At 38.8% G+C, this 72,089-nt stretch overlaps 1 protein-coding gene, 1 long non-coding RNA gene and 2 pseudogenes across 3 annotated transcripts; 3 read left to right on the top strand and 1 right to left on the bottom strand.

The window, feature by feature from the left end:
- The first annotated feature begins 11,837 nt into the window (after window positions 1–11,837).
- On the top strand, window positions 11,838–11,927 carry LOC122238932 (annotated as a pseudogene).
- Window positions 11,928–22,085: 10,158 nt separating this feature from the next.
- HDAC2 (histone deacetylase 2) lies at window positions 22,086–52,809 on the top strand. Of its 2 annotated transcripts, none has more exons than XM_042987038.1 (14): window positions 22,086–22,383; window positions 31,734–31,846; window positions 33,062–33,179; window positions 34,782–34,856; window positions 35,891–36,029; window positions 38,288–38,429; window positions 41,366–41,458; window positions 41,659–41,767; window positions 44,914–45,054; window positions 45,326–45,434; window positions 46,050–46,180; window positions 46,644–46,799; window positions 50,408–50,465; window positions 51,371–52,809. In XM_042987038.1, exons 1-14 carry the CDS (start codon window positions 22,332–22,334, stop codon window positions 51,399–51,401), a joined length of 1,467 nt encoding a protein of 488 aa, XP_042842972.1. In that variant the 5' UTR covers window positions 22,086–22,331; the 3' UTR covers window positions 51,402–52,809. The 2 variants fall into 2 exon arrangements, with proteins under 2 accessions (XP_042842972.1, XP_007078771.1); XM_007078709.3 differs by lacking the exon at window positions 22,086–22,383 and adding an exon at window positions 23,054–23,476.
- A 1,027-nt stretch (window positions 52,810–53,836) lies between these two features.
- Window positions 53,837–56,926, top strand: LOC122238718. The gene is made up of 2 exons (XR_006217826.1): window positions 53,837–54,411; window positions 56,782–56,926. It is a non-coding gene; the product is annotated as an uncharacterized LOC122238718 (long non-coding RNA).
- A 12,685-nt stretch (window positions 56,927–69,611) lies between these two features.
- On the bottom strand, window positions 69,612–71,032 carry LOC102952788 (annotated as a pseudogene).
- Between the last annotated feature and the right edge of the window lie 1,057 nt (window positions 71,033–72,089).

Genomic DNA, 72,089 nt, shown 5'->3' with positions numbered 1-72,089 from the left:
GTGGCTAGTTTTCTCATAGCCAGTCCATTGCAGATTGACCTTCACTGGCGTAACTTTTCTTCATGCAGTAGTTCAGACAGCCAGGCTCCCTGCATCTTGTGGCTCTGCCAATCCCTAACAGCTACGGAATCCTTCCCATTCAACTGAGAGTAAGAGAACAGGGGAGGTGCAGATTGTTTTTTTTAAAAAACCATCTGGGAGGGGACATAAATCTTATTCCGTTGGTGAGGACGAATCACATGGCCTTTGGATGCAGATGGCCACATCTGGATGCAGGAAGGGCTGGGGGACACAGTCTCCTGGCGGGATAGCCACCTCCCAGTGCCATCTCTACCTTATGAAAGGGAGCTGAGTGTTGGGGAGCAGTTGGTCATCTCTATCTACCACACAAAGGTTGAGAGGGCACAAAAGACAGGACTGAGCAGGAAACTAGCCACCAAAGAAGCAGAGAATATTGCGGGAGCTCGGCAAGACAGGATGGTACACCATTTCCTTGGTGACTTTTTATAACAAAGATGGGATGCATGATTAAATTAACTGCCGTTGACGTTTTGGGGTAAGACAGACTAAGAATTCCGGTACGATGAGGTTTAGGAGGTACTGCGGGGTGTTCAAATGGACTGTAATCAAGAACTAGCGTGGGGATCTCTGAAGAATTTCTTTCCAGGTTATTAGAGGAGAGAAGTAACTGCTTTTGAATTGTTCAAGTGCTGAAAAAGTCTGCTGCTTGCAGTAGCTGGAATGCCTAAGGCTTTCGCTGGTAGAACTAGCAATGGCTGAATTCTAGATTAGAGGTAAGCAACAGAAATGTCTGCAATGATCGAAGTGTTCCACATGTGTGCTGCCCAACACAGTAGCCACTAGCCACGTGACACTATCCAGCACTTGAAATGAGGCTAATGTAACCGCAAACCTAAATGTTTAATTTTATTTAATTCTGAGAAATTTACATTTACAGTTAACCACATGTGGCCAGTGCCCACATACTGGACAGCATGGCTCTAGAGGTGGGTGACGGGCGGTTCTTACGTTGCCTTCACTGGCTTCGCCTTTCTTCCTCCACGAGCTTACTCAGGTGGCTCTGCAAAGCCAGGCTCATCCAAGTTTTCCTCCTTACTGGCTATGGCTGATTAAACTTGGGGTGAGCTCTACCAAAATTAGCCGGTCAGAGTCCTTTCTCAGATGCTGGGTGAATGACAGAGAATCAGTCTGTCTCCAGGTGGATTCGGGAGCTGCTGCTGGCCATGTTTTCTGCATGGGGATGGGAGAAGCAGAGGAGGTCAGACTTCAGAGAGAGATAAATGAGGCAGACTTGAAGAAAACAAGGAGATGAGGGAGAAAGCCCTAATCCTGGCCCCTGTTCCAGCCTCTGATTCTGATGTATTCCTAAAACAGGATTGCAGCCGGCCCTTTGCTTTGTGACACATCCCTGAATTCTTTTAACACATTCCTCTTTTCCAGAAGCTCCTGTTACCTGTAGTAAAGAAGCCTTAACTACTAAGAAAGGCTTGGGGAAAGCACTCCATGAGTGAAGCCGACCACCAGGTAGAAAAGGAGGGGGTCGGCTAGCTATGTAGATGCTCCATCTGTCCCCGCTAACATCTGGTGGGAGAACACCTGAGGCAGGCTCACAGCATGTCCCTGAGGTCACCACAAATCCTGGATCTCTCAGCCTCAACACATGGGAGTGTTGATCCTTACAGCTCATCCAGGCTCTGAGGACTGAGACAATCTTGCAAACTCACAAATGACTGATTGATAAGCAAGAATGCCAACTTCTATATTGCCTGTTTGGTAAATAGTGGTGGTATTTGGTCTGTAATGACCTGGCCTCATTTTTTTTTTTTTTTTATGAAGCTTTGATTTCCTCCCATGTATCCTACTTTCTGTGGCACACATGTGCCATGTATTTTTCCTCTATGTCTTTGCTCTGACCATTAACTCAGCGGAAATATCTGACCTCCATCTCCATCTATAGGTTCTACCATTATTTTAGGACCCATTTCAAAGGTCATCCCCTCCTATTCTTTTAGAGTAATCTGTCTCTCTCCACTTTCTCCTCCCATTTTACTTTGTGACTCTTTGAGTACACAGTTTACATTGTTTTAGAATTATTTACGAATGTCTCATAAGTTCAATACTCCAAAACCTTAACCAGACGCAATTTTTTAGAATTCAGTCTGTAATTCACTTTTCTGGTAGCTAGTTTATAATTTCATTACATTAAGTCCTGTGGTCAATTTAGACCCTAGATGTCATTATCCTTGAGGATTTAGCCCGGAATATGCTGGATGCCATTGCCAGGCTGGTGAGAGAGTGGAAGGGAGGAGCCAAATGACAGCAGGCACAGGAGCACAGCGCAGGAGACTTGGTACCAGTGTAGCGGCATTAACATTGAACTGACCTAGAAAAAGTACAGCAGGTAATTCCGGAAAGCTACAACAGCTGGAGTCACTTAGCTAACCACTCTGGTCCAAGGGTCCATTAAAGTGGAAGAAAAACCTAGCCAGCAGCCAACAGAGTCTGGGGAAGGAGCGTCGGGCCTGACCGCCTGAGAATGGCTGTTAAAGGCATGATGGGACTTTGGGGCTCAGCAAGCAGACAAGTAAGGTAGAAGCACTAGCTTTGGAGCCAGAAAGACTGGGGTTCGTGTCTCGGCTCTACCATTCACTTCCTGTCAAATGTGGCACAAGTGATTTTGCTTCTGTGAACCTCGGTTTTCTTATCCGTAAAATGAGGGGAAAGACTCCTGCTTTTCACAGGATTGTTGTGAGATGACCTGAAGGGGCGAATGTACGCCTGGTCCATAGCTGATGCTGAGTATATGTATTCACCTCCATCACAAGCACGGGCTTGGTGGCATGTGTGTGTGAGTCTATGCCGGATTCCTGGCAGAGCCCGCCTGGTGGAAGAATCAGAGATTAGGACAGCAATCAAGGCTGCTAGCCAGGGTTAGAAACTCAAACAGAACACTTCGGTCAGAAGACGCATGGCATTTCTCACCAGCCATTGAACCATAAGTACAGATCCTCCAAGACCACCCTGGCCTGTGGCTTCGTGTTTACCCAGCTGCTCTTGCGGGTGCTTCTTTGCCCCTCATCAGTATTGGTGTTCCTTGCAGTTCTATCCCTGGCCTCGTCTTCTCACTTTCATGTTCTTCCCCTGTAAGCTCATCCTTGTGGCTTTGGTTGGCTTTCAACTATTGGTTGCCGACTCCCAGATCTGCACCTTCAGCTATTCAGTCACAACTCAAAACCCTTCGAGGGTCTCTGAAAACCTTGAGATTAATTTGTATTGAGCTAGTTGTCCCTTTACCTTTCTTCTTGTGTCCCCCTGCTTCTCCTGAAAAACTGGGGCTTTGGCTCATCAACATCTAAATTCCTCACTGTAATCAATCCCATTATGGATTATGACCCATCATTAAGACTAGAATTATGGGGGCGCCTGGGTGGCTCAGTGGGTTAAGCATCTGACTTTGGCTCAGGTCCTGATCTTGCAGCTCGTGATTTGGAGCCCCATATTGGGCTCTTTGCTGACAGCTCAGAGCCTGGAGCCTGTTTCAGATTCTGTGTCTACCTCTCTCTCTCTGCCCCTTCCCTGCTAGAGCTGTTTTTCTCTTTCTCAAAACTAAATAAACATAAAAAAAAAAAAAAACCTAGAATTAGGGGCACCTCGGTGGCTCAGTTAAGCATCTTTTTTTTTTTTTTTTAATGTTTACTTATTTTTGAGAGACGTAGAGAAATAGAACAGGGCGGGGAGGGGCAGAGAGAGGAGACACAGAATCCAAAACAAGATCCAGGCTCCAAGCTGTCAGCACAGAGCCCAGTGTGGGGCTTGAACTCACGAACCCCAAGATCATGACCTGAGCCAAAGTTGGACAGTCCATAGACTGAGCCACCCAGATGCTCCTCAGTTAAGTGTCTGACTCTTGATTTTGGCTCAGGTCATGATCTCATGGTTCATGAGATTGAGCCCTATGTAGGGCTCCAAGCTCACAGTGTGGAGCCTACTTGAGATTCTTTCTCTCCCTCTCTGTGCCCCTGCTAGTGCATGTGCATTCTCTTTCTCTCAAAATAAATAGATAAACTTAAAAAAAAAAAAGACTAGAATTAATTTTGAGAGTCACAACTAGCTTCTTCAAGAATAGAACATAGAATGGAATGGAATAGAAATAGCAGAATGCTAGCTTCCCTAGTAAGAGCAAGTATTGCTTTAAGATATTTTGTTTACAGTGTGCATACATTGGGTCACAATAAAAAAAATTTTTTTTTTTACGAGTCTATGTCATAGACAAAAGTTAAATACCCACTGGATTAAACCACGATCTCTTCCAGAGAATCCCAAATCAAACATAAGAGGAAAGATTTGGGAATTACCTGAGTTCAGTCACAAGCTCCTATCCTGACTAGTGTGTTTTCTTGGACAAATTACTTAACTTCTGTACTTCTTGATTTTTTTCATCTGTAAAATGGGTATAAAAATAATAGCTCCTCATGGGACCATTGTGAAGATTACATGAATTAATGTAGCTATTGCTTGACATGGATGAGTGTTTTTTAACTACTCTTAATGAAAATCTAAATATTTTATTAAAGGTATTAAAATTATGGAAATACATAAGAGATATCCACATTTAGGCCTATTTCATATAATGTGGAAATAGACAAATTCGTCAGGTTTCATTTTTTCATGATGTGACAAATATGGAAAATGACAGTGTTTGCTGCTGTGGGATAAAGGGAATATCCCACTCTGGCTGGAGATGACTGCTCAGATGTGACTGCAGCTTCTGGACTGAAACAAATGGCAGCCCTGGGGCCCGAAGGGATCAATATCTCTACATTTGACCCATCCCCAGCACCAAGTGGGAAGCTTTGAACTCTAAACCAAGAGATATATATATCTTTCCCATGGCCACTGTTACCAATTCAGGGTGGGCCTGTGATCAAGTCTGGCCAAGGAAACCGATGAGAAAGATTTACACCCCACTGTGTCATTCTCCCTCCCACTGGATGAAAAAAAAAGTGATGCCAGCCTTAGAAGGAGGCTGACTCTGCAGATGGCAGAAAACGTGATCTAAGTAACCTGGTCTCTCACAAAATGTCTGAGCTGCTCAATCAACCGGCCCTGAAGAACAGCCCCCTGTTCTAGACTCCCCGTTTAGGGAGGGATAATAAATGTGTTTATTGTTTAAGCCATTTTTGAGTTAGGATTTCAATTACATCCAACACACAGCATCCTAACTGATTCAGTGTCTTGTTCTATTCTATAGATTTTCCAACACTGTAATTCATGAATGCTGTACTGCGAAATGCAAAGTATTACACGTGACTTAAGTAATCGGTGTCATGGGCCATAGAACTCAGATAATTGCAAGTGTTTACATTTGGGTTTTCAAGTTCTTCTCAGATCCTCATTAACCCTTCCATGGCAAAGATTCCTGCCAAATGAAGACTGCTCCATCTCTACCTCATTTAGATTTTTTTTTTTCCTTTTTGGTGGATTCAGTGTACTTTCATGGGTCTGGATAACCTCAGGGTGTAAACCACTAGAAGCCACGGTGCCGCCATCTGTGTAACTGTTTCTTTGGGTAGCCTATGGGGAGCTCTCTCATGGAAATCCCATACCTGCTGTGAAAAGAGATTTAAGTTCATGGAACTCAGTAACTATGAGGACATGGGAGACCACGCCCTCTAGGTGGTCCATGACCGGCTGTGTTCCTCGAATGATGTGGCCATCCTGAAGGTGTCAAAGGCACACAGCTGCAGCGGACAGGAAGAAGCCAGGGCAGGCATATGGGACCATCTTCATAAGCTGCTCACTGCTCTCCCAACTCTTCTTCAGGCTGCTGCCTGGCATCATCCTCAAATGTACTGGCAGAAACGGAAGATGGATCCATGGAACAGGCAGCCTGGGAGCTCCTGAGAACCCCCTTTATCACCACCACTTCAAAGCCTTTCATAAATGACAGAGGACAAGTGACAGGTGGCTCCAGCACGTCCCCGTGCCACAGCAGGTGAACGTGTGTCACAGAAGAGGAGTGGACTTAGTTTACACAGAACACTGAAGAGTGACTGGAATAACAAAGCAGTTTTGAAGCAGAATTCACATGGTCCCTTTATTTTTAGGCAACTTCGGATGACAAATGGTGGCACACACACATTTTCAGCCCTGCAATCACTTCAGAGGAACCCCTTCCTCTTATCGGCCAACTGAACTCATCTGGAAGCAGCCCACCGAGGCACGAGCAGGACTCCCTGCAACGGCTACTTCAACCTGACAAGTCTCCCTACTGCTTTTGTTTGTTTTTATTTTTAATACTGGAAACATTAAGGAGCTGAAGAACTTTGGCTGCTGACCACTGGACTCCCCTTACTCATTAACTAGGTTCCTCTCCACTTCTGGCTCAGCACTTCGAATTTGGCATCCATGCAGCGACTTCCCCTGGGGAAGGACGACTGGGATGGGACAGGTTCTGGGAAACTCTTCATGAGGACCTCTGAATTCTGTCCCTTGAAGGTACAGAGAGCTCTGCCAATCCCAAGGCCACTTCCCAATTACTAACTCTGCTGTGTGTGATGCTTATTTACAGAACAGTTCTTAAAATATTTACTTTTCAGCAAGGGAATGATGGCAGTGTTAGTTCCTAGAGATGAAGACACCATGCCATTTGGGTTGGCTGCCATTCACTTTGGGAAACTTAAGGGAATTATTTGTACAAAGATAGGGCTAGCTAGTAACTGTCCACTGTCCTCAGAGATTAGTTTGAGGTCGCCTTAAATCTGTGACAGATGGTACAGCCTAGGGTTTTAAGGATCATAGAGAACAATAAACATCAAGTATAGAGTTAGTCAGGTCCTTCCCTCAAAAATATTTAAAAAAGAGATAGATAGAGAGAAAAGTTTTTAGTTCAAGGAAATTTAGGTGGTGACCCTCCTTTAGGGTTATTTGATATTGCATTATATTATTAACTAGCAGCAATGCTTTTCTAGCCCATTAGTGTCCTTGGTTGTTTCCATGGAACAAATAATCTGCATAGAGTTAAAGGAAACAGATTATGTGCACGCTTCAGAATAAACTGAGAGAAGGCTCATCCTGGCCATGATTTGTGATTGATGCCAGAGCCTTCCTTACCCAGCACCTTGAGGGCCCAGTGGCGGGAAGAGCTGCAAAGGGTCCACTTCTAATGGATCATTAGACTTCTTCACAATGGTAGGTATGGCCCTTGTGGACAAAGTACCCTCAGTGTCTTAAATTTATCACAATAAGGATTCTAAAGAGAACAAAGTAAAGAGGGAATGGGAGTCCCTTAAAAAGAAATATGAAATCGTTTTTATCCTCCAACCAGTGAATTAAAACCTATTCATATTATAAGCATGTATGATGGATACATACATTAGAGTACACGGTACTCTAGTTTCCACCTGAGGGCGATATTAATTGAGGTACAACAAACTGTACGTAGTCAAAGTATACAACTTGATGAGTTTTGACCTATGTTCTATTCCTTGAATGGGATGAGACTTGTTGAATTTCCTCGGAAAGTTTCTACTGCCTTGGGAATCTCACCGTATGGCACTTAGAAGGTCTCGGGGCAGGGAGGGGGAAGAAGTCAACTGTTATATATGCACAGATCCCAGCATCAGAGCATAAAAGTGACATCCGGAGGGACCTGAAGAGCAAGGAGACCATAAAATCAACCATTCTCTGTAAGCAGCTCTGGGACAGTAGGCAAGAGGAGGGTCCTTTTTCATCTGTATTCTCTTCTTTGCCAACACGGTCCATAGGAAGGTGCCACCTCTCGTCTGGATGGCTGCACTGGGTGGCAGCAAGGGTCACACAAGATGATGGGGTCCCCAACCAATCCACTGGCGGTAGAGTCTCAGTCCAGGGTTCTCAGAGGCCTAAAATTAAACAGATTGAACACACAGCGGGAGGGGAGGCACCGCTCGGAGAAAAGCGCCACGAGTCCGTAGGCATGAGGTTGCCTAGTATGTCACACAGCATCTTTCAAAAACAGCTGCCAACACTCTCGATCCGTTTTTTCCCAAAGGCAACCTTGCGTCTTACCCATTGCGTAATGAGCTCTGTGTCCCCTGGCCTTGAACCGGGGTGCGTCTTTGTGGTTGTCTTATCTAAGAAAGTTCTATAGAAGTGAAGATGTATGACTTCTGAGACAAGATCACAAAAATGTCATTTTCTTTTTTTTTACTATGTTCTTTTGGCATGCTCATTCACAGAACTCAGCCACTATGCTGGGAAAAACACTAAGCAGCCACAGGGAGAGTCTCAAACCATCTTCTCAGAAATAACTTCCTCACAAGGGGAAAAATAAAAGCTATGTAGTGGAGAAACCTGGTAGGCATTACCTTAACCAAGTTCATAAGCCAGTTAACATGATCAGTAATGAGGGAAACAAACACCATGTGTCACCAGGCATAATACACTGAGAAAGACACATCACTTCAGAGGCATTTCTGCAAACAATGAAATCTAGCAACAAGAAATATCAGATAAACACAAAAAGAAAGACGTTCTATAAAATAATTGGCCTGTACTCCTCAAAAATGGCAAGATGCAGACAAAAAAAAAAAAAAAATACAACAACAACAACAACCCAAAACCAGTTTCCGATTAAAGGAGATTAAACAGGCATTTCAGCTAAATGTTATATATGGTCCTGGACTGGATCTTAAACTGGGGCAGGGAGGGAGGAGAATAACTATAAAAATATTACTGGGATAGTTGTAGAAATCTTAACATACACTCTGAATTAGACAATAGCATTACATAACTATTATATCTCCTAACTTTGATAATTCTACTCTAATTATGTAGGGGAATGTCTTAGCCCTCAGGAAATACACACAGGAATGTTTCCAACCTCCTTTTAAATGGTTCAGAAAAAGAAAAATGTATGTGGGAGTAACTAGCAAATCTGGAGAAACGGTAAACCGAAGTTTCTCATCCCATCCTTGCAAATATTCTGAAAGTTTCAAATTATGTCAAAATAAAAAGCTCTTCCCAGGGAAACCCCCCCAAAAGAAGAAAAGGACATACGTGTTTATGTGATGGGGCTGGTTTGGGCACAAGGCAATACTTGCTCCTAGAGGCTTCTCTGAATCCAACAAGCTTACAGGCTGGTTGTGCTTTAGGGAACAATGGGTGACCCTCAGAGAAGGGGCATCAAGTACAAAGGATGTCATGGATTCTGGACAGGGGTCTGGACCAGCAAGGGACTCCCACAGCATAGCGATCAGCCTGTGCAAGCTCTTCCTTTTGTGACACCTTGTGGCAAAAAAGAGCTACTACAGACTTCTCTATTTGCCAGGATTAACCTTTGAGCTCAGTCATCTCCCAGAGTTCTTGAACAATTTGGGGGGAAAGATTTTAAGGAGACATTACGCTTCCTATTAAATATGGCAGGTGAGTTTTCAAACTAGACCGTAGGAAAAAAAAAGACATGTAAGAGTGTTTGTATCCTGAGTTTACCAGGTGATGCCAGTCATACTTCCTAAGCTTTGTATGCTCCTGTGCAACAACTGTGTCAAAAACTAAGCAAGTGCCAAGAAAAGATGATGAAAATACAACTGGGTAAGTTCTCATGAATGGGAAAAATTCAAAACAAAGCTATGTAACAGTCCTTTTGCATCATTCGTGTTCTTGAAAAGTTGCTAGTAACCTGAATTGTTATAATTGAAATCATATTTCCATTGTAATGAGAAGCATTTAAAAGACTATTATATATTATAGCACAACATTTTGAAATGTGAATACTTACAGACTTTTAAAAATTTTTTAATCCAAATTTTCAGTCTCTGAAAAAGTCATGTTCCTGTAAAGGGCAGCATTCCTTCAAAGTTGGATGTTTAAATAGGTAGAGACTAGTGATAAGTCATGTAAGCATGAGAGCAGAAATTCTGTGTTTTAAAATAGTGGACAACATGATAGAAAAAAATGTGTGTATAGCTACTCAGATAATTTATTGGTAAGACAGATAAATCTTTATTACTTTTATTTTTTATATTGCTTCATGTATTATCAAGACTGTTTTGGTTATAAGAGACAGAGATCCAAATCAACTAGTATAAGCAAAAAATAAAAAAATAATAAAGTGAATTTATCGGCTTATACAACTGAAGTATAAACAAAAAATAAAAAAAATAATAAAGTGAATTTATCGGCTCATACAACTGAAGAGTCCAGAGGTAGTTCTAACTCTCAGGCATAGCTAGATATAGAAGCTCAAATATTTCCTTCCTTCCTTCCATCCTTCCCTCCTTTCTTCTTTCCTTTTTTCCTTCCTTCCCTTTCCTTTCCTTCCTTCATTCTTCCCTTCCTCCCTTCCTTCTTTCCTTCATTCCTTCTTTCCCTCCTGTCATCTATCACTTTTCTACTTCCCTCTTTAATTCTCTCAGTTGCTCCTTGTACAAACAGCCTCCTCCTTCGTGCCAGGGAAGACAGCCAAGAGCAGATAGACAAGTCTCTCAATTTGCTCTATCAGCAATGTCTGGGGAAATACTCTGGTCCAATTTGGATCACAAGCAGATGCCTGGGAGGGAAGGAGGGAGGCCATGTGATTCAACCCTTCCAGGATCATGGCCCAAGGTGGGAGGCAGAGTAAGATGTTACAAGGTGTAGTTCCCCTAAAGAACCAGAAAAAAAGGGGAAAATGTGGTACAAAAACCACAGCTATTCTCCCCCATACTTGATAAAGGCAGCTTTTTATAATATAATTCTAATGGACCTAAACATAGCGATATATCAGAAGCTCTTTAAGGTAAATATTGGACAAATGCACAAAGATCTATTATAATACATTTAAAGAAGGTACGGTTTTATAAGAGCCCAAGATTTTTAAAAATCTAATAGAGGTTTGGTTAAACAAATCCTACTTTATTCATGAAATAGTTATGCATTTATTTATATAGAAATGTATTATTGATAGGGAAAACATAAATTTAAAACATTACGCACTTATCAAACAGTATACCAATAGGTTTGTTGGATAAAACCACTTTTGTTTTATAATGTATTTTCTTATGTGCTTACATAGCTTAGTATGCATTTAAAAAGTAGGGCAGTACATGCAACAAAATGTTATTTCAGGCTAGAAAGAGATGAATGATAGATGATTTTCTTTGGCCTGTTTACATTTTTTTATTTTTCTATAGAACCACATATAAAACAAAACTCAAATACTATATAATCCGAAGTTTTATGCATCAACTTTAGTTGCAAGTACTAATCCATTTCAGACTAGCATGAGGCCTGGAGGCAGTCAGTTTCAAGATGGTGGCGACAGGTCTGTGTCAGGCCTCGCTAGCTTACTTAGTTAACTTGGACTCAGCGATTTGGTAAGAAATGATAATTGTGCTGTCAAAAGAGGACCACTGTGGGGCACGTCTGGGGGGGCTCAATTGGTTAAGCATCCGACTTTGGCTCAGGTCATGGTTCATGAGTTCGAGCCCTGTGTGGGGCTCTGTGCTGGAAGCCAGAGCCTGGAGCCTGCTTCAGATTCTGTGCCTCCCTCTTTCTCTGCCCCTCCCCCGTTCTCTCTCTCTCTCTCTCTCTCTCTCTCTCAAAAATAAAAAAAATAAAACATTAAAATTGGAATGAGGGGCGCCTGGGTGGCTCAGTCGGTTAAGCGTCCGACTTCAGCTCAGGTCACGATCTCGCGGTCCGTGAGTTTGAGCCCCGCATCGGGCTCTGGGCTGATGGCTCGGAGCCTGGAGCTTGCTTCCGATTCTGTGTTTCCCTCTCTCTCTGCCCCTCCCCTGTTCATGCTCTGTCTCTCTCTGTCTCAAAAATAAATAAACGTTAAAAAAAAAAAAAAATTAAAAGAAAAAAAATTGGAATGATACAGAGAATACCAGCATGTCCTCTGCACAAGAGTGACACACAATCCTGAAACGTTCCATATTAAAAAAAAAAAAAAAAAATAGCACAGTTCTTTTGTCTAACATGAACACTGATCAAAAATTATAAAGTTGTTATTAAACATCTTTGTAATAATCACATTACATTAAGGGCATCAACATTTTTTCCCAGAATAAGTTCCAAATATTTGGGGATCAAAATTGATAAAACGCACAAAAATTCACATTATAGAAACCATTCTAGGATGATAACTATGATGTTAGCACAATAGACTTGAAAGGATAGATAGTTCAGAAAGAAACAGAAAAGGAAAGAAAGGAGGAAGGGAGAAAAAGGGAAGGAAATTTTGCCAGGCACCAACTAAGTACTTAGGGCAAGCATTTTTATAATTAGAAAATTCCAGCAAGGTTACTTTTTAAATTATTTAATATGCAACTTTAAGATACCAAAAGTTCAATTTATAAATAAATTTTTAGGGAATCTACAATTTTAGGTATTTCCTATTATCTTAAAATTTTAGTAGAAAAATAATTGAGGAAGTAAAAGCAAGATGAATAATTAACGCTGATTCCATCCTACCTAGCCAATGAGTATTTGCAAGTAATGTAACTGAAAGCAGTAACTAATAAGGGAAATAATTTAACGGGAAGTATTTATTTAATAGAATAAAATAAGCTAAGCTAAATTCTGGTAGATTTTTATTATAAAGACACTGAATAATTTTCCGGTGGGTGTAGCGAAAATCTTTATTGCCTGTTATAAGTACTTTTAAAGTACTTGGAAATACAGTGTAGAGGGAAACTCAGCAAAATATAAAAACTGCATAACCTATGCAGTTCTTTTCTTCTTTAGTTTCTGTGGTATGCTAATAGCTTAAAGAAAGCATTAACATAAGAGAGCTGAACTGCACCAGATTTCAGTCATGCAGTATACAGCTTACTCTTCAGTGACACAGTACTCATTCTATCTTCATGATTTTATTAGTCAGGTTCTCTAAAGAAACAGAATCAATAAGATGTGTGTATCTTTAAAAAGATATATTTTAAGGCATTAGCTCCTACAATTATGGAGATGGGCACGCCCAAAATCTGCAGGGTGGGTCAGCAGGCTGGAGACCCAGGGAAGGTGATGCTGAATTTCAAGTCCAAAGGCTAGAGACCCAGGAGTCAATATTGCAGTTCAAGTCTGAAGGACATCTGCTGGCAGAATTCCCTCTTGCTTGGGAGGAAGTCAGTCTTTTGTTCCAATTAGAACTTTAACTAACTGGATGGGGCCCAACCACATTATGGAAGGCAGTCTGCTTTACTCAACCTACTGGTTCAAATCTTAATCCCACCTAGAAACATCCTCACAGAAAGACCCAGAATAATGGTTAACCAAGTATCTCAGCATTCCGTGGCTCAATTAAGTTGACAGGTGAAACTAACCATCACTCAGAAACATCCAGAATGTCTGAATATCTCAGAACTGTGGCCCCAGCAAGGTGACACATAAAATTAACCACCAAAATGGCCTATGTTAGATCTGATGTCTATGAGATTACCAGTAATTTTTCTTTATTTTCTACACAAATGGCTCATTTTCTAGTTGAATACATTATAATAAAAATTAAGTTTTCAAAGTTATTTTATAAAGAGAAAGATGAGACCCTCAGTACAAGATAGAGAAAACCATCAGAGTTAATTATATGTCATTTGCTATCAAGAGGCTAATAGCTGAGGTGGACACTTTTGGGCTGACCAGCATTTTGACCCTCTTCTTATGTTTGGGCAGTCTGTCATTGATGTATTTTAGTGGGAGCCATGCTCCCATCTTCTACCAAAAGACCACACACTTCACTTCCATTGATTCCTGACAGCTGGAGCATATAACCTAAGAACCATTTATTGGGTGCTCCTGCCCAGGACTTTTGTGCTGAAGTTAACACACAGAGAAGGCAGGGACAGTGCACGAAGTGGCAGCTAACTCCAGGGTCTTAAGCTGGGTTTGGTGATTGTTAGCAGTGACAGTTTCCAATGTCCACGGAGAAAGCACCCTCATAACCAGACCCCGCATATGAAGATATTTAGCTGTGTTTTATCATCCGTCTTACAGGTTGATTCTTCTCAATTTTCCAAGCCTGTTCCTCTTGCTTTCCCATCAACTTCTTGAGCCATCTATACCCTTCTAATACATTCCGTTTTGCTTATCATCACCAGAACTGGCAACCAAGAACCTTGACCAATATAATACTCTTATCTAGGAGGCTTCAAGGGATTATTTTGATGTATTTTATAGAGTAGTTGCAGCATAAGTGGGGCTATTTTAATACATTACAAAGCCTGAATTAATTTTAGAACATTATGATGTGTACATTTACATCAGTCATCCAAAATTTGAAGACTTATAAGACAAGTTTCCCTCCTGTTATGGACTGACTTGTGTTCCATTAAAGTTCATATGTTGAAGTCCTAACCCCTAGAACCTCTGAATGTGATGTATTTGGAGTTAGGACCTTTAAAGAGGTGAGTTAAAATGGGGCTGTGAGGTTTGGTACTAATTCAATAAGACTTTTTTTTTTCAGTGTTTATTTTTGAGAGAGAGAGAGTGGGAGCAGGGGAGAGGCAGAGAGACAGAGAGAGACAGAGAGAGAGACTGAGACTGGAGCAGGCTCCAGGCTCTGAGCTGTTAGCACAGAACCTGATGTGGGGCTCAAACTGACAAACTGTGAGTCATGACCTGAGCTGAAGTCAGATGCTTAACCAACTGAGCCACCCAGGCACCCCCAATAAGACTTTTTGTATGGTGCCCTTACAAAAGAGAAGGTTAGGTCACAGACAACACAAAGGGATGACCATGTGAGGACACAGAGAAAAGCCAGCCATCTGCAAGCCAAAGAAAGAGGACTCAGAAGAAACTAAACCTGCCAATACCCTTATCTTAGGCTTCTAGCCTCCAAAATTGTGAGAAAATAAATTTCTGTTGTTTAAGCCACTTAATTTATGGTATTGTGTTATTGCAGCCCGAGTAAACTAATACATATGCCCTCAAGGATCTTATAATTTTGTAAAGGTAAATATGTATGAATAAGAAAAAAATATAGATGCTAACATATAAACTGCACATAGGATGCTGGAGGATAAAGGTGGAGAGTTAGGGAAGAGGGGTTAGGACAATGCTATATGAATTTAGGTATTATTTGTCTTATTTTTAAGTGAGATCTTTTCTTGAGTCAAACCTCATACAAATACTTATTATTTAAGCTTAAGAAGAAATGAAAATGTATTTGGGTAATTAACCTACCATCATAAATGAAATAAAATAAAAGTGTATTGGAGGGGAAAGCAAGTGATGGAGGGGAAAGAAAAAAAAAAATCCAAGCCTCAACAGACTGTTTTTAAAAGTTTTGCCTGAAAGATGCTTTTAACAGACTAATATACCAACAAATGTAAGCATTTATTATATCAACAGACTATAAAAACTAGCATCAAATTATCCCCGTAAAGCAAGGAGGCAAAATTATGATACCAGGCCATCAGCCATGAACATCCAGTGAAGCACATTTGCCACTAGCTCAACTAAGACCGGAGTCTACAGTAAAAGTTTAATGCTTTACAAAATGAGAAGACATTACTATAGAAAAAAGGACAGCACTAAACAATGCAGTCTGTACCATTATGCGCACTCGGGTGTTGGTCATTGTTACATAAAGGAAGGTGTGGTAATGTCTTGGAGCATGGCAATGCAAAATTTGGATGAAAAAGAAAACAAGGTCACAGGTGCGTTATATCTCAATAAAATTAGAAAAAAGAAAAAAAATGGTCAGTTAGAAGAGAGCAAGAGAAGGTAACCTTCACTGCTGCTGAACAATATCTATTCTAGATTGTCAGCATTCCCTGTCCGTGTTCACACAAAAAAGATACTGAATCTTCAACAATTTGTGATTCTATTTAAGTGCTTTTGATGAATACTTCAACATCTTTGTATTCACATTAGCACAAATGGGATAAAAGCATCTCAATTTTCCTCTCCTAACTAACGATCTGATAGTTTTCCAATAAAACTCATCCAGAGGTAATGTGCTAGGAATTTTTACATGTTCCCCCCTGCTCCACCCATGACTGGAAAGAAGAATCTAGAATTCACCGTAGGCTGGATATATCTGTGGGTTCACAGTATAAGGAAAAATTTCTCATTGCTAACAATGCTTTGGCATTACATGGTGATGAACTGTCAAGCCCTTGAGATTTTATCACATCTTGCAAGTGAGTTAAGTTAACCTGTTAAAGTTTCATGGACTCTGGCTGAAGTCAGGAGATTCCTGGATCAGAGACAAAGTACTTTACTGCTCACAGCATAGAAAAACTGAATGAGCATCAACCCATTTTTTTCAGTTTCTCTTGTCTCCTAAGTCCCAGAAAGAATACGTAACGACCCAGATGACACCTGCACACAGAGTGGGTTGTACTGCAAAAGAGAAACCCGGGACCAAGGGCCCAGATTTCCGAGCAAGCAGCAAGCAAGCCAGTCTCCCTGACCCTGAGAGTGAGCACTTAACACATTAGTCATGATATGTCACCTTCCTACTTAGATATCTATGTGACTAGCTACAGAAACTGCTTAGTCTCAGGAGACAGAGAAGTCTTGCAACCTGGCATACTCAGCAAAAATGTACAGGACACTCAGCAAGAATGTGCAGGGACCGGCCTCTTCTAACAATCCACCCTACGTGTTCTTGACAGAACTCAAACTTTCACATGGATATATTACCATTAACCACTCTGATTAATCTGACTAGCAGAGGCTTCATTCAATTTGTCTCATATAGTGTTTAATTAAGGCCCTGTCACTGACAGCCAAGCAGCAGGAGACCAATCTGTAGTATTGACCTCAGGCATGCCCCAAGGTTCCTGAAATCCCATAAACCATCGGGTCTACCTTAGAAAGCCACTGGCTTTTTTCCTTATGATTCTGATTTGACCTTTCTACCTGGTCTGAGGCATTAATCCAGTCCAGCTGATGTATTAAGTATGGTTCAAAACCTGCCACCTAGGGTAATCCTATCATCTATAACAACCCTGGCTGGTGAGTTGAGGCAGACCTCACTGCTTTCTAAGGCTTCGGTGGCATCACTGATCACTTGAGCTAAACTCAGGGACAAATTTCTTACCATCTTTTCTAATTGCCTGACATCATCAGGATAATCAACCACAGAGTGCACATAAAGGAGTCAGTTATCCTTCTGGGAAGTTCCTCCAAATAACTAAGGGTGGCCCTGTTTCAAAGAGATCTCCACTGTCATCTGAAACCTATGCAATCTACTGGTGGGTCCTTAAACACTTCAAAGTCTCTTATGACCATAGCTAGGGTGCACATTACTGTGATCTTGGAAGCGGTAAAATTAATACCTGACTTCCATACAAGAAGTATAGTTCTGGGAGTGGACAGGGTATCCCCAGAAATCAAGTATTATTTATTACAACTGTTGGGGATCGCTAGTGGGATCAACCTAAGTCTGAAAACACAGGTTGGCTGTGTCTCCAACATGGTGAAGAAGTGCCCCCACCTGGAGGAAAGCTACACAAGCAGGATACTGTGCAGCCACCTGTCTTTAAACCTACTGGTTGGTATTCAGCCTGCAAGCCCCCCAGTTCCTCTTCATTAACAGGCAATACAGTGGAGGGCCATTTAATTCCCAGTTGACTGTACAATCTGGTCAAATGTTTGCTACCAATTTCCATGGACTTCCCTCAAATTCTGCTGGTTGACAAGGCTCTCATCCTTCCTTTTTAGTAAGCCATGTCTTTATCAGCCCCCCAATCTCATCACTAAAAACTGTCAAGAAATGTGAAGGGTCTGAGATTTTACACTATTTGCAAGCTAACAAGCTAGACAACCACAGTTTCATAGACACAAGACTCCTGTGCCAAAGGTAAAGGTAATTTATTATTCAAAGCAATAGCAGTGACCAGAGTATAAGTATTATGTTTTGTGCTGTGGCCAAGCCCCAATTCCTACAGGTCATGAGGAGGAGGACCAGATGACACTTACACTTGTAGCGTGTTGCGTTATAGATGAACCCTGAACTTAGAGAACCTGAATCTTTTATAATGGGTAGTACGCGTGCCCTGCCTTTGCCCCAGAGGGAGTCACTTTCTCTTATCTTCCAAAGCTGTTCGTTATACAAACATCTTTGAATGGATTGTTTGGAAAAAAGGGCATTTTGGAAAGGGCATTTGGAAAAAAGGGCATCCACTCTCAAGATGTTCAAAACCCAAGGAAAGTTGTCTCTCCACAGAAATCTGTAATTTCTAACTGGAAATCACCAAAAGCCACTAACTCCTAATGCGTATTTTACATGAAGTAGGATTGTATCCAACTGCATTTAACAAAGTCCTGACTACAGTGGTTTACCCAAATATTTGTTTTGATATGCCTTTTTTCCCTGCATGTAACCAGAAGTCAGGAGGTGGACAGTCCAGGTCTGGTACAGATATAAATGAGGTCTTCAAGGACCCAGGTCCCACCATTTTGCTCCATGATCCTCATTATTGGGCTTTTCACTCAGTGGTCCCAACACACATACTCTACCTCCATTTGTACAGTTCTGTGCTAAGTAGAGAGAAATAATTATCAGATTTGAAGGAAAGTTTAAAAAATTTGAGAGGAAAGATGAACAATTAAGATACGAGTGTTGGGTGATTGGGAGACACTAGCAAATACATTTCCCCAGATAAAGCATGGGTATAGAATTTTTCTAGAAAATGTGTGTAAGTAGATGGGCTGGATGAAAGTAATACTATGTTTTAAGGGACAGAAGCAAAGCATCCATCGGCTAAGAAGCTAAGAGGGGTGACATGGAAAGTGTAATGCAACAGAATAATTTAGTAGATAAGCTATGATTCAAAAATCTATTTTTAATAAAAATGGGAAATTTAAAATTTTATTACACAAATGCACAGCTCAAATAGCACAATAATGTTTCATTATTTGGTGCTACTGTTCAGATTAATGAGTTATAGCTTATAGTACTGGGTAAAAATAGGAACCATGTTTCTAGGGAAATCAAAATTCAGCTTGAGGCTGGTTTAGTTTGTGACAGCACCCTCATGTTAGTAATTCTACTTCTCTACCTTCTGTACTACCTTATGGAATTGCTACATAGAATTTAACACCAAGAAATCTAAATTTCCCTTAGAGTAGAAACAAGCTTATATGAACAATTCTTTTATAGTAACTAAAAATTAAACTATCTGCTGCAGTTGGTAGCAGAGTTTCATTTTTAGCATAAATTGAGACAATTGTTTTCTGGTTTTTTTTTAAACAATCGGTTTCTAAATAATCTAAATAGTTTCTAGTCAATCAGTTTTAAATAGTCAAAATAATCCAATTACGTTTAACAGATCCTTTCATTGAATAATCTCAAAGTACTAAACATCTTCAAGATTATAAAGATATGTCCATGGAGACGAAGTAGAAACCAAAGAAAAATAGTTTAAGAATAAAGACAATCCTCCAGGCCCTTGGGTGGCTCAGTTGGTTGAGTGTCCAGCTTTGGCTCAGGTCAGGATCTTGTGGTTCTGAATTCAACCCCACATTGGGCTCCCTGCTGTCAGTGAGGAGCCTACTTTGGATCCTCTCTCCCCCTCTCTCCCTGCCCCTCCCCCTGCAAATAAATGAACATTTAAAAAATAATGTAAAAAAAAAAAAGAATAAAGACAATCCTCAATTACACATTCTATGAATTAACCTTGTTCTCAACTTGTTTCCTTCTCCTATATATTGTCTAAAACTTTTTATTTATTTTTGAGAAAAAGAGACAGAGACAGAGCGTGAGAGGCGGAGGGGCAGAGAGAGAGAGAGAGGGAGACAGAGAATCCGAAGCAGGCTCCAGCCTCTGAGCTGTTAGCACACAGCTGGACATGGGGCTTGAACTCACAGACTGCAAGTTCATGACCCGAGCCAAAGATGGATGCCCAACCAACTGAGCCACCCAGGCACCCAAAAGACTTTCTTTTCTCTGATGGTAAAAAGGTTTGTGAGAGATGAGTTTGAATACAGTAAATGAAATTAGAGTTTGTCAATTCTGATAGAATGTTTGATAATCTACAGTTCATTATGACGTTTAGGCACATAATTCACTTGGTCAGCTCTTGCCACTGGGTAAGATATCCTTCTCCAATGCTAGTTTCTAAGGGTAAAATAATTTGCTTCAATTAGTTTAAAATTATTAAATAATAAATAACATAACAAGTTCTTCAACAGTTAAGATATATGCCCAGGCTCATCTCACACATTCAAAGCTAAATGCTGTGGATGCAAACAATGATTATTATTACCAGTATTGTAACAACAATCATAATAATCCCTTATATTTACAAAGTTCTCACTGTTTAAAAACTATTCCATATTAACTTTCTTATTTGAGCCACTCAGTATTCATATGAGGAACTATTCTTTAAGTGATCCTGCCTCATTTTACAGATAAGGCAATTCAGACCAAAAAAAGTTTAAGTGACTTGCCCCATGTCATAGGCACAGAGATAAAATTGCATGCAAGACAGACATAGTCCTTCCTCTGGCTAACCTCTATTCTAATCAGAAGTTAAAAGAAGTTGTGAGCTATCTTACTTAACGTGGTGTTAAGCTAGAGCAGTACTAGTCCCAAGAACTACAAAGAAAGACTTGGGGTCAAGGAGGTAGGTAGAGTCAGGGAAATTTTCCTGAAGTAAATAAAGTCTCATTTCAGACTTCACTATGCTGAATCTGAGAAGAATATTAGTTTTTGCTCAGAATCTACCAAGTTGATTTTGGACTTGATAGAGTAAAACTTTAAAGTCAATACCTTGTAATTAACCTTAAGCCAATGTTTCTCACACTGTGGTTCTTGTACCAACTGCATCAGTTACCTGGTATGCTTGTTAAAAATACAGACTTGGGAAAAGGGGTTACTCTGGACTTAAACTTCTTGGGGTGAGATCCAGGAAACTTGCTTTTTTAAGTATAAATACCTTGAGGATTTTGAAGTCAATAGCAAAATCAAGAAGATATTTTTGGTAGTGGCTCCAAATGGCTCCTGCTTCAATAAGGCCTTTTTTTTTTTTTTTTGGTGAGGCTATGGAAGAGTGTGTATTCGTGTATTCGGGTATTTGGGAGAAAATTGTACAAGATATAGTTGGAATAAGAGTGCTACACTGTAGACTGTCAGAAGCCCCCACCCCTTACAATGCAATGTGGTTGGCTTACAATAGGTGCTTGACAAATGTTTGTTGACCTATTGATCAGACACAGGTATTTATCGCTTCCATGAGTTTTGAAAGTGTTTTAGCATTCTGCTCCAATCTTCTAGTGTCCAAACAGCAGCAGCAGTATGGATATGTGGATTTGGGGGGCGGGGGGGGGAAGACTTAATGAATTCAAACCCTGGATCATCAACAGTGGAGACGACCAAGTACCTTACTAAAGAAGAAATAGGAATAATACTTACATCTCAGCGTTTGGGGGAGTCTTAAATGGCCTAACAGGTAGCTTTTATAAATAGGTATCAATGAAAATATTATAAGTGCAAATGCTTAGCACTGTGCTTTACGCCCTGATGTAAATGCATTCTATAAATACTCATTCAAAACCAGGCAGTACTGTACTACTTATTGTCTGTATTAGGTCCCCTTAACAGGTCGCAACCTCGGAGCAATTATCAACAAAAAATAAAGAATAAATGAACAAACGAGAAACCTGAGGCGACCCGGCCCAGGGACCATGGGCTGCAGCCCGGCGTGTTCGAAGAGGCCGGAAGGGGTGCAAGAGTGGTCTCTCCCCGCCCGGTTCCCGGCACGTGGTCCGCTCGGGCGGGAGCTTCGCGACAGTGGGGGAGGGGAGCGGCGTGGGACGACGCGGAGGGGGTCTAGGCGGCCAAGGCTATGGTTGGGGAGGCGCGACTGCGCAGACTCCGAATAGGCGCAACCACTGTGCGAAGATTGTGAGGGGGGGAGCGCTCACCCGGCGCCACACTCCCTTTATCTACTTGTGGAGTGATAGCCTGACTATTTTTGTCGTTTCACGACTGCATTTGGCGCCGCTCTCCACAAGTTATTCATCATTACCAGGCCTCTTATCTCAAGGCTGACAAGGTTTCTTTTTCTAGTCGGACCCCTCTTTCCCCCCGTGAAGGCCACAGTGGACGCGCCCCACCTCCCCTCGGCCTCCGGAGGTGGTTTGGCTGCCCCCTCCCCCTCCCCAGTGTCGCGAGTTGGCGCCGCTGCCACCCCCCGCTCCGCGCTCTCGGCCCCTCGGCCGGGCGGTACCGAGTCCTCCCGGCACCCCCTCCTCTCCTCCCTTCGGCTGGCCCTTCCCCGCGGGACTGCCACCCCCACCTTCGCCCCAGCCCTTTTCTTTCCCCGCCGAGCCGCGGCGGCAGCAGCAGCAGCAGGAGGAGGAGCCGGAGCCCGGAGGCGGCGGTGGCCGGGGAGCCCATGGCGTACAGTCAGGGAGGCGGCAAGAAGAAAGTCTGCTACTACTACGATGGTGAGAGGCCGGGACGGCGGCAGGGTGGGCGGGCAGGGCTGGGGAGCCAGGCCGGGAGCCGAGCCGGACTCCGCGGCCGCCGAAGCGAGTGGGCGCCGGTGCTGAGGGGTGGGAAGGAGGAGGGACCGACGTCTGGCCGCATCTTAACCCATTCCGGACCCGACGCCGTCAGGGGGAGCCCCTCCGCGGCGAGCGGCCCCCGCCGGCTCTGCGGCGGGTGCCAGGTGGACGCCCCCCTTTTCCCTCTTGCAGCTCTCCCTCCGGCTGTAAGGTCCGCCGCCCTGAAGGCGGCCGCCTGTAGGACGGCGCCGGCCTACCCTGCCTCGGTGGAGGTGGCCAAGGGGATGGTCCGGCCTCTCGCCTCTCCTGCCCGCCACTCGCGGGAACGGAGGTGTTGGGGGACCCTGCTCCGGCCCCCGACCCCTCCCCCCCCGGGTCAAAATATCTACCCCGGCCCAGACTTCACACAAAGCCCCGCGGCCGCGAGAGCCCCGCCCCCAGTCCCCGTCCCCCCCCCCCCCCCTCCCATCGCGGCTCGCTCCCGCCCCGCCCCTCCCTTCCTCTTCGGCTCTGGCTGGCCGCAGTGTCTGCTCCTTTCTCCGCCTCCAGCTTCACCCCGGACCCCTCGACCGGGTCGCGGCTGGCGAGTAGTTACTGAGGGTGGGGGCCCATGGACGCCTTGGGGCACACTCACTCCTCCGTTTCGCCGGGGCTCCATCCCTCTCCTTTGTTCGCCCGGTGCTTTCAGCGCCACTTTCTCAGGATTCAAACGAAAAGGCTTCACTTCCTCGAAAAAAATCGGGGTTTTTCGAGTTTGAGGTAGTTAGTCTTCGCGGGAAATATGACGGTGCTAGGGAGACGTGGAACTGTTACTGCTTGTGTTCGTGGATCAGACTCGATGGGTCCTGGCTTGCCTCTGTGAGAGGCGGTTACCACCCACTTCTTTGTTGCTCTTTGTTCGATCAGGAAATACACCCTGCTTTGGAGGTTTAGGAGAGCATTGGCATCTTGCTTGTGAAAGCTGTTACTAGGTGGTGGGAGTTTGGGTGTAGGAAAACTTTGAGGAGTCGTGCGGAAAGTGCTGAATAATCAGGTAAGCTTGAGCTTGCGGCACAGTAAAATATGAAAATCAGATAGCTTAAATTTTAGGGGTTCTCCCATTTGAAATTTGAGCAGAGACGTTACACAAAGACATTAACGGCAAATAGTTTCTCCTGGATTATTCTCCACAGAAGGATTTTGAAAAGTTAACAAAGAAGCTAGGCTCCGTGACCTGCTATTTGATGTGTCTCAAGCAGTACAAATCTTGAAAGTTGTTTCCTACAAGTGGTGTATTGTTTGTATTACAAAATCTTAGGTGGAACCAGACCTTAGAGATCTGGTTCAGAATGAAGCTGATTTTAATTTGAAAATGGCCATACCATATTACTTCATTTAGCAAAGATGAATCTTTTAATGCCTGATCATATAAAATGACCATATAAAATGTGTCTTTGGGGGAAAACTTCAGATCATACAGAAGAAATCTAAATTGTTTGATGTTTGATGGCTAGTACTAAGTAGTTAACAGCTGTGGTATAAAACATTTTTTGAGAGCATTGCATATATGTGTAATACAAATTGAAATTATGCCATCCTGGAGGGATAGAGATAGGAGTACATTTTAATTTTAATATGGACTATATTTCTTAATGATCAGTCTTTAAAAATTGATGCATATTTTGAGTCACTGGCAGAGCCCTTGCTCTCCATTCCCTGATCAAATTGGAAAGTAAATAACCGTATGTGCAAATTAATTTTTAAAATGATATTGTTTCTAAGGTTTAAAAAGCCGGGGAAACTAGTGCTAAGGCTCTTCCTGCAGCTTAGTTGCTATTGACAGTGATAGGCTCTAATGAAGCTGCTTATAACTTCTTGTCATCAGACTTGAATTGTAGAAGCAGGAAGTACACTTAAGGAGCAGTTTTCAGAACAGCTGTTTGTTTCTGGGTCCATTTGTGATGAGCCTTTGCTGAGGGAATGGGATGCCAAGGGCAGGATGCGGGGCTTGATAGGTAGAGTGGAAATAATCAAGTCTCATGAGTATCACTTATTTACTGTATACCATTCAACTGCTTTACCTGATGACCAACACCAGTTGTGTAACTGAGTTTTTGGAAATCTAAGGCTCTTGCCTCATTTTTAGAATGGAATTTTTGGTTGCTTTCATTTGGAATTTTCTTTGGATTTTTGTCGGGGGTGGGGGGAGCTAATAAAATGTTTTGGAGAAACTATTAAGTTGGCTGGGTATCATTATGCTAATTATTAGTACGTGATAGCATATATACTAAGCTTTGAACAATTAATTCAAAAAGCTTACATTTTCATTGTCCCCCAAATCCTGTTTTGTCAGCTTATAAAGGTAGTGGTAATTTTTCTTTTTCTAATTGTGAGGAAAGAGAAAGGTAAAGTAGCTTCTGCACCAAAGAATGGGGAGACTTGGAGGTATACAACATGGATTGGATTGAAACGAAAAATCTGCTCGCCTAAATTAGCTGCTTTTAATGTGTTGGTAAAGAGAGTAGAAGACAGGAGTGAAGCGAATTCTAAACCATAGGAATCCTATGTTTAGGCTTAGTGGGACCATTAGGCACACTCTTTGCAACACAGAGAGAATATCTAGCAAATGAAAGAGACTTCTTGAAGACATGTATTTTTCTCTGTATGCTTTATAGTGTTCAGTATTATACCCTTTAGATGGCTGGAACGCTGGTTCCAGGTGAACCTTCAGGCATTGATGGATGAGGTATCCTTAAACCTTTGAGGAAACTGCAGCAATTGTTGACCCATGCCTCCAAAGTTTCCAAAAACTCCCTTCTAAATCTTGGTATTCTTGTATGTACTACAAGATTATCAATACTATGTAAAGTGACATAACTAGTTGCTGAGATCCCTTCTGACTTTAAAATGATGTGATTTCTGTACTTAAATGTAATTAGCAAACCAAGCTGTGTTAACGGCCTTGTCTGTGATACTCACATTTATTTTATTTTTTTAAGTTTACTTATTTATCTTGTGAGAGAGAGCCCACGCAAGCAGTGGTGGGGCAGAGAGAGAGGGAGAGGGAGAATCCCAAGCAGGGTCCCTTCTACAGAGCCAGATGTGGGCCAGATCATGACCTGAGCCAAATCAAGAGTCAGACACCTAACCACTGAGCCAACCAGGTGCCCCACAATGCATTTATAACACTTTATCTAGAAATGTTAAATGTGCTTTGTTTTGAATCAAGCTTTAGGCCAATCACATTTAGTGCCTATTTTACAATGTATGTGATATAATAGGGTTGTATATATATGTCATTTACATAATTGTCTGTATAGTGCTCTGTGCTCTGTTTTTTCCTCTTGATAGTGTGCATCAGAATTTTTGGAGACAAGTGGTTCAATGAAAAGCATGCACCACTATACAAAGATAGAATATAAAAGTTATCAAGATTGCACCTCCCAGGATACTCATAAGAATTCTGTTTGGCAGCCAACTATTCACAGATTTTTTTTAGACTTTTATTTGTAACAGTGGTGCCAAAGCCTTTTGTTAGATAGATAGCCTTTAATAAAACGGCATGGGTTCTTTGCTGTAGTATAAATATTATCCGTAAAATAGGTAATTATTTTTTCTAAAACAGGTTATCAGCAAATCAGAGTACTGAATGAATTACAGCAGCAGTTCATAAATACCAGTAGTCCTAATTGCACATCACTATTTAGACCTAGTACTGTGTAATACTTAAATAAAACAGTTTTTCTTATACTTGGGTCCTCTTCCCCCAGCTATTCTTTACTACTCATTTCTTTAAAATTTCACCTTATGAGACTTTTCCCTATTACCTTAATCCTCATTACTTTTTCCCTATTACACTCTCATGCTGTTTATATCACCTGAATTTTGTCCACCTCACTGAATACAAGCTTTGTGAGGACAGAGTCTTGTCTGTTTTGCTTATGTCTATGCCTCCATCATGTAAATAAAAGTTAAAGGTTTTTTAAATTATTGATGAATAAATGATCAGTACCTTATTTTTATGGATAGAGCACTTTCATATAACATTTTCTTTGCTTCTTAAAACCATTCTGAGTTATAGACAGGTAAAATGAGTGGCATTTTGTCTATATTACATTTGAACATAGATTCGTATCCCTGTTTGACCCAGTCCACTCCTTATCCTTTACCACATTGACTGGTTTTAATGTCCAAGAAGAGGTCAAAACCTGGTACCTAAAAGATTTTTCTTTTTTCCTTTGGTGACGCAACAGTGGACCTCCTTAGGCTCCTACAAAAAAAGGGTGGGCCGGGGGCTTCCTCTTACAAAACAGAAAGTATTAGTAATTATTTTTCTTAACAAAAACTTGTAAATGCTTCGGTTGATAAGTATTTAAGAAGATAGTTGGAATTGGTAATCTCTTAGAGAATGATAATAGCATTGAAATATGAATGAGATCAGATTTAAAAGTTTAATAAGGATATTTGTACTGGTTAATAAGTCCTGTTCCTCTCTATTTCCATAGCAGTTGGCTTATACTTGTTTATGAAAGCCCATAGAAATATCAAATGGGTTTAATATTTGTGTGCCAGGTAGACAAAAGATTATTTAAGTCCTAAGAAGGAAATAAAAGCTGTATACCTAAGTGTGGACCTTTGCAGGCTGTTCAGACAAGGAAGGCCTGAAGGAAGAGAATGGGCCAGTTTTAAAAGAGTTTTCCTATGAGGACACATGGGTAGTGGCTTAAGCATCTGACTTCAGCTCAGGTCATGATCTCTTGGTTTGTGGTATTGAGCCCCCCATCGGGCTCTGTGCTGAGCTCTGAAGCCTGCTTCAGATTCTGTGTCTCCCTCTCTCTCTGCCCTTCCCTGTTCATGCTCTGTCCCACTCTTTAAAAAATAAACATTAAAAAAAAAAACATTAAGGAAAAAAGTTTTCCTATGTAGTACATTGCAAACTACAAAGGCCAAGTAAGTTAGGATTTGGCACACTAAACAAAAGGGAAGATGTAGGGGAACCATGGGATGCCAAGGCAAGGTAGTAAAGGGCCAGACCACGCAAGACATGTACTAAGAGATTTTAACTTTGTCCAGGGAATAGAAAACCACTGAAGGTTTTTAAATAGAACTTTTTTTTTTTTTAATTTTTTTTTTTAACGTTTATTTTATTTTTGAGACAGAGAGAGACAGAGCATGAACGGGGGAGGGTCACAGAGAGAAGGAGATACAGAATCTGAAACAGGCTCCAGGCTCTGAGCTGTCAGCCCAGAGCCCGACGCGGGGCTCGAACCCATGGACCGTGAGATCATGACCTGAGCCGAAGTCGGACGCTTAACCGACTGAGCCACCCAGGCGCCCCTAAATAGAACTCTTTAAGTGGAAAAAGGATGGTAAAGAGTGATGAATGGAAGACTGAAAGCAAGAATTGAATGTATGTTGGTCCACATAAAATATCATGGTTGTGGCTGACAGAAATGGACACATTTAAGAGAGGTTTTGAGAGTAAAAAAAACTTGTTGGTGGATTGGAAATGGAGCTGGAACTGGTTAATGGTGATACAGAATAAAGGATGATTCCTAAGTTTCTATCTAGATGGAACAGATTATTAGGTGACTCATTCCTAAGAGAAGAAGATTTTTAGAGCAGTCCTCTTGTTCACTGACTTGTCCAAGCACCTAGAAAAGTGCCTGGCACATGGTAGTCTCTTGATTTTGTTAAGTGAATGAATGAACTTGAGAAGCTCCTGATACTTAAAGGTTGGTGGAGGAGTGGTTATGGGGTAGGAGTAAAGTCCAAGAGAGCAGTTTATGGAAGCCAGTGGCCAGTGTGTTAAAGATAGTGGACTAAGCAGTATGTGGAAGATGAAAAAATTAATATTTATAATCATTATTCTGCATATTGTGAATCTTCACACATTTTTTTGCTGCAGAAGTATTAATGTTTGATTATAGGCTGCTGTGTAGATCCCAGGATATCACATAATATACAACAGATGTAACAACTACATTTATAAAACCTGAAAAAAAATCTTAAATACATCTAGTCTCAAGTACTTTAGGTGAGAGTGTAGATCTTAGTAGCCATTTTGTTCTGATAGCTTCTTTTGAAGAGTGAACAGTTGCTAAAATTTTGCAGATAAAATGAATTCTTTGTGAGGATTTCTTCATGTTGACGATTAAAATTTGTGTTCAGGGAACCACCTTGAGCTAATTTTTCTGATGTTTGCTTCATTGGTAAAGCATTTTTATGTATTTTGATGAAAATCAAGATAACATTTAAAACGTCCAAATTGCAGGGCACCTGGGTGGCTCGGTCGGTTAAGCATCCGACTTCAGCTCAGGTCACGATCTCACGGTTTGTGAGTTCGAGCCCCGCGTCGGGCTCTGGGCTGATGGCTCAGAGCCTGGAGCCTGTTTCCGATTCTGTGTCTCCCTCTCTCTCTGCCCCTCCCCCGTTCATGCTCTGTCTCTCTCTGTCCCAAAAATAAATAAACGTTAAAATAAAATGTCCAAGTTGCATTACTTCACCACTTAGATGAGTGGAATTTGTAGGTTCTTAAAACTAAGAAAAGACATTTTATGTTTATTGAAAAGTGGATGGCTACAAAGCAGCCTTGAGAGAATTTTGAGATATGGGATTACGCCAGAAAGAATTGGGAGATGGTTCTTTTATTAACCCCTTACATTTTGGGGGAATTCTTGGTAAACCAGTTAATACTTATCTTTGGCTTGGTTGCCCTTGTGGACATGTGTCATTTAGGTAGGGGGCACATATTTTTGATGGGTCTGGGGCGCCTAAATTGTAGCAGAGAAAACTTGTTGAAAGCTACGTATATTCATACAAAATTGGAGGACCCTATATTGGTAAAAAAGTGATGGATTAGATAGGTAGTTTCTTATATTCATTTTCTTGAAATTAGTGAAGACCCTAAACCTTTACCATATTATATCCTTTCCTAGCCAGGCTTTCCCCTACCATTTCTACTGACTGTAAATGTCGTTGCTCTCCTACTAGCTACTGCTTAAAGATGGTCTGCGTTGTTCTGCCCACATTTGACTCTAGCTCTTCTAGCTTGGCAATATTACCGGACTCAGCTGCATCTCACATTACTTCACTATAGGAACAATAGTAATAATAAATAGCTACATCATAGGGTTAATTGACAAGATTAACAGATAATAATGTGAAGTGCTTAGAATTGTACCTCCTAGTAAGCACTCAATAAATGTTCATTGCTGCTATCATTTTTTTTTCAAACATGCTTGCTGAGAAATTGCTACTGTAGTCACCCTTCTGTAGGTTATTGGCATCTTTCCTATTATTAGATTATTAGTGGCTTTCCATTGGACTCTCAGTATGTCTATAACTAGAGTTATTTGGTCTTAAAATATAATAGATGTTAGAGACATCTCATCTTAGTAAATCTAACCAAGTGTTTGGAAGTTCTCTGAAGACGAGTTTCTTTATTCTTATTCTCATGGTCTCTTGGTAGTGATAACTTAGAAGTAACATTAATTTGCATTAATTTGGGTACGTGGTGCTTTGTGATTCTAGCGGGCTTTCCATACCTCAATTTCTTGAGACCAGGTTGCTTTCAAGGAAGTATGTGTGGTGCCAACCATGTAGAACTGAGCTTCATAGTATATCCTTGTAAAGGTAGTTTATTTCATACATGGCCTCTGAATTGTGATATATATATACGCAGAGGAATGTTACATATCCCCATAGTCTTCCTTAGCTACTTGTCTGTATTGTCTTAGCTTTGTTGTTGGCTCTTGGTTTAAGAAAGGTGGCTTTCCCTTTAAATGACTGTGTATGTGTTGTTTTCGGAAGAGAGTTTGTATTGAAAATGAGTTAAGTAAATTAGTGTTACAATACCAACAAAATAAAACAGTAGTAGTATTTAGAAATAGCTATGTTATGAAAATAGGCCCATTATAAAACAGGAATGTTTGTCCTGGAGTATTATCAAGTACATGGAAGAGAGAAATGCAAGTTTTTGAGTTCTCAGTTTACATTAAACCAAAAAAGGTGGGGGCACCTGGGTGACTCAGTTAAGCGGCCGTCTTCAGCTCAGGTCATGATCTCCTCATTTGTGGTATCGAGCCCCCCATTGGGCTCTGTCCTCAGAACCTGGAGCCTACTTCCAATTCTGTGTCTCTCTCTCTCTCTCTGCCCCTCCCCTGCTTGCTCTGTGTGTGTGTGTCTCTATCAAAAATAATAAACATTAAAAAAAAATTTTTAACCAAATGTGTATATTAGGATTTTGGAAGATTTTTTTGATCCTGAAGATAGAGAGGGAAATGGTATTCTTTATCCCTAGCTTTTACATAAACTCATGTTGAAGTGATTAACTTCAAGCCATTAAAGTCAGCTTGACTGTCCTAACAAAATTTCGGAATTATTTATTTAAAGACTAGAATTGATACTAAAATAATTTCTAATTTAATACAGTCTGTTGCAGAAAGTGCTTGTTACATTAAAAAAATAGTATATTTTTAGAGGTTTCCTTAATATTTTTATTATAAAACCACTAGGTCTTTACCTAAAAGTATTGATTTTATTGAAATTTGATAGATGAAAATCTGGTTTTGGTGTTACCTGCTCATTTTAAAATAGACCTTATGTATAAGTTTTAAAACGTTGGTATATAAGATGTCATGGAAAGGTAGGCTGGCAGTTACAACTTTTAATCATTAAGAATGAGACAGAATACCCTTTCTACCTTAAAAAAAATGTCATGAGTATGTGTGTCTCATCAGAGCAAAATTTTATTTACGATCTAAATTTCATTTACCAAAAATTTCTCTTATAAACTGTGATAAGGATGTATGTGGAATGTTTTAACCCACATAATTCTAACTCTAAAGGATTTCTGGAATGCCAGTAAATATTCAGGAAGTAATTGCTGTAAAATCTTTAAATAATAACAGTGAAACTCCGCGAATTTACATTAGGCATCTGAACTTGCCAGTGAATATGAAAAGTAATTATCAATTTAAGTAACAAAAACCACTTTTGTAAGTCATTACAGAGTATTTTATTTGAACTAATCCTAAATAAGACATTTTGGTAAGCTGAAAATCAGAAAGCTTCCTTGCCTTAATCTATAAATAAGCATAACATATACTAATGGAGTTATCACATGTAAACGTGTACATAGTATCTTGGTTTTCTAATATAATTTGAAAGTTGAAAAATCCAAAATCATCATTTAAGGTTTTAAATCTTATTTGGGTGATAAATGCCTGCTACTGATAAACCTACATAAATTTAGATTGTGAAGATTCTCTTGTTCGTATTATTCAGTTGATGTTGTTTTTCTATTTTAGGTGATATTGGGAATTATTATTATGGACAGGGTCATCCCATGAAACCTCATAGAATCCGCATGACCCACAACTTGCTGCTAAATTATGGCTTATATAGAAAAATGGAAATATATGTGAGTATACCTTTTGGTAAATATTCAGCAGTGATTTTATTTTTTTAATCTACTGCCCTGAAACTTTATTACTCCCTTTGGAGGGCATTTAGCAGATGAAAAAGTCTGGAAGAAAACAAACTCCTTTTTGTTTTATTCTTCAGAGAAAACTGGGAGTGTGGGAACTGTAGCCTCTCTTTTCCCTGCTCCTCCACTACTTTTAAAAAGTTTCCCATATCCCACCTTTTCACATTCTGGAGAACAACTCAGTTTAGCATACTAAATATTTTTGTTACTGTAGTGGTTGCCCTGGCTGTGCTGCTGAAGAGTTGACCTGGGACTATTACGGAAGAATTATGTAGAAAATTCTAGAAAATTGACATATGGAACAGTGTGTTAGTGGACGTGCAGAATATAAATAACATTTAAGATACAACTGCTTTAAATGTTTTTGCACTGATGGGAGTATATATAAACAAATGTAAGACACAATTCTTGCCTATCTGGGGAGAAAAGAAAGACTTGAAGCAGTTAACAGTGTTGGGGGTGTGTTTATGTATGTGTGTGTATATATATATATATGTGTGTGTGTGTGTGTGTGTGTGTGTGTGTGTGTGTGTGTGTGTATACGTGTATATGTATGTATGTACGTATGTATATATGTATATATATATGTATGTATATACACGAGTTATTTTCTTTGAAATATAAACATTAGAGGAGAGGATTGGATAAGACTATCTGGAAGCCTTCTGGGCTTCTGGGAGAAGTGTGTCATAAATAAAATTGAGCTCTTGGGCACAAGGATAATTAAGATAGGCAAAGGAAAGGAAGAGAGATTCTGAACAAAGACTTAAAATTGAGATTGAGTCTCATTCTCACTGTATGCAGAGCAGGTTTATGATAGAAGGTTTGTGACGGAAAATGAAAGAAAGTGTTTCTGAACATGGATTCGGTAAGTGTTGAGCCATTTCCACTAAAATAAAAGGAGTGATTAATTTATAGTTGGGGCCAGACCTGTCTAATGCTTTTAAAGGAGTAGAAATTAGCTTCAGAATTGATACGGTTTCCTAAAAACACACATTTATAAATTTGGATTAGCTTTGAAATTTATTTTGTTTTGGCCAGCCTAATTTCTTTTAGAGGACAGTTAGGGGAAATTGTGTATTTTGTGTTTGATAATTCTGATATAACCAGTTGTAATTCCACAATTCTGACATTTGGTTTTCTTCACAGAGGCCCCATAAAGCCACTGCTGAGGAAATGACAAAATACCACAGTGATGAGTACATCAAATTTCTACGTTCAATAAGACCCGATAATATGTCTGAGTATAGTAAGCAGATGCAGAGATGTACGTTTCTGTGCTAAAAATATATGCTAGTATTGATAAGTATAAATGAGTATTTTTAGAAGCTTATAATTAGAGTTATCCAAATCTAGGTATTCTGCCTGATCTAAATATTATTTTAATTATTGGTTTGAGAAGTCAATGTAAAAATATTAAAGCTACTTTGTAAAAAACAAAAGCAAACTCTACTTGAAGCCTATTGATTTGCCAAACTGCCAAAGAGCTATTTGGTGTTCCTCTGCTCTTTGTTTTGGTTAACTTTGGGAGAATGGGTATTAGTGGGAAGACTTTGTTCCCTTGCTGTTTAAAAAAAGTAATTATACTTTGATTGGTCTTAGCCTGGTATATATATCTCATTTTCTTTGTGTACTTTAGTTAATCTGGATTGTAATATATAATCTGTTCCTTCCCATTGTTAGTGACACTTTTGATTTTCTTCTATAAAGCATTTTATAGATAAAAAGTATTTTATTAGTGATCGGTTGGCTTGAAAGTGTAATGCAAAGTGTCATCCTAGAATGATTGCCAGAGTTTTTTAAACCTTGTTAACTGGAGTTCATTCTTATCAGTGTTTTTATTAATCAATTTTAGTGATGATTTTTTTTTAATGAACAATTTCAATAATGCTAAATTAAGTGTAGTTGTTAGACATCTCATACATTTATAGAACTTTGTATACATTTCTACTATCGATTATTTATTCAGTAAAATGCTGTAATGTAAATAGAACATACTATTTATACATGTTTTTTTGATGGAGATTTAGGCTTAAGATTAAAAGTCATGAGTAGATGGGACAGATGAATTAACAGGATTGATTTATTAATACATAGTACTGAATTATATTATGATTATGATTATATCTGAGCAGTAAGAAACTAAAATTTATTCATTGTAGTGTTAGATTAAGGATATATATACAAAGCTATGTAAAACAATTACCCTTACTTTTGAAGAAGTTGTAATTTGAGAGGTGGGGAGAGACTTGAGAATGGGTTATATACATATATGTCCCTTTTATCCTGTCTGTACTAAGGAACTAAATATATTGCAGTGTGTCACATATCTGTAGGTGTTGTTTTCTCGTGCTTTATTTACTCCTTTCTTCTACACCCTGGCTGTTATGAACTTAGTTAATTCTTCTCCTTTGAGATGGGGTAGGCAACCTGCTGCTTTATCTTTTTAGTACTCGCTAAAATATAGTTCAAAGTTATGGATAGTCTGTGCATGTAAGGAATTGTAGAGAGAGTAAATTATAAAGGAATTAAAGTTGCTTCAATTTTGTAGAATCTTGATTAATTGAATATTTGAGGAGAAATGCCTAAATTTAAGTCTGTGTTTTAATTAAATCAAATACGTTTTATATTTTGATTGCTACTGATTTTTTGGTAATAGAGTAGAGATGTTCTACAAATAATCCTGGTAAGATTTGATGGTGGTGTTTCACATATAATGCTTTAATTACCTTGGATAAGTGATATATTTTTAAGTAACAAACTTTAGCTTTCTACCAAGATGTTTTATGATTGCATCAAATAAAGTTTTTATAAGAAAAGGTTTCATTAATTCACAGAAGGGCTTGTAACTGAAATCCATCTTTCACAGTTAATGTTGGAGAGGATTGTCCAGTGTTTGATGGACTCTTTGAGTTTTGTCAGCTCTCAACTGGTGGCTCAGTTGGTAAGTGTCCTGATTCAGATTTAAAAATTGGCTTAGGGGCACCTGGGTGGCTCAGTTGGTTAAGCGTCCAACTCTTGGTTTTGGCTCAGGTCAAGATCTCACGGTTTGTGGGTTCAAGCCTTGCGTCAGGCTCTGTGCTGGCATCACAGAGCCTGCTTGGGATCCTTTTTCCCCCTCACCTGCTTGTGCTCGCTCTCTCAAACTTAAAAAAAAAATGACTTAAACTTAGTATGTATCTTTTGGGTTATTTGTTTAGAGCAAAAGTTTTAATGGTAGTGGATTTTAATAACAAAAAAGTAATCTGTATGTTTATGGTAGAGTACAGTTGTCTTTAAAAACCCCTGTGTTTGGGGCACCTGGCTGACCCATTGGGTAGAGCATGTGACTCTTGATCTAGGAATCATGAATTCAAGCCCCACATTGGGCGTAGAGCTTACTTTGAAAAAAAAATAAGTAAAGGTAGTTACTTCTTTCTTTAAAAATCAGTCAATGAATTCCCCATGTTTTATGGTCATAATGATTTGAAGTTTTCAGTTTCTTACTGCTATTATATTTTCACTTAGAGATTTCTCTCTTCTGCCTCGCTAGTTACCAATTTCCATATATACCCTTATTTAATCAGATCACAGCTATAGGATAATATTTATCTAAGGAGGGGCGCCTGGGTGGCTCAGTCGGTTAAGCATCTGACTTTGGCCTAGGTCATGATCTCACAGTTTGTGAGTTTGAGCCCCCCGTCAGGCTCTGTGCTGACACCTTGGAGCCTGGAGCCTGCTTCGGATTCTGTGTCTTCCTCTCTCTTTCTGCCCCTCCCCAGCTCATGCTTGCACTTTGTCTCTGTCAAAAATAAATAAACTTAAAAAATATATATATTTATCTAAGAAAAAATTGCTGTTTGTGCCCTAGACAATGATCCTTATATTTTTGTAATTTTAAGTTCTTTTATACATGGCATATTCTATATAGGGCTTTTGTCTAGTTCTACTGTTTTTTATTTTAAACACTTTCAAAGTCTACCCTGTCTGGTTTTTTAGCTGGAGCTGTGAAGTTAAACCGACAACAAACTGATATGGCTGTTAACTGGGCTGGAGGATTACATCATGCTAAGAAATCAGAAGCATCAGGATTCTGTTATGTTAATGATATTGTACTTGCCATCCTTGAGTTACTAAAGTAAGTTAATTTGTGTTATTTTTCTTATGAAAAAAGTTTAAAACAATATGAATCTATGGCTTTAAAAAACATATCAAGTAGGTTAAAAGTAGTTATGGTGAGTCTTCTATGGATTTTTTATAAACCATTGTAGAAATGCAGGACATTTTCCCATTCCTTGGATTAGTGAGAAGAGAAATGCCTATGTATATCTAAAATTCCCATTAAATATCCTTTTAAAAAATACTAGAAGTAGTGTAGCGATTTAGATTTGGGTTATAGTTTCAACTAATGAGAAATGACATGACCCTGAAGTTCATGTTCTAACATTTTGTAAGTTTTAACTCTTGAAGGCAAAAATATGAAACGTTGTGTTAAAAGAAATTTGTTTTTTGAATGAGTTTGTGTAGTTTTACGTGCAGTGGGGCTTTGTTCTCTACTAATGGATAAAATTATCTCTAAATTACTAGAACAGTTTTAAAGTTACCCTTGATGGCAGTTTGAGAGCGGTATCTATAGAGGAGGTACTTAAGAATTTGGAAATTTATAAAGTTTTGGTTTTTTTTAACCATTATCGGTTGTAACATGTCTTAGATTCCACTTGAGATTGTAGTGAATTAGTTTTTTCTCAGTACTGAAAATGTTGTCTATAGTTGATTCCATGCATACGGTTCATAGAAGCTGATTTTTCAGTCATGTAAAATTTGGAATTGACTCCTCATATAAACAACTAAAATGTTTCAGTGAGCTCATTGAGAGCCAGGGAAAACCATTTGAAATTATTTGCCTTGGTTTTTAATTTACTATTGATGTTGGTTCTTGTGTCTTCATCCCTTGAGTAATAGTTCTTGCCCACATGCTTATATTCTTTTTTTTTTTTTTTTTAATTTTTTTTTTTTTTTTTACATTTATTTATTTTTGAGACAGAGAGAGACAGAGCATGAACGGGGAAGGGTCAGAGAGAGAGGGAGACACAGAATCTGAAACAGGCTCCAGGCTCTGAGCGGTTAGCACAGAGCCTGATACGGGGCTCAAACTCACGGACCGCGAGATCATGACCTGAGCTGAAGTCGGACACTTAACCGACTGAGCCACCCAGGCGCCCCCCACATGCTTATATTCTTAAACAAGTTTCACTTAATTTGTCTAGACATATTTCTTTAACTGATGTGATCAAACATTTAATTAGTCGACAGTTGATAAGCCACTTATGAACCACTTAGAAACTTGCTTTGCTCACAGCTTTATTATTTTTGTGAAGAGATTCTGCTATGATGAGACATTCTACTTTTATTTCATAACTTTGCTGAATGGTGCTTTCCTGTGAGTTGAGACTATTCCTAAGAGTGCTTAGTTTGATAATGTCAGTTTACATTATTTTCTTTTAACATAGCTGTGGTATCATCATGTAATAAATACCGTGCTGCCATTAAACTCAATAACAGAATAATCCTCACGTTATAGTGCCATAAAAGGATGACATTCAAAGTTCACCTTCCTTTTCTCTTGTTTTGACCTGGGTGCGTGCTAGTAATAAGATGTCACATTATGATGATACACATGGCTCTTAAAATGCATTCAAGTTATAACTGTATCGCTGCAATTTGCAGTGCTCCAATCAGCACTGTGAAGTGACGAGTACCGAATGTGGTTTCTGTCACAACTGCTCTATTCTGCAGTTGAAGCACAAAAGAAGCCGTAGACAATATGTAAACAAATAAACGTGGCCATGTTTCGGTAACACTTTATTTATGGACATTGAAATTTGAATTTCACTTAATTGTCACATATCCTGAACTGTTCCTGTTTTAATTTTATTTTTCAGCCATTTAAAAATGTAAAAATTATTCTTACATTAAAGCTTTAAAAAAGATCCCATTGGCCAAATTTGGACTATGAACCGTAGATTGCTAACCACTGTTGTATAACCCTGAAAATGTACTAGAGAGATGTTTTAAAGTACCAGTTCTAAGTATGGTATAATCTTCAGTTGTTAATATATAGGAACATGTGCTATGTTTTTAAAACCTGTAGAATAGGACAGATTTCACAGAGAGAGTAAGTACATTTTCTTACCTAGATTGGGGCTAAAGAGAAGATTTAAGGATCTAAGGCTCAAACTTGCAATTTCAGGTGTATGAATGGTCTCTTAAGCTGGAAGTAAAGTAAGAAAAGGGATTAAACATTCTGGAATGCAAGAGCTCAAAAATAGGTTTTCTGAATCCATGTGGTTCTTCCCCATCTTAAAACCCTTTGAAAACATACGGCTTTGTTTTCAGGTATCATCAAAGAGTCTTATATATTGATATTGATATCCATCATGGTGATGGTGTCGAAGAAGCTTTTTATACCACAGATCGTGTAATGACTGTATCATTCCATAAGTATGGGGAATACTTTCCCGGAACAGGAGATTTGCGGGTAAGACTGAATTCGGTCTGAATAAATAATTACGAGATAAATATTAGGAAAACTGAGGAAGCTAATAATTATATATCTAAACTAATATTGTTCTTGAGTCATTAATTTGAAATTTGTGTGCAGAATAGAGTCATTTTTTATATGTTATCTAACATATGCTAGAATTCACTTTCGTTGACTATACAAAAATTCTGAGAGGACTTCCTTTGGCTCGGTCACTTTCTTTGATTGAATAATTGTTTTTGAACATCCCTGAAGCACTAAGCAGTCTTCTTGATTGATGTTCATTTGAATCTTCAAAACCTACTTGATAGTAGTCAACATTGTCTTTGATTGTAAAGACTGGTGGAAGAAAATAAGAAAACAATAAAATCTTTTTTAGATTCTTGTACTGTTCTTTTTATGGTTAGTCTTGATTTAATAGGTCTAATTTTAATCTCTTTTTCCTTTGGGGAAAGAATACCATAGCTTATCCTGCCTGCCTGTTAAATTAAATGCAACTATTTCTTTTATATTTCTGTTATCTTCTTCCATTTGGTGGTCTTTAATGAATGTAAAAACCAGTGGTCAAATCTTGTTTCTACAAAGTTCCTGAAGTTTTTTTTTTTTTCTTTTTCTACACTAGTTTTTCTTGAACCAAACTATATGCATGTTGAAATTTATTAAAAAATTTAAATAGCTGTTTTTAATTCAGCCTGGATTATATAGGAAATTTCTCTTAGCATGGCATTCAACATTAGTTCTAAATTATTTTATTAAGATTATTTTTCATATCTGTGGTATGGAGTTTATTTTAGCAACCATGTTTTTCAAATATGTGAGTTTTCTTTATTTGACCACAAGGTGGTGCTCTTTCAGTAAGAGTTGTGATGGTGAAATCTTATAAATAGGTAGAGCATCAGTGGTTTATTTCTGTTTAAATTATGTGGCTTTTAAAATTGAAAATTTACATTTTCACTTTCTTGCCTGTTAGCTCGTTCAGTGTCTTTCCTCACTTGGTCTTAACTTACATACTAGTGATTCTCAGTATGACCCTTAAACTGGCAGTATCAGTGTCTCCTGGGAACATATTGTCAGGCCTCAGAAATTCAGATTCTGTGCTGCACTGCTCTAAATCACTAGAATTCCTTTGCCTACAACCACTGCACTAGAAATTCAGCAAAAGCCTTCCTAAGTTTAAGTTTAAAAAAATTAAAGTCTCTTTTCAGTATGGTCCTAATTAATCTCAGATATGGCAAAAGTCAGCCTGTGTTTTAATTTCTGACAGTATTCTTATGATTGAAGTTGGTGGAAAATATTGGAGAATGAATGTTTTTAAAAGATTTCAGTATGACTTTGAATATCTTCTACTCACTTAAGATTTTGCACACACTATGTGAAATAGCCTCATAATATTTTTCCCTTTAGTTATTATAAAAGGTATCCCCAAAATTTTGCAAGGAACTCAAGATCAATCATATATGTTGTTATATTTGGAGTTTCATAAAACTTGTGTGTATCTTTAGATGTTAATTTGATGAACATTCCTTTTCCTTCGTGACAATTTATTCTAAATTAGAAAAGAAGGATACTTTGAGCGTTGATCATTGTTCAGAATTGTATGCATTTATTAGATCAGGAGCATAAGTAGAAGAAAAAGGTATGATACAGTAGTAGTTGAGGAATTAGAAATGGAAGGGATATAGCCTGGTGCTACAAGGGGAGCAGCTCTGAGTTGCCAGCCTTTGGCTGGAGTGAGAAGTGCTGACCAACTTTCTGTATTCTGAAATCTCGGTGTCAAGATATATTCCAGGAATTTGGTTTTTAATGAAGGAGTTTAGGAATTCACAGTGCTTTTAGTTTATCCACATCTGTATGGTTTGCATTTAGTTACATATAAACATTTAGAGTTCTTAAGAAAAATTTGTTTGGGAGGAGATGTGTAATCCCACTACTTGTCTTCGTTGGAAGTTGGCTCATAATAACTCTAATACTGAAGGATAAACTATGCTTTTTTAAAATGAATCAAGCTCAGATTATTATATGAGAGATCAGGGGAGAATTTACACACAAGTGTTAGTAATCCTAAGGATTCAAGTATATTGTATCATAATTTAAAACACCTGATTATCAGTCACCCCTAATCCTTTGGTGTGGCAGGTAAAGAAGTATTTTGTAGCAATTTTTTATACTGTACTGTTTCTTCAAGGAACATATATGTGTGCACATGCAGAGGTACATTTACACTCACGCATCTATGCGTGAAATGAGTATTTCAAATACTTATTTATACAAATAAGTATATGTTGTGTGTGTGTGTGTGTGTGTGTGTGTATCCTAAGTGTGTCTACATTGCTGAACCCAGCTCTCTGTTTCTTTTGCTTCATTTGGAAGGTATTAATGCCTAGAGTGGTATTTATTCAACAAGTAGAAACATTTACTTCAAGCGCAATTAAAGAGCAGATTTTGGTGCTTTAGTCTGCAGTTGTCAAGACATCAGGACAGTCAGGGCTTATCTTTCATCATAAATAAACTTACACCAGATTATGAGCCACAAGGAGGATTCTGCATTATAGAGACAATTGTTCTGCAGGGTTTTTCTGCCCAGAATATTTATTTTCTGTAGCTTTATTCATAATGTTGTCTTACATATTCTGTTGATGATTATTTCTTGGTCTCCTGTAATATTGCCTTTAATTGTTTATGTTCAATTTCTGTTCTCCCAAGATAACCATTTCAGATTAATTGGAACTCATTCTTTTCAGCCTAATAATGCAATCCATTAATATTGGAATATGTACTTCTTCTGTATTATTTCCTTTCTTAACCTAAAAGCTGAATTCAGAATTGGATATTGTTACCTGTTTTTACAATCTTGCAGAAAAATATTTTAATAAACATGTCAAATATTTTCACTATGAAATACTCCCTAAGAGCTGTTTAATTATATATTTTAGGATATTGGTGCTGGAAAAGGCAAATACTATGCTGTCAATTTTCCAATGAGAGATGGTATAGATGATGAGTCCTATGGGCAGATTTTTAAGCCTGTAAGTATTACTATTTCAAAATCAAAATGGAGAGGCACCTTGCTGGCACAGTTAGGGCCTGTAACTCTTGATCTTGGAGTTAAGAGTTCGAGCCCCATGATGGGTATAAAGATACTTAATAAAATCTTTAAAAAAAACATAAAATCAAAATGGAATTTAAAAAGTATTTTTAGAGATAATAACTTTGGTTATCTTCATAGATTATCTCGAAAGTGATGGAAATGTATCAACCTAGTGCTGTGGTGCTACAGTGTGGTGCTGACTCACTATCTGGTGATAGGCTTGGTTGCTTCAATTTGACAGTCAAAGGTAAGCAATTTAATGGATGATAGTCCCAGGAGAATTTTTTTTTCTTCCAAGAACTTCCCATACTAGTTTTCATTACAATTTTTACACAGAGCTACATGCTCTGTAATTTTCATGGGTTTTGTTGAATGTATGTATGCATTAACTATAATTAATCTTGTTTCAGTAAATTAGGTTTTCTTTTGTTGATACATTCATCAGTGAATACTTCTATAAAGTTTCTTGCAGTCTCAACCAAAGCAGCCATTTTCAGTGTTTTTGGTTCCTCTCTTTGGTGTTTATCTTTTATTTTTTCTTTTAAGTTTATGTGTATTTTGAGAGAGAAAGAGAGGGCACACGTGTGTGTGTGCACAGCGGGGATGCAGGGAGTGAGGGAGAGGGAGGACCCCAAGCAGGCTCTGTGCCCCCAACACAGCCCGAGGGGGCTCCATCCCATAAACAAGATCGTGCCCTGAGCCGAAGTCAAGAGTCAAGACGCTCAACCGACTGAGCCACCCAGGCACCCCTGGTTTTTATCTTTCTAGAAATATAACATGCAAATTTTGTTACTTTCTATTTTAGCTTTGCGTATTCACTTCCTATCATGGAAGAAGAGGGATTTAGCTCTTTTTCACCACTTTGTCCCCAACACATGCACACACCCTTCCAGTGTCTTCATTTTTACAATTTAAATCTGGGTATGTATACTAGAATTTTGGTTGTGGCATTCAGTGTTTACAGTGTCATTAATGTTAAAGCACTTTTCAGTTACCAGATTTTTCTTTTTTGCATAACTTGTTTTTCTTGCCCAGTTTTTCAATTACTTAGCTTTCTCTTTACTCATTATTAAACTGCCAGTGTCTAAATAGCTTCAAATGTTCAGATGCATCAAATATTCCATCATTTTTACCTTCTTGAAGAATAGCCTTCTGATCTGTTACTGTTTGGTTGAGTATCCCCTATAGATATGGTAGAACAAAGAGCTCTTTGCTTCTCTTGTGTGCCTCCCCTCCCCTATGGCTCTTTCCTCGGTCTTCCTCCTCACTTTTGTCTCATTTGGGTGGCGCACATTCTCAAGTAGCTTTCTGAGAAATGAGAAAAGATGTGGGAGATTAGTACTACACCAGAAATTTAAATTTGATCAAGTGTTGAAATTAACTTGTGATAGAAGTCCAGACCAAAGTAAAAGATCACCATCATGGAATTAACTCTAGAGTTTAAGAATAAATCTGAAACTTTATTTAATAAGGTCTTAAAATTTGTTATATGGGGATCAATAATGATGACTATTGTACATGATTTTGTAGTTGTTTTCCTTTTGAACTTTTAGGTAACAAATGGATGCTTTGAATTCCTTCGTAAGATGTGAAGAATTCTCAATAGAGCTTTTCCAGAATTACTGTTGGCTTAAATGGAATTAAATAACTAAATCCAGATATTAAAGGCTATTTTACTTAATGTTACGATTGCTTCTATACCAGTTAGCTTTAGAATTATGGTATAATCTATTTTGCTTTTATTAGGTTGAACCATACAAACTTGATTGCCCTTTTTCTTGGTAGGTCAGCAGTGGCCAAATAATAGTTTCATATGTTGGACTTACTGTGTTGATAACCATATGTTGGCCTCAAAATGGACATGTTCTTTTAAAAATGATCTACCTAATATTAGTACAAAATGGGTATTAACAGACCATTTTCCTGTCTTAGCTGTTTGAAAATGCTTTAATGCCTTCATACTGAAAAGTAATAGCATTCATAATCATAAACTATAGTGTTTTACTCTTACATTAATGTACATTTCAGCCAACTGTTACAATTTCCCTGGTATAAAGCATAAGGATATTTGCAATCCCAAATCTTAAACTTGATTCTAAGCTTTCTGCACTGCCAACTTCAATTTGTATTTCTTAAGTCTATTAGTCACCTCTTGTCCATCTCCTTTCTGCCCTCCTTTATGTTGTTACTATTGTGATCTCTGCCATTCATTTTTATCTGTTACAAGAAACACTCATTTTTCTAGTAGTGATAATAGAAATTGGGTTATGAATCATATGGTGCAACTATTGAAGAATACTTAATTAGAAATGCTCACAATATACAATTACATGAAAAAACTAATTAAACCTTATTAACTCAGAATTTGTAGGGAAATGTTTAAGGGGCACCTGGTGGTTCAGTTGGTTAAGCATCCATCTGACTCTTGGTTTCAGCTCAGGTCATGATCTCACGGTTCATGGGATCAAGCCCGATGTCAGGTTCTGTACTAACAGTGTGGAGCCTACTGAGGACTTTTCTCCCTTTCTCTCTGCCCCTCACCCACTTACACATGCACTCTCTTTCTCCCTCCCCCCAATAAAGTAAACTTTAAAAAAAGAAATATTTCAAATACTATCTTTGAATGATGGTGTTTTAGATAGGTTTTCCTTTGCACTGTTTTGATTTTTCCTGATAATCTCCAGTAAGCATGGTTTTCTTTTACAATTGAAGGGTTTTTTTCTTTAAAGATTGATTTGTATACCTAAGTAATATATCAAGAAATTACTGGTAATTAACTTATAATTGATTATTGAACTGGTACATGTATCCAAAGAAATACTTTGTTTTTATATTGGGTTTACTTTTTCCTCAAATTTCTACACACAGAAGTTTGTTGAAGTATTTCTTATACTAATAGAGACTAATTTTATAATCTTAGATAAGTTAAAAAAATTATCCATAGTATTGCTGCCTGAAGATAACCCACAGTTAAACTTTGTTATATAGCTTTCCATAATTTGTATGAGTCTAGAGGGAAAATTTAGATTGTGTATGTTTCATTGTAACCTTTCCCCCCACCCCGCATAACCTCACAAGAACATAGAATCTTCATATCACAGAATTTTTCATATGTTAATAAAAAATATTCATATTTTAATCTTAGTTGTATATTTGACTTTTCTATCAGGGATACTTGCTAAAGTAGCCAGTGTTTTAAAAATCATTGTGTGAAAGGCATATGATTGAAAAGTAAATTTTAGACTAGAGATTTCTTGAAATTTTTACATATTTTTTAAATACTTAGAAAAGCCATTTTGGTTGAGTAAAACTTTGCATTCATTATCTTTTTAAAACTTTTCAAACTGCTAAAATATTTAGATTTGTATGTTACTCAGATCTTCTTTGTCTTAGGTCATGCTAAATGTGTAGAAGTTGTAAAAACTTTCAATTTACCGTTACTGATGCTTGGGGGAGGTGGATACACAATTCGTAATGTTGCTCGATGTTGGACATACGAGACTGCAGTTGCCCTTGATTGTGAGATTCCCAATGGTAAGTATTCTTATTATGATATCTTTATTGGTTGGAACTGTTTATATATACAGATGGATGGATGGATGGATGGATGGATGGATGGATGGATGGATGATTAGAGTAGATTCCAAAACCATGTAAATAGAATAGTCACTTAATAAATTCCCTTTGTGTTCACTTTTAAATATTTTTTGGGGGAACATTTCACAACTTGAATCTGGATTTTGTGCATGGATTTGTGTGAAAACTGAACTTTTAATATGCCACTTTATTTCATTGTTTTTAATAGAATTGCCATATAATGATTACTTTGAGTATTTTGGCCCGGACTTCAAACTGCATATTAGTCCTTCAAACATGACAAACCAGAATACTCCCGAATATATGGAAAAGATAAAGTAAGAAATCATTGAATTGGTTTGGTAAACATTTCATCTTTAGCTTTATATGTCAGATACTTCCTTTGTCTTATTCAAAAGCATTGAAACCTTAAGATTACTGATTTTTTCTTTCCTGAGATAATGAAAATGTATGGACCTCATAGCTCAAAAATATTTCCATTTTCTATTAAATATTTTTAAATCGCAAAGGTTCTCTAAATTGTATACTTCCTTGCCTTACATGAAAGTGAAATTTTCATTTTTGAAAACATTTTGATAAAGCTTTATTTCTAAGAACAAAGTGTTTAGAGGGTTATTGTAGTACACTGGCCTGAGTTTGTGTCCTCTTTCTTTGCCACACATTAGTTTTGTGACATGTGGCAGGTTCATTTGCCTTGAAGGCTTGTATTTTCTCACCAGTGAAATGGGGGATGCAAGAGTACCTACATTATAAATTTTGAGGATTGAATGGGTTAATGACAGTCTGAGGTATCAGTGCTTTTATGTGTTACTAATTTAACTCACAGGTTAAGTCAGATAAAGATGAAATTTTTGCTTAATGTTTCCTGTTACATTTAAGAGGAACTTGAAAGAAAATGAATTTTGTCTAATACATTTGTACGTGTAATTTAGACAGCGCTTATTTGAAAATTTACGCATGTTACCTCATGCACCTGGCGTCCAGATGCAAGCTATTCCAGAAGATGCTGTTCATGAAGACAGCGGAGATGAAGATGGAGAAGATCCAGACAAGAGAATTTCTAGTAAGATAATGCCTTGATGTGTATTCTGTTACATTTTTCTGATTTGTTAAAAACATCACTACAAACTGAAGGTTTAATGGCCTGAGAACTTCACTTTGGGTCGTGTTTCCTGAGCACACCATTATTACTGGCCTTTTTTTCCATTGCTCATCTTCCATAGTTTTACTTTCATATGCCTTAAAGCCTGATTTGAGTGTCAACCTTTTCAGTTCATGTGACTGTACATAAGTGGTCAAATTTAATTATGTGTATTTGGGAATTAATTAGTAATACCAATTGTCCAAAGTAGAATGGATTGAATAACATTAAGCACCTTCTGTTTGACTTTGCAGCTTCTCATTCTGTTTATTATTGATTGCTAGAGCAATAGCATAATAGTATGCTGTTGTGGTGTAGACATTCTAACGTACTTGGTATTAATGATATTTTTAATGTTGTCTATCTAAAATCTTTGTATAATTAGTTCGAGCGTCTGACAAACGGATAGCTTGTGATGAAGAATTCTCAGACTCTGAGGATGAAGGAGAAGGAGGGCGTAGAAATGTGGCTGATCATAAGAAAGGAGCAAAGAAAGCTAGAATTGAAGAAGACAAGAAGGAAACAGAGGACAAAAAAGCAGGTCAGGTTTATTTTTTGGTAAAGGTGTTTTAACTCTAAATTTTAAAAATGAGCTTCAAAAAAAAATAAATAAAAATAAAAATGAGCTTCACTGCAGTTTTTATGAGATCCTGAAGGCCATTACACAAGTAAGTATTAGAAGGGGTTGTGTGCTAGGTAGATGACTTTTTTTTCCCAATGTAAATGGTGCTTAGCTCTAAAATCTTTTATTTAAGGCTCTGCTGATGTTACTGATCACATTTGCTCTATAATGTAGAAAACCTTATTACCTACTGTCTCTTGCTGACATAGGCATAAAATAGCAAACATTACACTATGATGATACAGACTGGGTGAGAAGACCAAGTGGTTATAGGTCCGTTTGTAGTCTGTGGGCAGAACTGAAATTCTAAGATAATCTTTAATTACCTAAAGTTTACTTGATGGGAATTAAACACAAAAGAAGAGTCATATTATCTTCAGACCAGTTTTTCACCATTGTGAAAAAGCTAGGAGAATAGACTTTGCTCAGAAGTTGTTGAATGAAAACATAAAAACTCTGAGGAAAGAGAAGGGATTTGGAAGCTGGGTTGGAGAGGAGGTATAATACTTCAATGCTTTAACTTTAAAAATGCTGTGTTAGTAGCTTGTCTTTTGACAAAATGATGCTCTAAGTGGTGAATTCTACTACCAGAATTGGTTATCTTTTATCTGATTTCCCAGAGCACTTACACATACCTTGGTCATTTTGTTTAACACATTGTATTATAGTGCCTCGTTATAGGATTTTATGTATCTCCTTGCTAGATTGGGCTGCCGGAGGCTAGGGAACACCAGATCTTAAATATCTGTACTCTCAACACTTGATGCATTTCTTGATTGGATACCTGATGCCTGTATACAAGTAATGGTGATGAGCATGAGTTTAGCTGGCTGTTAATTTTAACCCTGTAGCATGCGGAAAACTGATAGAGATACTGGGCCAACATCCTTTTCCTTTTATCTATTATATCGAAGTTACATGAATAAGCTGGCTATCGTGTTCTTTTTTCTTTTTTACTAGAGAGGTTAGGATTCCACAGCATATCTGACACTTTTAGTTCTGTTCTTTTACTCATGATTCACTCCTCTGTAGGCTACCGTTCTCTACCATTTTATAATTTTAACTTTGCAATGTATCACAATGATGGCTCCAGTCTGCTCTTATGTACTGATTGACATCCAGAAATTCCATCTATTTTTGAGGTAAGGAGGACTTTGCTTTAGCTGTAGGATTGTTCTAGTATTTTTCATGTCTCTCACTGTTATATATTCTTGTCATTTTTGAAGTTTCTTCTCATTTTAAAATCTTTATCTTTTTTGTGCTTTTTGTTTGTTTGTTTTCCAAACGGGAAAACACATTTACTAGAGTGCTGCTTGTCTTTAATTGCCTTTTTAGCTAAAAAGAGAGTACCTTTTGCTCTGGCTTAGTAGCCTGGTAGTGGATTAATCTCTTAGTATTTAGCTCCTCAAAACTTTTGTTGCTGATAATGATAACTTAAAAAAAAAATTCTTTTGTGGTGGGGCTCTTCTTGTAAGACCTTCCAATTGTTAAAATCCCTTGTCCTACACATAAAGAAATATTACCATAGAAAACATTTTTAAAAATCTATAATCAAAACCTCTAAAGTGGGGGCCATTTCTTTTTCCTCCTCCCTTTCCCAGTTCCATTTTAGCAATTTGAATTATTAAGTTTACATATCCAAAATTAAGCCAGAAGTTGAAAGAAATGTCATCCTTATTGTCACACACATGTTTGTATTGTAAGGCAGACCAGTTTCCTGAAATGTGTATGTAGAATGCTTAGTGATGATGTGTATAATCGCTGTATCTTTATTATTAGGTCATTATATCACAACTTTGGCTCATATGCTTCTTTAAAGAAGAAATTCACATTTAGGCTAATTTGTTTTAGTAGTCTTGAGTTTGTAGTGGTAATGTTACTATTTTATTGATTTTTATTAAAATGGTAGAGTTTCAGTACTTAAACAGTGAGAGTTAAAGTGAATAAGCAGTAAGATTTAGCCTCTGTTGTGTCTTGGGTTTATCTTACCTGATTCTCTCTTCTCAGAATACTTCAGTCCCAGTGGTCTTTCATTTCTTCCTTCTAAACCTGCTAATTCCATCTTGCCTCAAAGTCCTTTTAAGGTTTCCCTCCGTTCAAGATACTTCATCCCTTTTCCCACCCAAAAGCTATTCATTCTTAAGACATCTCTCTCTCTCTCTCTTTTTTTTTATCTATACAAGGTTATTTATTATGAAATTATTAATAAAACAAAATACTTGGAAAAAAGCAAATATTGATTAACATAGGACCAGTTAAATGGATTATGGTACATAAGAATGAGGAAGATCTGGGGTGCCTGGGTGGCTCAGTCGGTTAAGCGTCCAACTCTTGATTTTGGCTCAGGTCATGATCCCATGGTTCGAACCCCACATTAGGCTCTGTGCTGACAGCATGAAGCCTACATGGGATTCTCCCTCTCTCTTTCTCTCTGCCCCTCCCCTGCTCATGTGCTCTTTCTCTCTCTCCCTCAAAATAAATAAGTAAATTTAATGGAAAAAAAAGAAAAAAGAATGAGGAAGATCTGTATGTACTGCTATATAATGGGATGGTTCTCTATTCTTTTTTTAAAGATTTTCTTTTCTTTCATTTTATTTTATTGTTTGAATATAATTTATTATCAAATTGGCTTACATACAACACCCAGAGCTCATCCCAACAAGTGCCCTCAATGCCCATCACCCATTTTCCCTTCTCCCCCACCCCCCATCCACCCTCAGTTTGTTCTCTGTATTTAAGAGTCTCCTGTGGTTTGCTTCCCTCCCTCTCTGTTTGTAACTATTTTTTCCCCCTTCCCTTCCCCCAGGGTCTTCTGTTAAGTTACTCAAGATCCACATATGAGTGAAAACATATGATATCTGTCCTTCTCTGACTTATTTCACTCAGCGTAATGCCTTTTAGTTCCATCCACGTTGTTGCATATGACAGGATTTCATTCCTTCTCATTGCCAAGTGCCACATCTTCTTTAATTCTGAGGGCATCTCTTCAAAGGTCACTTCTTTGTGGTAGTTTTTCCCAACCTCCCTCAGTGCTGCTGTGCTCATGTCTGTAGGCTGAACTTCTCCACAGTGCATATCTCAGCTGTAATACTGTGGTGCAAGGAAAACAACTTCAGAGGGCAGGGTCTATGTGACATTAACTCCTTGAACCTCTCTCATTTAGCACAGCACCTAACAAAGCTTGTATGGTTATTGAATTCATGAATAGTAAAACTGTATAGGACAGCTTTTTTTTTTATTTTTTTAAATATTTGTTTATTTTGGGGGAGAGCCCAAGTGAGGGAGGGGAAGAGAGAGGAGACAGAGGATCCGAAGTTGGCTCTGCACGGACAGTCTTGACTGCAGCAAGCCCGATGTGGGATCTCAAACTGTGAGACATGACCTGAGCCAAAGTTGAACACTAAAACAGCTGAGCCACCCAGGTGCCCCTAAGACAGCTTTTTATATTTTAAGAAAGGTATATTTTAAAAGGTATACATTTTATATTTTAAAGTAAGTTTTAATCTCTTCCCAATTTTTGTTTTTAGATGTTAAGGAAGAAGATAAATCCAAGGACAGTAGTGGTGAAAAAACAGATACCAAAGGGTAAATTGTGTTTTTTATCTAATAATTTCTATATACTATAAAAATAATAAATACATTTACTTTAGGTGTGTTATGTGTGTATTCTTTTGAGAAGTGCTGGACCGAACTTGACTGAGAGCATCAGTAAGTTGAATGAGGTGTTCTAAATTTTACTCTGTATTGGTGGTGCACAAGATAATATATGCCGTCTTAACTATCAGTGTATGTGTTATCTGTTTCTTTTTTACTTATGTAGCTTGCCTTAAAAAATGCTGAAGACTAGTAATGTTGTGTAACTGAACGTTAAATCAGTTTGTATTGTACGTAATGTATCTGAGACCTTTTGCTATTAACTTTATGTGATCTTTTCATGGTGCTCTTATTTCTGTATACATGATTACTTTTTGTGTGTGTGTGGTGTTGGCAGATGGGTAAATTTAAAATTTTTTTTAATGTTTATTTATTTTTGAGAGAGACCAAGAGACAGAGAGCAAGCTGGGGAGGGGCAGAGAGAGGAAGACACAGAATCTGAAGCAGGCTCCAGGCTCTGAGCTGTCAGCACAGAGCCCAACACGGGGCTTGAACTCCACGAACCGTGAGATCATGACCTGAGAAGTCGGACACTTAACCGACTGAGCCACCCAGGCATCCCGAGATGGGTAAATTAAACACTGGGCTGGTATAACATGATTCATAATTTAGTTATGTTTGGCAAAATCATAATTGAGGTGTTTATCATCAGAAAGCATACATTTGACCACATGTAATTTTGTGCTAGCCTTTATAGGATAACTTGAATAGATTGTAAAATCACTGGAAAGATTAAGGTAGTCAGTACTCTAAAAATTGACTCAAGGCATCATCAGTGTGTGTGTCTTGGCATGACCCTCCAGAACTTTAATATTTTATGTTGCCTCTTTTAACAGAGCCAAATCAGAACAGCTCAGCAACCCTTGAATTTGAGTGTCTCACCAATTTCAGAAACCATAAAAGAGTGAGAAAATACCGGGAAGAAAAATTTTTTCTTTTTGAAGACTTCTGGCTTCATTTTATACTACTTTGGCATGGACTGTATTTATTTTCAAAATGGCTTTTTTTGTTTTTGTTTTTCTTGGCAAGTTTTATTGTGAGTTTTCTAATTATGAAGCAAAATTTCTTTCTCCACCATGCTTTATGTGATAGTATTTAAAATTGATGTGAGTTATTATGTCAAAAAACTGATCTATTAAAGAAGTAATTGGCCTTTCTGAGCTGATTTTTCCATCTTTTGTAATTATCTTTATTAAAAAATTGTACTTGGATTGCCTTTTGTCTGTTTCTTACATGAAATCTTTTTTCAGAGGCAAATAACATGACTTTCTGTACAATTAGAATACACTAGAGGAACTGATAACAGCTTCAAGGACATCCATTTACTATTCAAGAAAGAGTATTTTACAGTAAATATTTATTAATGCGCTAGGAATTCTACCATCTTGTTTTTTATACTTTGGCCAGTCAGTGTCAGTGAAGATTGACATCTCATTATAATAATTTAATCTCTGAATTAATATAAGCTATGCGACTAAGATCCAGGAATTATATTTGAGCTGAACCAAAGATTCCAAAAAATTGGAAAAAATGAAAATTCTGAATTGGAAGAAAACCATAATCAGAGAAAGAAACTGTCTTCCATACTAGCAATATGTGACTTTGTTACCAACCCCCACTATGTACCAAGTAGACAAGGAATTGTATGGTTGTGTCTGACCAGAATTTTCCTGTATTCATATTAAGTCTGTCTAAAATAAAACCTATTTAGACAAAACCTGGTCTAAGCTGCATTTACGTAACATCCAGGTTCCACTCTTACACCTAAGTTTCCAAACCAAGGAAATAAACATTTAAAGAATTAGTTCATCTTTCAGTTTATAGAGTATATTCATTTTAATGCTTCGGGTATGCAACTGAACATAATGGTGGAAGAATGCCCGCAGCACCGCTTACGTTCTGGTGGTAGGAGGCAGACATGTGGGCAGTTTGTACTTGAGGATGTGCAAGAGAAAATACATTTTAGGAACCTGTCAAAACCAGTGAAATCACCTTGCCAGGCCTAACATGATGGTTTTGAGATGAAAATCCTAAAATTCTAGAAGGTAGATAAAACATGTTTGTTTCTGTGTAAGCCCCTGCTTTCAGATGTTCACAGGAACACCTGGATTTAGGTAATGAGCAGCCATGCACCCATTCAGGTTTAACATGTTTTTTCACTTTTGCCATATTTGCTTCAAGTGTTTTTTTTTTTTTTCCCTTTAAGTAGATTCTATACAGTTTGAAGACTTTATACACTTTGCCATGTAATTCCCCTTTTCCCACTCTTTAGAGGTAACCACTAGTCTGAAGTTCATGCATATTTTACCCATATTTTTACTCTTGCAAATCTGTCAGCATCTAAGCCTGTATGACATTAGATATTAAAGAACTCAGTCCTTCATTAAAGGAGTAAGGAAATGTGTTTGTGTTCTGTAACTTGGTTCTTTTTATATTGTGATTTACCCCTGTTGCAAGTGTAGTTCATTTTATATATAATTGAAGCTTCAAGAGAGTTATGAAACAAATTCAGCCCAGGTCACTTGGTACAACATCCAAACGACAGAACTACTGAAAGAACAAAGACCCCGTTTACAATTGAAAATTAGAATTCTAGAGATAAAAGTGCAGAGAAACCATGGTTCTGGTCTTATAGTGAGAAAGATCAATGTAACAGGATGTCAAGGTCAATAATATGCATTTGGAAATTAATACTGGATAAAAATACTTGAGATGGTGAGGGAAGAGAGAGTTAACTGCTTTGGTGGGATAATGGATAGTCAAATGGAAGAAGTTTTATGCCTTCCACCAGAAAAATTTAAGTTGGAAAGCGGAAATGAAGCCCATAAGTACTAGAAACTTTAAGAAGAAAATAATTGCAGTAGAGAGCTTTCTGACTCCAAACCGTAGAAGAAACAATTGATACATTTGACTAAGGGTGGAAAAAAAATTGCAGGCTAATAAAACTAAGTTGAGGAAAAGACATGGCAGGGGGAGTTTGTAGAACCGCAACTTGTCACCGTTCAAAAGGCTAACATCTAAAGCTAGTGGAGAAAGACTAAAGTGCATGAAGGATGTGAAGTTAACTGGGAAAGAAATAACACATAGTTGTTAAATATGAAAAGGTCCTGAACCACTTTGAAATGCATATTAAAAAGATATTTTTTGGCCTGATTTTTTTAAACCTATCATAAATTTGAAAAGTGTTGGCAAGAGTTTGAGGAAATTGTCATATTGTAGTAGGGTGTGTGAGTCACTATAACCTTGAGCTTAATTTAACAAAATTACAAATAATCTAATTCAAAATTCCACTTTTGGAAAATTTAACATACTTGATGTGCAGATGACTTTCAGAGATCATTATGCAACAGTGTTTGAAAAAAAGATTAAAAATGACAATATTCAGTAGAGGCAGAGTTGAATGATTGTTATGAAAGAATATGGCCATAGCAAATATGTAATACGGAAATACGGAATATGGAAAAAACTTCAAGGGCTACCATTAAGGGGGAAAAGGCAGATGTGGATCACATGACATACTACCTTATTTGTGTGTTAAGAAAATATCTAGGAAAGGTGATAATGAAATGGAGCATTGGAGCATCGGCTGCTTCCATGGGGATTTGAAGGTTGGACCATTACACAAAAATTGTAATTAAAAAATGCAAGAAGATAGTTTCCAGTCGAAGGGATAGGAATTTTGCACAGCGTTACAGCTTCCTTTTCCACGTCTCAAATTCTTGAGATGACTTTCAGATTCTTGCAGTCCATTTGTTGTGACAGTAGTGACTTAGTTTTACTTTTTCCCAGGAGGAGGAACATGTGCCATGTGGCTAAAAGCCCCAATGCCTAAGATGAGATATAAACCATCTGGAAGAATCATGTGGTCCTGATCAGGGTAAAGTAGCTATCAACTATCATTTTTTTTTTTTTTTTTTTTAATGACACTTTACAACTAAGACCTCAACTCAGGGAAAAACAAAACGAAACGGTCCTTTAATGAAGATGTTGCTTTGTTCTTTTTAAAAAAAAAAAATTTTTTTAATGTTTATTTTTTTTTTTAACGTTTATTTATTTTTGAGACAGAGACAGAGCATGAACAGGGGAGGGGCAGAGAGAGAGGGAGACACAGAATCTGAAACGGGCTCCAGGCTCTGAGCTGTCAGCCCAGAGCCCGATGCGGGGCTCGAACCCACGAACCATGAGATCATGACCTGAGCCAAAGTCGGACGCTTAACCGACTGAGCCACCCAGGCGCCCCAGATGTTGCTTTGTTCTTAGTTTTTCACATTTCTTCGTGACATGGGCGAATGCTTGTTCCAAGTCAGCATTGGTAACACAATGTAATGATATATAACTAACCTGCCCTTCTACCAAAGCTACTTAGCATCCTGTCGATAGGAGAGTTTTCAGAGTTTTCTTACACTGAAGTCATGTACTTGCATCTGCTTCCATTGCCTTCAGTAAAAATATTGCTGAAGCTTCTCTGTTCTCTGAGATTCATAACACTGCATTTCTATTGTGATATAAATGACATGGGTTTTCAAGGTTTAAATGAAAACTTCAATTTGTGTGCTCTCACAAGTATACGTTTCAATAGTGTAAGATCCCTTTTTCTTCACCATAATCCTGTGTACATTACTAACTTCTCTGTGCTTCCATTCGTTTTTAGTTTAAAATGAGGAAGGTGATAATCATCCCTACCTCACAGGGTTGTCACAAGGTTTGAATAATGTTCAGTTAAGTGTTAGCTGCTATTGTTAGGGGGTTCTGGCTGGCTCAGTCGGTAGAGTATGTGACTTGATCTCAAGGCTATGAGTTCAAGCCCCGTGGTGGGTATAGAGATTACTATTTAAAAAAAAAAGAAGAAAAAAGAAATACAGTGATCAGTAAGTGTTTGCTGCCATTGGTTTTGTTAACATGTCAGGTAAAGTGTAATAGATGGGGCCAAAATGATTTCAGGGAGAAAGCCTGAAAGCTTCCCGTGTTCTTCAGACGTCATATGGATTGCATTTGAGCCTTTTGTTGCAATCTGGTGTCTACTAAAACTACTAGGTCATGGAGGTTAGAGAAGCAATCTTTTGAGAACTCAGTTTAGCAAGCAATCTAGTAAGATTTGGCAAATTTAGGAGGATCTTAATGCTGTTGCAATTGATTTGAGAATAATCTGTCAGGGAAGATTGTTGTGAATGGATTATGGACAAAATAAAACATTGTTATTGGCTAGTCATTTGAGTAGCAATATTAATGCGAAGAACTAATGCTCAGGAGAGTTCCAGTATTTAGGAGCTGCTCAACGATTGCTGCAATTTCCCCACCTCACCACAAGATGGCATATATTCCATTGTTTAAATATTTTTCTTCTGTAGTCACTTGGTCTATTTAACAAGCAGAGTAACACTAACAGGTTCTTTTGGATGCAGGCTTGGATTCAATACTATTTGAATTAAGCTACAATTTGGTGTACTTAGTTGGGATTTTCTGTAGGTAAAACAATTATAACACTAATTCCTGAGTTTATATCCATAAAATAAAATAGAGTGTATCTGGTAATAAATTGAGACTTTTCTAGTAAAAAGTCGAATATAAATTAATGCGAGAAGAAGAAGAATTTTCTATTTGTGCTGGGAGTTGTAATCATTTAATATATACAGTTAAACAGGAGAATTGTAATTTATTTCTAGGATATGTTGCTTAGTACAGTGAAGGTAATATGCAGGGGCGTTGGATTCTTGCTCCACAACTTCTGTCATTAAGCTACGTACCTAACCTCTTTGATCTTTGGCACTTCACAGAGTCATGATTAGGATTATTAATAAATTATTTTCTAGTGGAATAAATGACAAGGGAGAGCATATTCCTTGGTTAGATTCTGTTATTTTGTTTTAAATACTTTTTGTTTTTGAGAGAGCTCAAGGGAGGGAGGGACAAAGAGAGAGATGACAGAGGATCCGAAGCGGGCTCTGCGCTGAGAGCAGCAAGCCTGATGTGAGGCTCCAACTCACAAACTAGCAGTTTATGACCCAGGCCGAAGTCAGACGCTCAACTGACTGAGCCACCCAGGCGCCCCAGTTAGATTGTGTTATTGATAGAGCTCTGAACTGGTAAAAAAAAAAAATTTTGGCGGGCTCACCTTGTGACAAGTGGTATGTGTGTAGGGGTGAGTTTAACAGTTATGATTGAAATCTAAAACTAATCCCTTTGGGTTGTGACGCTTCCAGCTTCTCTTGTGTATCGTCCAACAAATTACTTTTTTTTGTTTCTTCAGAAATCAACATTTCAAGGGTGACCTCCAGTCATGCGGTCTATACTCACTAGGCTGATGTACAGGTAAAACTTCAATGAGCAGGCAAGTATAGACAGGCATTCCTAAGTTAAAAGAGAAAACATTATCACAATTGCGTCTGCTTAACGATACCAACAAAAGGTCATCATGGTCTGGCAACCAATAAGCTGAATGTTTGAGTTGAAGGGACAAGAATTTCTCCTTTTGCCTTTTTCACCTGCACTTGTACTATGTCTTTCAATGGGAAAAACACTTGAAAAATCTCATTATTCTGCAGGATAGCAGGAAAGTTCAAACTCTGTTGCCTTTGACCAGATTTCAGGTGAGATCGACATGCTTGAGGGCACCCTTGTGTGCTCCAGGGGTGGGTACGAGCCTTCCAGATGCAAGAATGGGAGCACTAATCTCAGCATTTCAGAAGTTAGACTCTTCTAAATGGGCTGGATTTCTCATTTCCATAGGATCTGCCTGCAGTGGACATACAGTATTTTTCAGGAAAAGATTTTCTCTATGATCCACAGTCCAAACCATCATTGGCTATAATGCTCCCTATCAACCAAATGCAAAAGAAACTTCTTTTTGGTGCACTGAAAGGAGATACTCTTTTCAGACGCATTTATTTGTGTAGTTTAATGTTTACATGTAATAAACTTAGGTATAATTTCTATGCTATTCCCTTAAATGGTGAATACCCTTTCAAAATCTGTTTTAAAATCAAATTAACATAAATCTTTAAGCACATAGTAAAGCTCTTTTATCATCCTATTTCTAGAGTTAAGCAGAAAACTCTATAAGCTCATTTACTTCAGATCGATTTATGACCATGGTGGGCATAAATCTGATTTCCCATATACACATGCTGGACCCTAATGGTTATGTAAGGTAAGCAGCCTTATCTTAAACTTGCTTGGGCTTCTTACCCGACTTCCTCAAAACACCATCATCACGTAGAGTAGCAACAGACAAAGAGCCGTGGCCTGGAAATCATAAATATGAAGTTAGTCCCAGCCTTTGCATTGTATAGTTCTGCTTTGGCCAAGTCACTTCAATTGTCTATGCCTCAGTTTACTCATCTGTAAACCTGGGTAGGTAACAGCTGGCAAATAACCATGCTTTTCCACCATGTCCTCTCTGTTACCTATGGCAGATATCACAAACTGATAAGTACTTTGCTGGCCTTAAAATTCTCCACACAGAAAAACCCTACAATGAATCAGAGTTGCCATTAAAGATGAAATGCTTTTGCCGTTCCTGTGCTGTGAGATGTTTAAAGCCCAAAGTCAACAGAGCGAGCCTTCATGTCTTTATGCATAAGCATGCAATATATTTCTTGGTTGTTGAATATGATATATTAGAAATTATTTTTACTGTCAATATTTTCCTCATAGCTAAACATTTGCCCATAGAGATTCATTTTTAAAATTTTAAATCAGTTCATTATACCAAGAAGTGCTATTGGAAAACTATAAAGGTCATAGAGACCAGAGTTTCCCTGCGTCAGAGTCAAATCAGGAAAGAGAAACCGTACTGTAATGTGAATGTGAAATTTTAATAACAATCATTAATTATAATAGGATTAGAGTATTGAGGGATTGCCTAGTAAAAATGAAGAGAATAAATTTTTAAAAACCACAGGAATAACATGTAAGGAGCAGCCACTACCCCTAGGGCTGTGAGCGTACCCAAAGAAGAGCCCAACTCCCCCACCCAAGCTTCTGGAGAGGGCACACTGATGGCTCACTGGATGGCACAGAAGTCACTGGGGGACCGCATTGGTGGAACTTGCTGGCAATCCACCCTCTAACCCCTGCCTGAAATCCTGTCTCCAGGGGGCTGGGGAAAGCTACTCCTAGAAAGGTGTCTTGTGAAAGGGACTCAGCCATGAAACTGCTTGAGCTGCCTGATGGGGGTACAGGTGAGACCCCGGCTGCTGGACGCTGCCGATCACCCTACAGTGGGGCCAAGAGCTAGGGAAGCTGCCCATGCTCCAGGCAGTAGGTGCCAGGGAAGCCGTGGACCTACGGCGACCTGCTAAGAGCACACCACGACCGGAGGAGCCACTTCACCCTCTGGCACCCTCTACTGACAGCTTAATATCGTGGCAGCTGGCAAAACAGAAACAGTTAAAAGATCGAACTCCCACGCCGCGGTGCAGGCAATGGAAGATGCGTTTGCAGCCGAGAGGCAAACTGATAACTGGTCTATTCCTCTTTCCAAAGGACTCTTTGGTGTTAGCTGTTGTGTGCAACGGAGAAGTAAATTCTCAACCCTTCTCTCTGTGGACTTAGCTTGGCTAGGCTTGGGTCACTTCTGCCTTGCCCTTAGAAGTAAATCCTTTTTTTTTTTCTTTCTGCACAACTACCTAACATGTCTCTCAGCCACTGGCACCACCAATTGATGTCCTCTTTGCTGCCTTTTGACCCTTTGCTGGTAATTGCCTGACAGAATTCCTGTGACTAGGGGTATCGAGTGCAAGTGAAGGTAAAAATAATGAAGCTGTCTAGTCTCGGGGTATGAGCACTAGGAGGATAAACTTACTGAATGTTGAGTTTTACTCCAGACAACATAGGGAACTCTAAAACAACACTTGTTTGAGACACTTGCTGAAGCCAGATGGCATTGGAGCAAACTGTGTCTATGCTTAGGGAAGCTATATAAGGTAGTCTAAGGGCCACTGAAACTGGGCTCCACCATTTGCTATCTTTGTGACTTTGGACAAGTTTCCTAAACTCTCTGAGCCTCAGTTTCATCATCTACAAAATGAGGATGATCTCAATTTCAGATAGATACAAAGATGAAATGAGAAACGACTTTATCTCTGGTTCTTCCCAAAGCTGTATGAGTATATTAACAAGAAGCAAAAATAAATCCAGAAGGAGAATGTAAGAGGATACAATAGCATGAAAGGGAAGTGATCATTTTGTAAAGTCATAGTCAGGTGGTAACTGGAACTTACTCTTGCAATGATAAAAAGTCAGGAACCAGTCAGTTTCCTGCCAGAACTTGGAAAAGGCTTAGAACGGGATGCCTCACTAAAGGCTGCAGTGCTGATGGGAGGTGAAAATGGGAAGACTGGCTGATGTCTTTAAGAGGAGCGATTAGATCCCTAAATACCATTCCCTACCCTGAGAAGCCTGGCAGACACCCTTCCGCCCCAATTAGGAGAGATTTGCCTTCTGCAGAAATTGAGCCAGATTGGTTCTGGGCTCAGAGACATAGAAGATGAGATGACATATTGAGAAAATGAGCCTTCATACCAAACTGTGAGATTCTACTGAGTATAGGTCTCTTTGTGAACTCATAATTCTTTTTCTTTTTTTTAAGATTTGATTTTTAAGTAATCTCTACACCCAACATAGGGCTCAAACACACAACCCCAAGATCAAGAGTTACACACTCCACCAAGTGAGCCAGCCAGGCATTACGTGAACTCATAATTCTTGAGTTCGTTGAGCTTCATGGGTTTGTAGATATATTTAATCAAATTTGGGAAATTATTTGGAGAGATCACTAAAATTGACAAACTTTTATTTTAAGCTAAGAAAAGCAGGATACATAAATTAACTAAAATCAGCAATGGAAGTGGAGACATTACTACCAAACTTACAGAAATAAAGGTATTCAAGAGAATACTATGAAGAATTGTGTGCCAACAATTTGATAACTTAGATGACATGGAGAAATTCTTAGAAATACACAAATTATCAAAGCTGACTCAAAAAAAGAAAAATCTCAATAGACCTGTTATAAGTAAAGGGATTGAATATTTTTTAAAAATTTTTTTAGTGTTTATTTATTTTTGAGAGACAGAATGCAAGTGGGTTGGGACAGAGAGAGAGACACACACACAGAATCCGAAGCAGGCTCCAGGCTCTGAGCTGTCAGCACAGAGCCCGATGCAGGGCTCGAACTCAGGAACTGGAAGATCATGACCTGAGCTGAAGTCGGACGCTCAACCTCCTGAGCCACCCAGGCACCCCAGGGATTGAATCTTTAATTAAAAAAACCAAAAACAAAAAAAAACTCCCTATAAAGAAAAGTCCAGGACCAGATGGCTTCACTGGTGAATTCTATCAGTCATTTAAAGGATTAACACCAGTCCTCAAATTCTTACAAAAAGTAGACGATGAAGGAGCACTTCCCAACTCATTTTATGAGGCCAGTCTTTTCCTGGTACCAAAGCCAGATGAAGACACCACCAGAAACAACTGAAGACCCATGTCTCTTATGTATATCTGATATATATTTAAGCCATAAAGAAGAGTGAAATACTGATACATGCTATAGCACAGACAAACCTTGAAAACATTACACCAAGGGTGCCTGAGCTCAGTCAAACATATGACTCGATTTCAGCTCAGGTCATGATCACACGGTTTGCAAGATTGAGCCCTGCACCAGAGCCAGCTGACAGTGTGGAGCCTGCCTGGGCTTCTCTCTCCCTCTCCCTCCCTCTCTCTCTCAGTAAATAAATAAATAAACTTTAAAAAATTACACTAAGTTAAAAGAAGCCCGACACAAAATGTCACCTGTTGTATGACTGCAGTTATACAGAGTATTCAGAACAGATCAATTCTTAACAAGAGAATTTAGATTGGCAGTTGCCAGAGGCTAGCACAGAGGGGTAAAATAATAACTAGTGCCTAATGGGTACAAGATTTCCTTTGGGATGATGGAAACGTTTTGGAACTAGATAGAGGTGGTGGTTGTACAACTGTGGATGCACTGAACGCCACTGAATGGTCACTTTAAAATGGTCGATTTTGTGTTCTATGAATTTCACCTCTAAAATAAATATTTGTGTTTATGTTAGGCCCTCTCCTAACTTGATGCTTTTCTGGTGGTGCTGAGAGCATTGGCCCCAAATCTAATCTAATCTGCCTTCCAATATAAGGAAGGAGCTAGACATTCAACAAGCAGGTATGCAGGCAAATACAGTTACAGTTGTGGTGAGTGTATACAGAGGAAAAGAAGGAGTTGTAGGAAGAGAACAGGGAGGGAAATTGAATTAGACTGGGCGGTGGGGGGAAGGGGTGAAGGGGGGAGAGACAGTGTCAGGAAGTTCTAGCTGAGGAAATGTCTTTTCAGCGGGATCTGAAGAATCAGAATTAGCCTAGTGGGGAACTGAGTATAGCATACCCCGGACATTGGGAGCAGCACGCCAAGTGTCCCGAGACGAGAGAGAGAGCAGTGCATTTGAGAAAAGGAAAGAGTTGGAGCCCACCGAGCAAGGCACCGGAAGGAGCTGGAGAGAAGGGCAATTGAACGCTATTATCAACCGAGAAGGTAGAAACAGGAAGTAACATGACACGATTCACATTTTAAAATGCTGCTGTGTGGTGAGCAAACTGTTGACAGGCAGGAATGAAAGCAGCGAGATCAGTTAGAGGATGTGACATTTTACAAAACAGCCTGCAAGTTTGTGACCTTGCTCCCATCGAGAAGTGGTGTCTCCGTCCTCCCCCTTGGATCCGAGTGGGCTCATGGCTGCTTCAAACAAAATACAACAGAACTGACACCTAGAGGACTCTTAAGGCTGGGTCATAAAAGACCATTCAGCTTCTTCCTCATGTTCTAGGGATATGCACTGTGGGGAAACCCAGCTGCCATGTCTGACTGTCCTGTAACTGCCCAGCTCGAGAGGCTTAGTAGACACTTCTGTTGCTAGTCCTAGCTGAACCCAGTCTTCCAGGCACCCTCCGCACCCCCAAGGGACCAGAGAGGGGAGTCCAGCTATCTTGGACCCTCTGGCCCAGCCCATGTTCCAGTGAATGCCATTCAGTGACTTCAGTTGTTTCCTTGAGGAGAAGAGTGGCCCAGCTCAGCTCTATGGGCACCCCCAGACCCTTCTCAGATTCTGATAATCTACTTTGAGGCTCCTCCAGATGGGGGCTGGGGGACACACATCGGCCTACCTCACCTGATAGTTTTTTGGATCAATCTCTTCAGAAAGGAGGTGAAGGAAGGGAATAAGATGAGCAAAAAACCAAAATTGGAGTCTCATCGCTGCCACTGTTAGTAGTGCCTGATTTAAGGCACGTTATTTAACCTCATTACTCCTTGGTTACCTAATTCATAAAATGGGGATGATGATACAATGGTGCTGATCTCACGGGTCCGTTGAGAGAATGACAGAAGAGAATGCATACAAAGTGCTCAAAGAGTGCCTGGCATATTTTAAGTGCCTAGTTTATATTACTTATTATTAATGCCTAAATTCTATGCCATAGATCAGAACAAAATCTGGCAAGTGAGACTACTCCGTGGTTTCTGAGTTGGCTTAATTTCTCAATATTATACCAGTGTCAAGATTCACTGTTGCTAGAACTAATACTTTTAAAAATTAAGTATGTCATGGGGCGCCTGGGTGGCTCAGTCGGTTAAGCGTCCGACTTCAGCTCAGGTCACGATCTCGTGGTCCGTGAGTTCGAGCCCCATGTCAGGCTCTGGGCTGATGGCTCAGAGCCTGGAGCCTGCTTCCGATTCTGTGTCTCCCTCTCTCTCTGCCCCTCCCCCGTTCATCCTCTCTCTCTGTCCCAAAAATAAATAAAACGTTAAAAAAAATTAAAAAAAATAAGTATGTCATGATTTGGAAATTTGATATCACAGAAATATATCATGATAGGTTAAAATAACCTTGTCTCCAAACACTTTCCAGGTACAAAAATAAACAACTAGAACTATACATGGGAATGGAAGACAAGAGTTAGTGAATGAAGATATGAAAGTGCTTTGAAAGCAAGCTGGGAGGTTTTGATGACAACCTTTTGGCCATTTGGTATCACCATCCCCAAGGATACCGGCTCCAGCGTACCTTAAATATACATGACAAACACAGCTCAGGAGAAGGAAATGTCCCATCCCTTCTCCTTCTTTGGTCATGAGTGTGGAGACTAACTAATCTTCTTGTGTCATTCTCTCCAAGAGAGAATGGTGCTTGGAAATATGAATAATGTGTGGAACTGTAAATTTTTATAGTGTTTTTGAGGCTGATTAAAAAAAAAAATCATTGGCAAACATAAAAGACTTAGTTCCCAGATGTTCATTTTAGTATCGTTTATAGTAACAACCTAAATAGTTAGTCTTGCAAATTTCTGTAAGGAATTATAGTTTATTAACTCACTGGAATATTAATTATTCCGTAAACATGATGGTGTAAAACTATATTGTTGACATAGAAATATATTTAGATATATTAATTCGTGAGGGAAAAGCAGGTTACATTGTTAACATTTTATAACTTTCAGATAACGGAGGGAAAGCTCGAGGTAAAAAAAAAAAAAGTCCCCACAAAGAAGCAAACTTTGAGATTCCCGGTGTTTTATGTTCGACTAGAATCTTAAAGAAATCCAGAAGGACACGTGCTGAAGATCTAGAACCTGTTGTGGGGCGGGCCCGATGAAGACTTGCCACAGAACAAAAGGAAATGGCGGGTTACTGACCTGCCCTTCGGAGAGGTTCCAGAGCAATCTTCAGGGATTGCCCTATGGTTAGTCAATCTGAATCTCCTTTAGAGCAAGCTGAAAACCCAGAACAAAGCACAGGATCAAAATCTAAACCTGTGTCTCCCATAGTCTGTTTTGCAAAACACTAGTTCCATGGTATATGCATAGTTGATAAAATAAGAAGCATGTTCCTTTCTCAAATAGTTTGGGGAAGCTTTTAGATTAAATGTTGACAAATGTATTTGCAGGAGCACCTGACCGGAACCTCGAATGTAAAGCTGTGCTTGGTGATCTCCCAAACAGAGGTACCACATTCACACTTCTCTAACTAGTGTCCTCGGAGATTCCTCATGGAAAAAAAGTGTCCCATGGTCCATAAAGTAGAGAAATATGTGTCAATGGGCTAGACACCTTCTCATCTTTGAATATCTTTCTTTTTCATCTCCTGTATTCAGCCCACTGGCATTGATTTGTTTCTTCCATCATAATATTTTTCGAATGTGTCCATTTAAAATCATATATTATTTTAATGTACGCCTGGGTGGCACCTGGCTGGCTGTGGCACCTGTGTGGCTCAGTTGGTTAGGCATCCGACTCCTGATTTAGGCTCAGGTCATGATCTCATTCACGATGGCGAGATCGTGCCCCACGTCAGGCTCCATGATGGGCAAGGAGCCTCAAGATTCTCTCTCTCTCTCTTCCTCTACCCTTCTCCCCAACCTGCACTCTCTCTCTCTCACACAATAAATAAATAAACAAATAAATAAATAAATAAATAAATAAATAAATAAAATCATATGTTAACATTGAGCTTCTATTAAATACTAGGCATTTAAAAACCTTTATCATTTAGTTTTTGAAAAATTATGGATGCTAATTTCACCTCTCTTTTCTAAGTAGAGACACTGAGGTGTAGAGAGATTGGGTACCTTGATCAGGGTCAAGGGACTCATAAGTGATTGAGCTTTGATTCAAGTCTTTGAAGTACATGCTTTCCCCAGTAGCACATTTTAATTCTACTTCAATGACCTTCCTTATTTTCACCACGCACCACAGCAACAGCCTCCTTAGTTTGTCTTCCTTCCCGGCAGTCTCTTTCTGCTTCGATCCGCCTAGCCCTGCTATATTCCTGCTGCCAGGCTAATTTCTCTTACATGCATGTATCCCAAAGATCAAGGGCCCCAAAAGCTCTTATTTGAATCTGGCAGGGGAGGGAGCTGTGAAGGTCCAGTGGCTTCATGGAAACTTCACCTATGGGAAAAATGTTTCCCCTTTAAAATTTTCAAAGAAAAAAGATTATCAATGATCAGAAGAAGGTGAGACAGTTATAACTTTCTAGAGCATTTGAATATGTGCCCTCAAGTCAGGTAGCATCTAGAGAGGAGCAGGATATGGAGAAGGAATGAGCTAATGGTCCGGTTATTGCCTGACTTCCCTCTTTGCCTGCTGCACACCATGGGGAGGTAGGTCCTTCTCCCCTGCACAGGAGACCAGGTCTGGGAAACGTACCAACAATCCATGATGGAAACTGGAAAGGGAAGCTGATGTTTTGATTAAGCGAATATTTGAAATTATTTCATTCCAAAGAAAAATATCCCAATTAAAGTGCCAAGCATTCAGTATTCACAAACAGAAAACAGATGCAACATGTGTTCAGTTTGAAACTGACTTGGGAATAACTCTCCCAAAACTGAATGTGGACATATTTAAACAATATAATTCATAACAGAGCTCTAGAAGGGTTTCGAAGAGGAGACAAAGGAGTACTATACACACATTTAGCTATCCCTAGAGTATGGGCATGTACCGAATGTAATAAATATATGTCTGCTATTTAGCTCTGCAATTTCCACATGCTTTTTACGTGACTGCATTACTGATTACATAAGACACTAAAATCTTTTTTAGGAATACATATAGTGGTAACGTTTTTAGAACCAAATTATAAAAATAATTAGCCAGTGGAAAAACTTTTTTTTCTACTTCTCAAGTTCAATATTTTCCTGAAAAAATTTTCTGCTTCCTGATTTGGAAAACGAACTTGGAGCCAAGATTTACTTTCTCTTAGAAAGGAAACTTCAATAAAGTTTTGTCATTCTTTGATCCTTTTAGAAAAACGAGGCTTATTACTCTTCAGAAAACAAAATTCTCCGATAACTTCTTGCATTCCTTTGGTATAAACGTGGGAGTACAAGACAGGATCATAGTTAAAAAAAAAATTATTCTCAGGACTGCTAAATTCTAGCCAATCTTCCACCCAAGTGAATAAAAAGTTTTAGCAGGTCCATAAAATGCTTCCACATATTTCTAATCAGAAAGTTGATGGTGGATATCAGGTTGTAATGTTTTGCAGTTAATATTGTCATCAGTATTTTCCATATGTTTTTTTGTTGTTTTCCTTGATTTACCAAATGAGATTTCTCAAATTTTTAATGTGGTGTTTTAGCTACAGTCCTCACATTCAAAATAAATTTACAGAGAATCTATTCAACAAATATATATTGAATGCTTGCTATGTGCAAAACACTATACTGTGCTGTTTTGAACTTTCCATTTGAATTAAACTTTTATATTGGTTAACTTATGTGTTAATTTCATAGACTGATTTTAGAAGCAAATTTTCAATTAGCTTTTCTTTATTCTAGTTCCTCACCTACTTTACAATTGACTCTGTACCTGTGGCGTCGCAATTGATAAAAAAGAGTGGGTTTAATACGGTGTATTATGCATCCAATACAATTTTAAATTATTAATCTGATGCAAAAGTGGGGAATAAGACTAAAACGTTAAATAAAAGTGGAAATATATAGATATAGTATGTGACCTAAGACAATATAAACATATATGTGACCAGCTAAGATATTATGATAGATTTCATTATTTGCCCCATTTCCACCCCCCCCCAACCCGCTTTCCCTCTATGCCATGCCATTTGGCAGTGCTCTCCCACAGTAGGCATACTTCTTATGGACTATTACTTAGGTTGTGTTTGATCTCTACTTTTGGTTTGGTCATGTGAATTGCCTTGGTCAATAGAATGAGGCAGAAGGGATAGCGTGCTAGCTCCAAAGTTAAGCCTCAAGGGATCTTGCATATTTCCACTTTCTCTCTTGGGTTCCTGCCACCCATGAGAAAGATAAGCCCAGGGCTAGCCAGGTGCCAGAAAAAGGAATTTAGACACATGGAAGTGTGTTGCCCCTGCTAAAGTAGTTGAACCAACCTATAGCTGGAGCCCAGCTCTTATCAGCTCTGTTAGTTTTCCAGGACTGCCATAATAGACTAGGGGGCTTCAACAACAGAAATTCGGTTTTTCACAGCCCTGAAGCCTGGAAGTCCGAGATCAAGGCTAGAAGTCTGGTAGGTTTGGTTTCTTCTGAGGCTTCTCTTCTTGGCTTGTAGCTTGTCTTTATGTTCACCTAGCATTCTCTTTCGAGGCATTCCTCTTGTAAGAACACCAATCATACTGGATTAGGCCCACCATAATGACCTAATTTTAACTTAGTTACTTCTTTAAAGAGCCTTTCTCCAAATGCAATCACATTCTGAGGTACTGGGTGTTGGGACTTTGACATATCATTTTTGGGGGGATGCAAGTCAACCCGTGACATCAACCAAACTCAGCCTAGATCAGGCAATCCTCAGGTGTCAAAGAGATTCATCAGCTATAATAATAATAGATTAGCATTTTAAGGCAGTGAATTTTGGTGTGCTTTGTTTCAAAATGTTAGCTTATCAGGGGCGCCCGGGTGGCTCAGTTGGTTGAGCGTCCGACTTTGGATCAGGTCATGATCTCACAGTTTGTGAGTTTGAGTCCCACATCAGACTCTTGGCAGTCAGCGCAGAGCCCATCTTGAATCCTCTGTCTCCCTCTCTCTCTGCCCCCCCCTTTCTCAAAAATAAATAAATACATTAAAAAAATTAGCTAACCAGTACAACTAGCATGAAAAAAAATTAAATAATTATTGGTCATGAGATATGGGGTAAATCAAAAATATTTTAAGATTGTTGGGTCACCTAGGTGGCTCAGTTGGTTAAGTGTCAGACTTCGGCTCAGGTCATGATTTCCCGAGTCTGAGATGTGCTGACAGCTCCGAGCCTGGAGCCTGCTTCAAATTCTATCTCCCTCTCTCTCTCTGCCCCTCCCCCACTTGTTCTCTCTCTCTCTCTCTCTCTCTCTCTCTCTCTCAAAAATAAACATTAAAAAACTTAAAAAAAAATGATTGTTGCTACATATTCTTTTAAATTGGCTGTATTTTTCTCTGTATATAAAGTAATACCTCTCCATTGTTAAAAAAACAGAAAATATAGTAATACATAAAATATAAAAACAAGAATCAGTTGTACTGTGTCCCCTTCCCCATCATGGTAGAAAACCAATGTTAAATACCTTTTAATTACTTTCCTATTTACAAACACAAACATATCCATACATATTTTTACACATACATCCACACATATTTTTACAAAATCGGGTATTGTATTATACATATTTTAAACTGCTTTTACTTTTTTTTTAATAAAATTTCCAAGGATAGTGTTCTGTTAATGTAAAGCTATATCATAATTTTAATGACTGCATAGTATACTCTTTTATCAATTACCAGAATTTGCTAACTTTTTATTGACTATTATTTAGATTGCATTCATTTAAAAAAAATTTTTTTAATGTTTATTTATTTTTGAGAGAGACAGAGACAGAGTGTGAGGAGGGGAGGGGGCAGAGAAAGGGAGACAGATTCTGAAGCAGGCTCCAGGCTCTGAGCTGTCAGCACAGAGCTCGACGCGGGGCTCGAACTCACGGAGCACAAGATCATGACCTAAGCTGAAGTCGGGCACTTAACCGAGTGAGCCACCCAGGCGCCCCTAGATTGACATTCATTTTTTATCATTATTTTATTTTTTTCATTAAAAATAAAAGATGCAATAATGTTTCTTTCTAAAATGCCTTGAGATTTGGGGTTAAAAAAATAAAATACACGTGGAGACTATTACTACCTATAAGTTACTATATAGGTTTTTCTGCCAACTTTACATAGATGGCTTTAACAAAGTATAAAGACGAAAATGTATTTGGCCTTGGTATAAAGGTCAGTGAATTTAAATAAGGATGATGGTTACAGCAGAGCTGATAATTTCTTTAAAAATTTTTATAAATGTATACTTTAATAAGAATATAAGCAAATAGGTAAGTTTGTGGAGAAGCTGACCAAGATACATATATTAGGAGATATGTCCATCTAAATCTTCTATATTTCCTTTTTTTTTCCTTACAGAATATTTATTCAAGTTGTTTAATGTGTAATTTTTCATGTGCCATTTTGGAAGTCCTTTATTGTAAAGACCATTCTTTTGTCTGATTACAAACAGCAGCCACACCGTCAGTGATTATTCTGGACCTCCACGTTGGATAAATTCAATTTCTTCTCGAGACACAAGTTTCCTTCTGTATTTCTGACGTAATGTTTTTATTATTTCTGCAGTGTCTAGTGGACCCTGATGAATCAGCAAATCTGGTGATTTCCTGCCCTTAGAACGCTGTGAAATTGAAGAAGAGTGAGATGGGAGTCCTGCTGAGCTCAAAACTTTTGATACATTGAGTTTAGGATTGTCTCTTCTGTCAGGGAACCTTATTCATGGACTATGTGGTTTGACTACCTGAACAACTCTGCTGGCAGACGCCATCTTGATGCCCCTGATGGTTTCATTTTAAAACATTAATCCCACTGGTATCTACTGAATTACCTACGAAATGTGTGACACTTGCCTCCACACTACAGAAATGAAACGTGGCTTGAGATGTCTCCCTGCTGAAGAGGGAGGAGACAGGGATGGGTATAGGTGATTCTGAGGACTTGCCACCTGATATCCGCAAGGTTGCTTATGGGATGATGAAGGAAGTTCAATGTTAAGTGTTAGAAAGAAACATGTTTTCTACTTTTATAATTAAAAGACTGTTCTTAAGAGCAGGGCTTTTCTTCCTGGTGTTTCTTTCTGTGTAAGAAACAAGTAAAATTCTCACTTGCCTAACAGCAGGATACATTTAACAACCCTCAACATCCTTCTAAGGAAGAGCCTCCCAGGCAAATATTTTCTGTGAGGCTTCTGAGGTGGTTTCTTTTCCCCTTGGGCTTGGGCCAGCCATCTGTTAATTGTGGGTCTGGTTTCTTTCTTGCCTTCTGTCACACCCAACTCAGTGGGCCTGGCCACAAAAGGAAGTCAACATTGACCACACAAAGACACCCTCTGTCGTCAACTCCACCGAGGCTGGCTGCACTGCTGGTATCATTTGTTCTGTACTTCAGGGGACCCTACGTCGGTTGGGACTCAGTGCCAAAGAATCTCTACTTCTGGAGAATGTGGTGGTGATGTCCTTGTGTAATTTCTCCTCCGGAATACAAGACCACTCACTGTATCAAGTACTGTACTTCTCAGAGGCATCTTTCTCTGCAAAATTGGGAACCTCATGGGAGGAAACAATATTTTTAGCTGAACGAACTTTTTGAATCTAGGTTAGTGTGATCCAAAATTGTACGAAATCCACGCCAGCCTATTTTCTTTGCCTCCATCAATAAATTTAGAAAGTGCAGATTAGTGTAACCATATCAACTCCATTTTATTTAATGCTTTTAGCGGTGCTATGTGTTTTCCATATCAGGCTTCTGGGAAGCAAATATTCACACTGTCAGATAATGCAAATGACAAGTGTATTCGCCATATCCTTACCTCCGGATATATGCTTGGTCAAAAGTTTGAGATGAAGAAGAATGAGACTGGGGACCAACAGGCATATATATTTTCAGTCAAGATGACAAAAATCTGGGCCTATGTAGACATCAGATTTTATATTGAATGATTTGTTAACAGATTAAATATGGGAAGTAGAAGATAAGCTGGAGTCATAATAATATTAATATTATTAATGGTAATAATATTGGTAATTGGTATTGGTAACTTATTGGTAATAAAATTGGTAATAACAATGGTAATCACAATGACTGCTAGAGTTTATTGGAAGCTTTCTGTTTTCCAGGGTCATGCTAAGCACATTATATACTTAACCTTGTCTCTCTTCCACAACAACTGATCTAGGCAAATACTATTATTTTCATTATTATTTCCATTTTTGAGATCAGAAGATTGAGGTGCAAAGTGATTAATTAGCTTGTCCTATCACCTTAAGGGTAGAAAGTGACAGAGCTGAGATTTTTACCAGATCCTGGGCTCTTAATTACTGCACCATACTGCTTATGAGCACTTATCTTTCACTGTGCTTTTCTGCACCGTGCAGGCTATTATTACTATATAATAAGATACCCCTATAAAGACCTAAGGAAGGAAAAGGTTGCTCAGGGCTCCTTATCTGAAGAGAACCACCATTGCAGGGAGTTAAAACTCAGGCCAGCCAATGGGGTTTATTATACCCATTGCGGCCATTGCTACATTTCCATGTCTAGATCTTTCTAAGCTCATCATGACATAGGACTTTTAAGGAATTGCTTTGGGACCTTTGCACAGAGCTTCCTATCAGGGAAATGTACTCTGTGTGCAGTGTTTACTCTCTACAATGTAGGCCCTGGGCGTGGGGTGCTTGCGATGGTTTCTCTCTCCCTCTCCGTCTCTCTCAGAATCATTGACTTCACTATCCATCCCTTCTATATAAATACCCCCAACCACCGTTCTCCCTAGGCCCACTCCTGAAGCTGCCTTTCCTTTTTAGCTCATCTCCACCTGGCTCATTCTTCAGGTGTCACTGGTGCCGGCTGCGGCATCTTCCACCTGTGCATCCAGCCTTCTGGACAAGGGTCATCCCTTCGATCCAGATAATGCATGCTGTGATCCAGGCAG

The sequence above is a fragment of the Panthera tigris genome, chromosome B2 (assembly GCF_018350195.1).
Source record: "Panthera tigris isolate Pti1 chromosome B2, P.tigris_Pti1_mat1.1, whole genome shotgun sequence".
In the NCBI taxonomy this organism is placed as follows: Eukaryota; Metazoa; Chordata; class Mammalia; order Carnivora; family Felidae; genus Panthera; species Panthera tigris.
This window is presented reverse-complemented; position numbering and strand designations above follow the sequence as displayed.

Coding starts and splice junctions, on each gene's coding strand:
- HDAC2 (XM_042987038.1), top strand. CDS start 22,332: ATGGCGTACAGTCAGGGAGGCGGCAAGAAGAAAGTCTGCTACTACTAC. Junction 31,847..33,061: donor ATAGAAAAATGGAAATATAT/GTGAGTATACCT, acceptor TTTTCTTCACAG/AGGCCCCATAAAGCCACTGC. Junction 46,181..46,643: donor TCCAGACAAGAGAATTTCTA/GTAAGATAATGC, acceptor TTGTATAATTAG/TTCGAGCGTCTGACAAACGG.